This window comes from Cryptomeria japonica, chromosome 10, assembly GCF_030272615.1.
Source record: "Cryptomeria japonica chromosome 10, Sugi_1.0, whole genome shotgun sequence".
Lineage (NCBI taxonomy): Eukaryota > Viridiplantae > Streptophyta > Pinopsida > Cupressales > Cupressaceae > Cryptomeria > Cryptomeria japonica.
Genome location: NC_081414.1, coordinates 95,457,412 through 95,529,500, shown reverse-complemented (window position 1 = coordinate 95,529,500; position 72,089 = coordinate 95,457,412). Strand labels below are relative to the sequence as shown.

General features: G+C 34.8%; 2 protein-coding genes across 2 annotated transcripts; both read left to right on the top strand.

Annotated features, from left to right (window-relative positions):
* Nucleotides 1–20,103: 20,103 nt before the first annotated feature.
* On the top strand, nucleotides 20,104–20,556 carry LOC131858787 (ATP synthase subunit beta, chloroplastic-like). Its single transcript, XM_059212237.1, has one exon. The coding sequence runs from the start codon at nucleotides 20,104–20,106 to the stop codon at nucleotides 20,554–20,556; it is 453 nt and encodes a 150-aa protein (XP_059068220.1).
* A 22,146-nt stretch (nucleotides 20,557–42,702) lies between these two features.
* LOC131052617 (uncharacterized) lies at nucleotides 42,703–57,069 on the top strand. The gene is made up of 2 exons (XM_057987223.2): nucleotides 42,703–42,820; nucleotides 56,391–57,069. Exon 2 carries the CDS (start codon nucleotides 56,396–56,398, stop codon nucleotides 56,948–56,950), a length of 555 nt encoding a protein of 184 aa, XP_057843206.2. The 5' UTR covers nucleotides 42,703–42,820; nucleotides 56,391–56,395; the 3' UTR covers nucleotides 56,951–57,069.
* Nucleotides 57,070–72,089: the final 15,020 nt, after the last annotated feature.

The following is a 72,089-nucleotide window of genomic DNA, read 5'->3' as shown; positions in this document are numbered from 1 at the left end:
TAGGCTCAATAGTGGAGATCATACAAGAATTCTCTCTAATTCTTCTTCTGTTTAACACACCAGCATCTTTATCTCCAATAATTTGATCAGGATTATGATTGAATCTTACATACCTTGGAATAACATGATCATTATCTTCAAGTTCTTCTTCCTCACTATCTTCATCTTTTGGAGAATCTACCTATTTCGGTTGAGCTGGTGCTACAACATTCACTTTACCAACTTCTGGCTTCACTGGTTCTGGTTCCAAAATCAGAATGTAAGGTTCATCTTCCTTCTTCTCCTCACTAATTTCTCTTGAAACTTCAGGACACTCATCCACTCAAACATCAGTACTTTCAATGATCTTCTGTGTCTGGTTGTTGTAACATTTGTAGGCTTTTCTCTTGGTGGAGTAACCAAGAAATATGCCTTCATCACTCTTAGCATCAAACTTACCAACATAGTCACCTCTCTTGATAAAACATTTACTGCCAAAAACCTTAAAGTAACTAACATCAGGTGATCTACCATACCAATATTCATAAGGATTTTTATCCTTACCTCTTTTAACCAATATCTGGTTCATAGTGTAGCCAGTTGTGCTAACAGCTTCTCTCCAAAAATTCTTAGCTACACCTCCTTGTATTAGCATAGTTCTAGCTGCTTCAACAACTGACCGGTTGTTCCTCTTTGCAATACCATTCTACTGTGGTGTCCTAGGTGCAGAAAGCTGCCTCTTAGTTCCATTGTCTTCACAATATCTAGTGAATTCCTCTGGAGTAAATTCACCACCTTGATCAGTTCTTAAGAACTTAATCTTCTTCCCACTTTCCTTTTTAGCTAAGGCTTTGAAATCCTTAAACTTGTTAAAGGCTTCTGTTTTGTCCTTCAAGAATGTGACCCACATCATTCTTGAGCAATCATCCGTGAAGATCATAAAATACCAATCACCTTAAATACTTCTAGTCCTCATTGGTCCACAGAGGTCTGCATGAACCAAATCTAGCAAATGTTCTACTGAGAAAGATTTTCTCTTAAAAGTTGAGGATGTCATCTTCCCTAACTGACATTCCTTACATAGAAAATTCACCGGTTTGTCCAACTAAGGAAAACCTCTTACCGACTTGGACTTACTGACTTTGACAATATTATCAAAGTTTACATGACAAAATCTTCGATGCCAAAGCCAACTATCTTCTACTTTAGCAATTAAACAATTGTTGACTTTAGGATTTAGGTGAAACAAGTTACCTTTTGTCTGCTCCTCGGTTGCAATCAATTCACCTTTGCTTCCATAGATTTTGCACATACCATTCTTGAATTCTAGTGGATAACCTTTGTCATTGAGTTGAGCAACACTCAACAGATTGTGTTTCAATCCTTCAACCCAGTAGACATCATCTGCATTGCTCTTTCCATTAAGAGAAATGGTTCCCTTTCCTTTTACCATGCAGGGTGAGTCATTTCCAAATCTCACAACACCTCCATCAAATTCCTTCAAAGTAAGAAAATTACTCCGGTCATCAATCATTTGGTGTGAGCAACCACTGTCTATAATCCAATCATTAGAACTATCCATGTGAGAGACTAATGCCTTATGATATTATGTCTCCTCTTTAATGGAAACAAAGACAATGTCTTTATTTGCATCTCCCTCAGATTCCTCATATGTGATTCCTCCATCAACTGCAATGAGGCAATCTCTTTTACCTTTTCCTTTGTACTTATTATACTTCTCATGTTTATGCTAATTGTCTCCATTTGGATAGTTAGTAGCAATATGTCCAATCCGGTTACATGCAAAAAACTTCAAAGGTAATTTACCTTTGTACTTACTGGTACCTCTGGGTAAAATCTTGGCCACTAATGCTTCAAGCTCAATCAGATTGTCTTCATCATCAACTTCTCTGTTGAATCTTGACTCATCAACTTCTCTATTGGATCTTGACTCACGATTGTGACTGAAGCTCTAAATGCAGATTCCAATTTCTGAAAACTTCCATCAAAACTATTTAATTCAAATGTAGTTAGTTTACCAATGATGGATTCAAGAGTTACCCTTGTTTTATCAATAGACTTGAGTTCCTGAATGGCTGCAACTCGGATAGCGTAGACCAGTAGAAGGGTTCTCAACACCTTACTTACCACTGTGGTATCCTCCACTTTACCACCTATACTTTTGATCTCACCGACTATCTCCTTGAACCTCTGACCATATTGTTGAATATTATCACCTTCAGCCATCCACATGTCAGCAAATTTACCTCTCACACTCTCTTCTTTGGCAATCTTCACATGCTCATCACTGCTATAGATATCCTCAAGTTTGTTCAACACATCATAAGTAGTCTCGAGACCATGGTGTAAAGCAGAAAAATCGAACCCTAGTTGTTCTCCCCTCCCCAACTCCAAGGAGAGAGAAGGGAGAGTCACTAGGGTTGATGGTTTTCACTTAGGAGAGAATTTACATTCAAAAGAGGGGTTGAAACCCACAAGATCCAATCCCACACAATGCAAGATTGGATTCTAAATGAGTTTCAAGGGTTGTGATAGCAAGGATACCCTCTTTTGTAAAGAATATAGATAGAATGATTGAACTAGGAATGTATGTAGAAGCAAGAAAGATTCACTTGTAAATAGAGATAGGGATATGGGATGAAGCTACGGACCTGGAATTAGCAGTAAAATGTCGAGACGGTGCTGTTCTGCAAGTTTGAGCGAAAGTTGACGGGACGATGGTGCCCGGCGTGCACACGGTCCTTCGAAAAATCTGCGAAATGAAGGGGGACCTGTTCGTCTCTGCACAAGGATTCCATATCTTCAATTACAGCCATGTACCTGCAACCTACACATAGAAAAGAGAGGACGATTGGGGGGTTAAAGATGAGGGGTTTGCCTTTAGGTCAAACCCCGGTTTTGGAATTAACCAAGAAATGAGAATGTTGTAAATGTAAATGTTTGTAATGTAAACAAGTACTGATACCTTGTTGTAAGAATGTTTGTATTCTTACATGCGAAGGTGTAATGTATGTAGTATGTTGTATGTTGTATTTGATCTCCTCTTCAATGGTTGAATCCTTGTCTTGAATGCAACACTTAGCCTTGAATGGAGACTTAGAATGCTCAATTGCTTGAAGGAATGCTTGAATGCTTGAATGTTTGAATGTTTGAATATCGCTTCCGCCTTTTGCACACATATGTCTTCCTCCCTTTTTTTGGAAGAGGAAATGTAGTTTATATACTTGTCAATTAGGGTTGATGGACTAATTTTCCCGACCTTAGGCCGACCAGGAAACATTATTTCCCGAATTGCAAACTTAAAGACCCGATGCCCAAAAGAGACCGGGCCCAAAATAGGGCCAGGGACTAGGGTGCTAGGCGCCATGGTCCCACCTCCCTGGACAGCAGGGTGCAAGGAGGTATCAGGCCAGGGTGCAGAAAAATGCAGTTTTTGGTGTTATAAACAGGTTCGGGGTCTCCATTCAGGTTCAATGTTGCGCCGCCATCATGAAGACCCAAATGCAGTCGAAATTGCAAGTGTCACAATTTTAGGACGCTACATTTAGCCCCCACTTTAGCGGGAGTATAAGCGTACGCTCATACTTCCGGTAAAGTACAAGGAAACAACATTGAAAAACTTTCACCACGTCAAGGAGGCAAGATACACCAAGCCCCTAGTGGACTAAGGATCTTACGACTTTGATTAACAAAGTAAAAGGGAAGATCACGAGGGAGAACCATGACTGTCAGTAGTAAGGTTCCCTCACTATGAGTCATGCAAGAAAGATATCAAAAATTTTCAAGGCAAAGCTAAATTTGTCAAGAAATTTTCCAGTATCTTGAAAAGATATGAATGGGATGTATGCCCCCCTATGTTAAAGCGATCGCACACGCCTCATCGGGGGTGATTGCTTTAAGGTAGTGATACATATAAGAAATGAGAAGGGAAAGGAGCACGTTATCACAAGGATTTAGCCCCCAAGTGTGAGATAAGCCCAAGGATAATAGACACAGAACACAAAGCACAAGGTGACTTCGCTTTCCTTGGGGTCAGTATGCTGTATGATAATTCATGTATATCATATGTATGTATGCATAATTGTTCTTCATTCCCCAATCAAGGAAGGTCACCTAGAAGAAGGGAACACATGTGTCTTTTGAGTCAACATGAGAGAGACCAAAAGAGATCTCAATGTTTTGCATCGTCCTCAAGTAGACAACACTTAGGAAAACAAATAGAAGAATGAGAATAACACATAAAAGAAGTAACAAAAGAGATCAAGAGAGGAGGAGAGAGTCTGCTATGCTAATGAAACTAGTCTAGCACGTCATCCACCCCCTGATCTTATTGATCAATATTTCGGGAAGGCAGGAAACACGCTAGAGGAGGAACATCCAACACAGTAGATGGAGCTATCACAAGATCCAAACAAGGGCTATGTTCATGTTCCGAGCCATGTTGTTCTTGTCTAGGAGCTAGGATAAGTGCTTTAGAAAATTCGTTAGATAAATGGTTATCAACATCAACATATTCATATTCACTATCAGAATGAACAGGAGTAACACTTTTATCATGAATAACATTTTCATCTATATCATCATCAAGATTTATAAAAATAGGATCTTTAACTCGCATAGGATCAAGACCATCATGCATCTTATGTTTAAGAGATTTTGGCTCAATTTTCGGCTGAGGAGAAAATGGAATAATACTAGTTGAAGGTGTTTTTGGGGATTGCAAAGTTTGAGAAGCAACTGCCTAAGCTCTAAGATGACGCTTTTGTCGGCGTTCACGTGCAGAACGATTTCATCTAGTCTTAGTAGGAAGTTGAGAAGATTGAGGAGGAGGAATGTTCTCATCCTTATCACTTGGGTGTTTAGGTTGTGGTCTCTTAGGTTGAATAATAGGAAAAGAGGAAGGTCTCTTCTCTCCATAAGAGGAAGGAGGAGGAACTACTCCATATAAGGGAGGAATATTTGGTTTAGGAAGGAGACCAAGTCCATCATGACGAGGAGGTATAGGTCTACTTTTAGGAAGTTTATTAGTCATAGACATAGTCACATTCATAGGGATGGGTTGGGAATGTTCTTGAGGAAAGACATTAGTTTTATCTTTCAAAGGAAGAACTTCCTTCTCAAGAACGATAGGAATGTCAAGTTTGGGTGTTCTAGGTTCACTTAGAGATAGGATCATATCTTTTTTCCACCTTTGATAAGATTTGAAAAGATGATCACTTCGCGGAGGAAGAGATTGGAATTGTTTAGGCCAAAAGTAATCAATAGGAACGCTAGAAGTTCTTTTAGCTGGTTTAAAGAGGCTATGATTGACAGTAACAACTTCACCATTATGGGGAAATTTCAAACACTTGTGAATAGGAGAAGAAATAGCTTTCATGGAAGATAGCCAAGGATAGCCTAGCTTCACACGAAATTGTTCAGATGATGGAATAATAGCAAAGTCCACATCAAGGGATTTGTTATGGACCTCAATAGGTAATGTAATAGAACCAATTGCAGGAGAAGAAAATGCATCAAATAATTTCACAACCACATTTGTTTCATCATAGATCACTTGATTTAATTGCAAAGTAAAAAGAAATTCTTCAGTAATGATATTAACCATACAAGAAGGATCAATAAGCACTCCACAGCAAGGTGTATTCTTGACTTTTGCAACTATATATAAAGAACCATCAGGTGCCCTGATAGTTTCACTGGAATCAAATGTGATGGAAGGTTCTTTAGGGATTTTCTGCTGCTCTACAAAGTTAATCACATTCAGAGTCATGGACACAAGATCATCAGGTGAGACAGAGGAATCAGTAGTATCAATCGCATTAGAGGTATGAGAAGGCAATGGATCAGTAAAAATCTTAAGATTTTGGTTAGGAGGAGCTACATATGTGTTGCCTTTATCATTCACACCAAAAACAGAGATAGTATTATTATCAATCAAATCTTGAATTTTACACTTTAAAGCAAAACATTTTTTAGTATCATGCCCACGTTGACGATGAATCTGACAAAAAGATTTGTTATCAAAATAGGGTGAATTAATCTTTGCAGGATCTATTTGCTTTATAGGAGGAAGAGTAAGCACATTTTTTTCCAATAACTTATTCATAATACTATGCAATGATTCATTCAAAGGAGTAAACTTTCTTTCTTTCTTGAAAAACTTAGAAATAGGAGGCACACCTGATGCTGCATTCACATTGTTGTTGATGATGTTTTCATTGAACTTAATTGACTCTCTGTTCGGTTTAAACTTCCCAAATGGTTGTTGACTACTATCACCCTTATCACTCGGAGCCATAGGATTTTCTTGTTCCATTTGACTCACAGTCAGTTGATAATTGTGAAGAGTTGCGCACAACTGTTGGAAAGAAGTAAACTCAGAAAACAGAAGTTTTTCTCTAATATCTTTTTGTAAATTAGAAATAAAGATTCTTTGAATATCATTGTTAGGCACTGGAAAAGAAATTTGAGCATACAAATGCTTATATCTACCAATGAAATCAGTCACTTTTTCTTTAACACCTTGTTTACAATGCATTAAATCAATCAAAGTAACTTTAGGACATATTGTTTTGAAATTGTTGAATAAAAGCATTTGCAAGTTGTTTGAAAGAAGTAATAGAATAAGAAGGCAATGAGCAATACCATTGTAGGGCTTTATCTCTTAATGTTCTAGTAAACAGTTTTGCAAGCAACCTTTGGTCATAAGCAAAATCAGTACATATTGTTTGAAAGGTCTTAACATGTGTTAGAGGATCACCCTTACCATTATAAAGCTCCAAATGCGGAATTTCAACATGTTTAGGGGGAATAGCTCGAACAATGTCAAGAGAAAGTGGGCTCACAACATCAAATGTGGGCACACTAAACTTAGATTGATTCATAGAGGCAATTTGTTGCTGTAAAGAAGAGACAGTTTGTGCAAGATTGTTAATGGTCGCTTCAGTCAAAGAGTTCATATTAGACATGTTAGATTGTGATGGAGGTGTTATGTTATTGAAAGAAGGTATTGATTGAGAGTAAGGTGGTGGGACACTATGATAGTTAGTCATAGGAGATGATTGGAAAGGAGGAACACTACAAGGAGGAATGGAATGGTTAAATGAATTGCCCCCTTGCGTCATGTTCATTTGTGGAGATATAATAGGAACACTCATTGAAGGAATGAATGAAGAAGTTGGATTGAATGAAGGAAGAGGGTTGATTGAAGAAGAAGGATTGCCCCCATGACTAGTGATCATAGGAGGAATCTCTTGTATTGAAGTAGTCATTATGTTTGATGTAAAAGTAGGTATACTAGCAATAGGAGTTGTCAAAGGAATAGAATGTTAACTTGAGTAGGAGGTTGTGTATAACCTAAAGTTTTGGCACAACTCTTCATAGCCATCACATTCGAATCCACAATGTGTGCAATACCACGCAAAATATCAATTGCATTCTTATCACTTTGAACCATACATTTTAGATCCTCAATTAATGAAAGAGCTTCGCTATCAGGGTATTCTTGAGACATCCATTGTCGAAAATCATCAAATTGGTTATCCAATTTTGAAAGTTGTTCTACAGAAACCTCATGGAGAGCTTCTTCATCATTAAGAGGATTAGAGGAATTACCCATGTCCTCGTTAAAAAGGCCATTCAAATTAGGTTCCATCTCCTTAGTAATTAAACCTTGGAAAGACTTAATTCTAAGGCTTTGTCTAACGGGAATAGTGTAAGTAGGGCTTATTGTTGTAAAACTCATGCACTAAAGAGAGAGAGAAGATTTTGAATTTTAGAGGTAGCAAATTTCAATAAAATCAGCCAATCTCCTAGATTTAAGCTGTTAAATGCAATCAGGACAATCTCCCAAAATTTCGGAAAAAATGTCAGGGACCGTGGCGAACGGAGTGCACACGGTCCTCGCAACTTTTTTCAAAATTTTCAGGGATGAAAGTTATGATGATTTTAAAGCTAATCTGAAAAAATTGAGTGATTTTACGATCTGTAGATAGGCCAAATTAAAGTTGCAATCTCAAAATTGAACCCTACCAAGATTGTTGAAAAATGTAAAATTTGAATTTTGAAAAAGAGGGGGAAACTGAAATTTTGAATTTTATGATTTTAGAGGGAATACTAAAAGCAATGCAGGCTTTGAAATTTAAAAGTTGACTCGATTTCATGCAAAATTTGAATTTTGAAAATGGAAATCAAGGTTGTTGCAATTAAACACTTAATTTCAAAAGTCACAAACTGCAAAAATTTGAATAAAGCGCTGAAATTTCGAATGAATGCCAACACACTTTTCAGATTTAGGACTGTAAGAAACACAATTTTAACGCAAATTTCAATTTCAACAATTTTTGAATGATTAGAAGCCTCAATCCAAGCAATCGCTAGACCAACTTTGACTTTAATTTTGAACGTGTTAAAATTGATAAAATCAGCCAAAATTCTGGATTTTAGCAGAAAAATACAGTAAGATCTAGCTCCCAAAATTTCAAAAAAAATGTCGGGGACGATGGCGCTCGGGGTGCACACGGTCCTCGCAACTTTTTTCCAAATTTTCAGGGATGAAAGATATTGTGATTTTGATGTGGAATCCAAAGTTACAGCCAATTTGGAGGTGTTTTGATCAGTGAAATTATCAGTCAAAGGTTGAATCAAGAAGGTCTTAAAAATTAGGGTTTTGACATTTAACCACTTAATTTTCAGAATTAAAGCACAAATATGAATTGAAAATTTGCTATAGAAGGGTAGATCTGAAACAAGCATTAACAATTAAACATTTCACAAGCTCAATTACTAAAAAGAAAATTTTAGGGTTTTTATGCAATCAACCTCTAAAATTTGCAAAAGATCAAACATGGAAATGTAATTAAGGAAGCAAAATTTTCAGATCTAACCATGAATAATCAGAATGAGGATGTTCACGTCGGGTTCACCAAAATGTAAAGCGAAAAAATCGAACCCTAGTTGTTCTCCCCTCCCCAACTCCAAGGAGAGAGAAGGGAGATTCACTAGGGTTGATGGTTTTCACTTAGGAGAGACTTTACATTCAAAAGAGGGGTTGAAACCCACAAGATCCAATCCCACACAATGCAAGATTGGATTCTAAATGAGTTTCAAGGGTTGTGATAGCAAGGATACCCTCTTTTGTAAAGAATATAGATAGAATGATTGAACTAGGAATGTATGTAGAAGCAAGAAAGATTCACTTGTAAACAGAGATAGGGATATGGGATGAAGTTGCGGACCTGGAATTAGAAGTAAAATGTCGAGACGGTGTTGTTCTACAAGTTTGAGCGAAAGTTGACGGGACGATGGTGCTCGGCGTGCACACGGTCCTCTGAAAAATCTGCGAAATGAAGGGGGACCTGTTCGTCTTTGCACAAGGATTCCAGATCTTCAATTACAGCCACGTACTTGCAACCTACACATAGAAAAGAGAGGATGATTGGGGGGTTACGGATGAGGGGTTTGCCTTTAGGTCAAACCCCGGTTTTGGAATTAACCAAGAAATGAGAATGTTGTAAATGTAAATGTTTGTAATGTAAACAAGTACTGATACCTTATTGTAAGAATGTTTGTATTCTTACATGCAAAGGTGTAATGTATGTAGTATGTTGTATGTTGTATGTGATCTCCTCTTCAATGGTTGAATCCTTGTCTTGAATGCAACACTTAGCCTTGAATGGAGACTTAGAATGCTCAATTGCTTGAAGGAATGCTTGAATGCTTGAATGTTTGAATGTTTGAATATCGCTTCCGCCTTTTGCACACATATGTCTTCCTCCCTTTTTTTGGAAGAGGAAATGTAGTTTATATACTTGTCAATTAGGGTTGATAGACTGATTTTCCCAACCTTAGGCTGACCAGGAAACATTATTTCCCGAATTGCAAACTTAAAGACCCGATGCCCAAAAGAGACCGGGCCCAAAATAGGGCCAGGGACCAGGGCGCTGGGCGCCATGGTCCTAGGGGACCAGGGCATTGGGCGCCCTAGTCCAGAAGGACCAGGGCACTGGGCGCCATGGTCCCACCTCCCGGGACAGCAGGGTACAAGGAGGGATCAGGCCAGGGTGCAGAAAAATGCAGTTTTTGGTGTTATAAACAGGTTTCGGGGTCTCCATTCAGGTTCAATGTTGCGCTGCCATCGTGAAGACCCAAATGCATTCGAAATTGCAAGTGTCACAATTTTAGGATGCTACACATGGATATCAACAAACTCTGAATCAGACAAGGAACTGATAATGGCCTCCAATGCTTGATTATTATCTTGTTTCTCCTTCTTTTGATCATCAAACATAATCCCACTAGACAAGGTATATTTGGTAACAACATGTTCCCAATATTGACTTCCTAAGATTTTCATATAGATCTTCATCCTATCACTCCATATTCTATAGTTTTCCCTATTGAACTTCATACCTTCTTTCTTCATCATGTTCTTTTGGATCTTTACCTCAAGTTGTTAGGCTTAGACACTAGAGGACCTGAAATGCTCTGATACCAATTGATGATATGATGAATCAATAAGGAACTAGACAACTACTAAGAGGGGGGGGGGGTGAATCAGTAGATAGAAAACTAACTAAAATTTCACCAAACTCAAAACCCAGCTCATAAATCAATCACTGAACTAGCTGGTTCAAACACTGAACTACAAATTGCAACTGTACTATCAAGTTTACCGGTTGACTAGCATACCAAAATAATATTATAACAGATCTGAAACTCTCAAACCATTTAACCAAAACATCAAACCTCTTTACTAACATTTGCAAAAGCACATTTCAGATCATTGCCGGTCATCTTAACATATCTAAGTGGATTTACCAGTAAAACAAATTAATCGTATCAAAACATAACCACAAAAACCATTCACCACTTGACACAATGATTTTTGATGTTGAAACCCAAATGGGAAAAACCACGGTGGGGATGAATACCCACAAGTATTTTGAACTCTTCTAAAGTTCACCCTGTTAGGAGCCAAGCCTTGTTAGAAGCTTTACAAAAATGTCCTGTTAGGAACAGATCCTATTAGGGACCACTCGGTTAAGGGATTGATTACAATGCCCTGTTGAAAGCAATACCCTGTTAGGAGTAACCTCGATAGAGAATTTGAAATCCAAGCTAATGGATCACCTGGTTACAAGATTTAGAAAGCACTAAGTTTGTTAAAGCTTACCTGGCTAATGGATTTAACTGTTGTAATTGTTAGAGAACAATAGGGTTTTGTTGATCTGGTAAATAGCACTACTCTGCTTGATCAGATCCTTTTCATGTTCCAATTTGCCTTCAAACATACTACAGATACTCCTTCTAGTTTGGCAATTAATCACACTGACACTTAATCAAAATTTCCAACAGTACAACAAAACAACTCATCGACCTTATAAGAAAAACATTAGGTTGGTAACACATCACAAACCTAAGATCTCATAGAGATTACAAACAAATCAATTCAAACATGACTATTGGATTACATAGTAATTATCTGCACATTGTACAAGACAACCTCAACCACTCCTTGATCATCGCTCATCAAATCCTGTAACTCATCACGCAGTTTCCAATTCATGCTATGCACTCGCTCATTCCCAAGATAAAACATTTATATCTACGTGCAAAAACCACTTTGAAACTCATCATGTGCATCATGCATACATGGCACAATCATCTTCGATCACCATTTGATCATAGATCAACACAACCAATTCACCAAGCTCCATCAGTTAGGGTTTGGCATATCAATAGGTAAGGTTACCGGTTGATCTCACTTCTTCTATAGTAATACCAGTTTCCTTCACTAGCTCAACTATCGGTTGCAATACAACTCCATTATCGGTTATGATTGACATCAATGACAACACTTAAACTTCATTAATGCAATCTTCATGAAAATGCCAACAATTGTCGGCCAAATGCTTATTGTATAGGTCCAACACATTTGCATTCCCAAGCTTTTCAAGGTCAAATGAATGTAGGCCCTAATATCTTCATTGTACAGCATGCCGCAAAACATGAATGAGAATGTACCTTATGGATCATCCTCAACGGATTTAAATGGATGTTTCTTAAAGACTAGACAAGCCCTATGCTTAATTTCAACCACCAGAGGAGTCACAATACCAGAAACTAAAGCCATTTTGAATCCTAGGGTTTGCAAAAAAATGAAAATCTGAACAGATAAATACCTTGCTTCACAACCGGGCACTAAAATTCACTTATAAGTTGTTGAAATTGCTATTGAGATCGCCAAGCTTCTTTTCTCTCTCCTTTGCTCTTACTCACTTGATCGCATTGTGACAAATGAAGTCTTGAGATGAACTTTTATCCTTCAAAAACCTAATTTTTCACTGTAATAAATGCAACAATCGGTTATCATAATCTTCATGAAATTTCATACTAGAGCACAAGATCCTTTAGAAACTTCCAGATATCATCAACACATATGATTTAGTCCTTCTGCAATCTTCCAGAATCGATTGTAGAGCACCAAAGTGGGGGTTCTTAGAATTTGCATGAAAAGCTCCCCCTAAGGCACAAAGCCCTAGTTACCGGATGAAGATTTTGCACCGAATTCAGGTACATATCCATTGTCAGCTCTAGATTCATTATTTCTTCACCCACATCTTCTCATGCTTCTCCTTGATCTCTTCTACTTTTGCTTTTCCTCTCTCATCTGATTTGTTCTTGTCTACCAGAGCATTGTTCTTGCTTCTGCAATACTTTGCAATGTGACTGGTTTTGTTGCATGCTCTGCAAGCAACATTATTCTTCGTAGGTCTGAAATTCATCTGATTTGATCTTGTCCTACACTGATTAGAGATATGTCCAAACATTCCAAAAGCATAGAATCTCTTGTTTTAAAAGTTATTCACTACTACTCTACACACATTTGACTTGTGTCCAAAATTATTGCATATGAAACACTGACCGGTAAAGGTAGGAACATTGTTCATGTTATTTATTCCATTATTCATCCTACTTCTGCATTGACTAGCCATATGAAAAAATTTATTGCAAGTAAAACATCTACCATTGAATTTATGAGCATTAGGTTGTCTTACCGAATGATTCTCTCTCTTCTTTTGATCAAGTTTTGCATTGCCTTGTCCAGATCCAAAGGATTCGTCTTTCTCAAATCCTAGACCTTGCATTTCCTTTCCATGTCTCTGACTTTACATCACCTCTTTGAGCCTTGCGAAACTGGCTTTGAATTTGTCTTTGTATTCATTGGAAGTAGCAAGTTCATCCCTCAAGGTAGCATTCTGTCTTTCAAGTTCTTGACCATTAATCCTTGATTTTGTCAATTCAAGCTTCAATTGATCATTCTCATAGGTAATCCTTAAGTATTCATCAACTATTTCCTTTAATGATTGTGATAGATTCTCTTCATTCTTTTTCTGGTCCTCAATTTCCTTAGTCAGTCTCATCACAATGGATTGTATCTCATTCTTCAAAGCAACATTCTCTCTTTCAAGCTTGTCAGCCTCACTAGATTTGTCCCGGTATTCCATAATCTAATCTTCTTTCACCTTCAACTTGTCCATTAATTTCTTCCTCTTTTCTCTATCTCACTAATGAATTCATCAACAACATTTAGGTTCTTCTTCAAGGTACAAATCTCACTTCTAGCTACATCAAGATCCTCAAGTGCCACATTGAGTTGTCTCTGAAAATCGGAATCCATAGAATCAATCTTCCAGATCTTCCTCAAGCGGTTAAGATTCCTTAGAGGAACTAGGCTCGGATACCAATTGTTAGAATCAAAGATCATTGAGAGGGAGGGTACATCAATGATCTACTAGAAAACAAACCCACAAACTTATTCTTTATCCATTGGTAAGCAATGCATAAAAGAAAAGAACATAAACATGCAACAAAGAATCCACAACACTGGAATTTTTACGTGGAAACCTGGAAAGGCAAAAACTATGGTGGGGATGGAACCCACAATATTCATATACTATGTCCAGGAGTACATAAATATTACATAGATGAGGAATGGACTTGCATTCAGGCTCACTGCCTAGAGCTCACTACTCAATTACAATTTCCTAGAAGGCTACAACCTTCAGTGAAGTCTTACAGACTTACAATTTTATTACAATGAGGAAATACAATGAAATGAACTCTCAAGTAGCATCTGACTATGCAAGAATGAGTTTCGGTTAAGCACTGAATCTCTGACTATCTTCACTCTGCTGAATACTCTATTTTTGTCTTAGTTAGCTACCAGATTGTCTGAAAGCAAAGTACGCACGTGAAACTGTGCTTAATTGCACCAAACGGTTCACCACACTATTATTTCACTGAAAACGAATTGCTAAATCGATCTTATATATCGAGTTTTAACATAAAAGAAATCTCCTTCAAGTCGGCTTCAAGAAGTGTAACATGTAGCTTCAAGTTAGCTTCAATCTTGAACAAAACATAGCACCAGACCAAATGATTATAATCACACACTTCCTAAGGATCTTCCCATCCCCAATAGCACAAAAATGATCACCAAAAACACCGCAATCATTGGAAATAATTCTAGACCAAAACATTACTGAAATACCCTATTTTATCGGTTAACTGTCTACCGGTTAGCTCTAGCTTCCGGATAAGATGAATCACGACCATCAGATTGAGTCTCCAAGAAGAGTTTCCATCAATGACATCCCTAAACCATAAATCAAGCATCAAAGATCACTAGATGAGTGTCAATTGCCAACAGGGATGGGGGTGGAGAGATTGATAGGGTGTCCAAGTGCATTCTTCCTATTTAATGAGGAAAAAACCTCATTGATGTAATGGAGTATACTCCAAACCTTCCCCATCCAACTTGAAAAACTTCTATATATTATAGTTGAGAATGATTAGTGAAGTGTTACCAACTTCTCCTTTGGGAGAATTCTTGTTAAGTATGGGAGGAGAGGAGATGGTTGGGAGAAGGAAGGATTCCTTGCACATGGAGATGGAGATCAAAATGCATAAGAGATAAGTTCTCCTTCTTCCCTTGTAAATTATCAAGTCGAACCTTTTATAGATAATGTGTCTATTTTGTTATTTTTTCTTTTATAAGTATGTTGGGAGAGTTTATGATAATATTTGGGCATGTTGTAGGAAAGATGAGTTGGTAAATATGCTTGAGTAGAGCTCTTGAGAAATAAGTGACTTTCTTGAGTAGGCTAATCCCTCTTTAAGTAAAATTTGAGGAGTAGTCTTTCCTTGCTTGAGGTTATAGATAGATCCCTTGAGGCTTCATGATTCCATTATAGTTGGGATGAGAGAAAGTCATTTTGTTTTTTATTATGGAAAAAATAGGTTTTGAGGGGGCCCAAAACTCCTAACAATGGGTTTTGAAGGGACCTAGAACCCTTAGATTTTACTAGGATCTGGAACCCACAAAACTATGCTACCAAAGAGAACATACAAGGAAAAACAACAACCAAAACACAACTAGAATGACTAATACTATTCAAACACTAGTGCAGCCACAAGCAGAAAGTGCCAGCCAAACAATCAAATGATAGCCATTACAAATTAGGTTGGCAACGCCAACAAGGCTACAACCTCAAACTATAGCTCATACAACAAAGGACGATGGTTTAATAGGCACCCTCAGCCAATTAGCAGGGATTTTCCGGGCTCCCTTAACCTATGAAAAAATCTCCAAGCAACAAAAAGCTAGCCCAAACCTTAACCAAAAATAGCCACAGTTTATAATAGGCCCTTGAAAAATGTCAGCATCCAGCCAGACAATATTACACAAGATAGACATTAAGAACTGAATAGAAACATGGGGGTTTTAAAAGGCTCCCCTAACCTTTGATTTGGGTTTTGTAATGGCTCCCAAAACCACTAGGATGAAGATAGCAACCTCAAAGCATCTGATAGTCATACCTCTAGCAACAAAGCACCTCATTCACATTGACATACCTCTATGATGATCATATGATTGTTTTGTAATGGTACCTTAAGAGTTGTTTATTTTGATTGGGTTAAAAGTTGTGTTGTGCAATAGAAGAGAAAGTAAAACTCTATTGGAATATTTTTTCTCAAACCACTACTATACAGGTTACATAATCCTTATTTTAAGAAAATCTGCATAAATAAAGGTTTAAGAGCAAGATCTTTCATTGGCATTGTAGTGTCCCTCCTCAACTTATCTTTGATTGATGCATGGATAGACTTATGTGAACTCTTATATAATGTTTTGATTTATATGCATGACTCTATTGACATCTTAGATGTTATTTTTATGATGATAGACATTTATATAGACATATGATGTTTGATAACTTATGTGGTGATGATACCTATTATTGATGGTTATGATGATAGATCTATATTTGATGTTCTCTATATGCATTGTTATTTAGATGGATTATATTGCTTATGGATTTTTATGGCATTATGATTATGCTAACCCTACTTCTTGATTATATGTGATGAGATGGCAGTATGATGTGTATGATTGTCTTCACATTGTATTCATGATAGGGACAATGCCATACCACTCACTACGAGCATGATATGACATTGCGATTCTCTATCACTTTCTTGAGCATTTATGATGTAATATTGTATATGTTGTATCGTGGGTTGGTGTTTGCAAGATTGTAGGTACCAGACATCGACTCCACTTGGCTTCACAAGTCTGAGCGTGTCTCAATCCCAATGGAAAGTTGTTGGAGATGGCATGAATTCCCTCTTTACACTCTAGGATTAAGTTGTCATCCCTTGTCAATTAGTTGTGTTGGCACGAGTTGTCATGCTAGCATGTTGAGTTGTGGTCATTTTGTGGCATTGTGATTATTTAGTTATTTATTTAATTAATGCTTGATTAATATAGTTTATTAAAGGTTAAATTAAATTATTCTCTGTGAACGGTACTATAAGAATCTGTACTAAACATTCCTCCTGTAATAGTACAGGCTCCCATAGAAATTACATATTTTGGTTCAGGCATTTGTTCATATAATCTCACTAAAGAAGGAGCCATTTTCATGGTCATGGTTCTGACTGTTATAAGTAAGTCGGCTTGCCTAGGACTGGATCCTGGCACCAAACCATAATGATCAAAGTCGAATCAAACCTATTAATGAAGCAAATTCAATAAAACAACAACTAGTACCATAAAGGAGCGGCCATAGACTAGAGAGTCTCGCCCAATTGGATAGATCGTTTAGAGTAGTGGAAATCACTAAATTTGAAGTTGTTTGATCAAGCAAAGATGATTCTATAGGATTTATCGTCGGCTTTAGATTTAGATAATTTTCTACTGGCCTTTTATTATTCCAAAATTTGGGAGTTAAGACCATTCCAATGCTCCTTTTCTCCATGCATAAACTAAACCAACAATTAAGATAATCACGAAAATAAAAGCTTCTATAAAGGTAAATAGACCCAAAATATCAAAACTCATGGCCCACAGATAGAGAAAGACTGTTTCCACATTGAAAACAACGAAAAATAAAGCAAACATATAATAACAAATTCTAAATTGGATCCAGGTATCTCCCATTGGTTCTATACCTGATTCATAACTAGTGGATTTCTTCGCCCCTTTACTTATTGGAGACAAACTTCTTGAAATTGAGAATGCCAGAATCAGAATAAGACTGGATATGGATAAATATATCGAATAAGTATCATATTCAAAAAATAGAAACATAAATAGATTCCTGTTTAAATAGATCAAATTCTTCTATTTATTGTGAATTTATTAATCGCTTCTCTCCCCTCCCGAATGATTCATTATCATTTATAATATTAATTCAATGTTTTGTCTGTGACTTAACGCAGAAATTCATAAAAGAATATTATGTATTTAATACATTTTAAATAATTGGTTCTAAAAAAACTCTTGTAGTTCGGCAGACTTCACGTTGGTTCGTGTTGTAACATGTGAATATGTAAGGGAACTTTATTTATTGAAATAAGGGGTCTTTCAGGGTCGTTGTTTCTAACGATGTGAGATGTGGTAGCAAGGTTAACTTTATCTATTTGTTCCATATTCAAGATTTTTAGATATTAAAATAAAATATTGAGGGATAATTAAAATGAATTTGAAAAATAAAGTGAACAAAACTAAACGACCTAGTTAAATATATTATTAGAATACTTCTAATAATAATGTATTCGACAAACCTAAACTATCTAATATAGTTTAGTATTCGAAATAGGGAAATAATTTTTTTTTTATTGTCTGCCTTGATGGTGAAATGACAGACAAGTGAGACCAAACAGTCTTGTCTCAGTAGACACACACGCTGCAAAATGGCCCGTATACCCCACATACCCCACGTATCATGTGCTTACTAAAAGAACAACACAGCTGTGCTAATACGCGGAGCGGTAGTACCTCTGTCCACCTTATAGACACATAGACTTCCTCACCTTCTTAGTGAGGACAAACTGTATATTATTCCCCCAAGTAGAGAGATATATTGCCTGCCATGCGGGCCAACAAGAGCAGACGTGCTCTATAAAAGAGCATACGATATGCATGAGGTAAACACCTAGCACACATTACTACTAAGTGTGGAGGTTCGAGTCCTCCTCAAGGCACACATATTGGATAAAATGTTCAAGGGGAAATCAAATCGATACTATGTCTTTCTAGCAAATTGAAAGAAAAAAACAAAGGAGTTCGATTATATATCGATTATAATCGATAGGTACCGATCGACTCGTGGAACCTATGAAATCTTTCATTAAAAAAATTATTATGTGCCCATATTCTGACATGATTTCTGATCTATTGTTCTGTATAACAGAGATATTGGGGAATAAGACTCTGAGTCGCAGTCGAAAGAATATTATTTCTTATAATTCTAAATTCTTTTTTGCTTTTCATTCATATTTCCTCTTTGCTTTTTCTTAAAAAAATTATCTTCTGTGTTCCGCATTTAAACAAAAAAAAAACAAGATGCTTTATTTTTTAATTTCAAATTAGTATCGAATCATAGGGACAATATGAGGGAGAAAGAATAGAATAGTTTTCTAATTGTATAGGGCTATACGGACTCGAACCGTAGACCTTCTCGGTAGAACAGATCAAATTTCTTATTATCAAAATGATTCGAACTGTTCTAAGAACCCAACATGCATTTTTATTACATTGGGCTCTTTCATTAACTGATGGAAAAATCAGTTAGTCTACCATTCTCTTCTTTCCAGAAAGATAATAAGATGGCTGCATTTGCTTCAAACGAATTTTTTTTGGAAGCAATCCCAAAGTGATTCAAAAGGTTTCCTTGACGTGGGTCTATCATGCTTAGACATATATTCTCCAAACGGAGTCTCTCTCACCCTAAAATAGAATAATATGAGACTTCATACACCTCAAAGTTCATAGAGTGAAAATAATTCTTTTTTGAGATCCTTGTATTGTACTCATTATGTCTGACATTGAATGTCCACAAGATTGACCATATCAACTAGATCTATAGTTTGAATCAGATCGAACTTCATTTTTGTCATGCTATTGTTCTCCCAATTCATAGAGTAAGACTCAAATCTATTTTATGGGCTGAATGAACCAATAAACTCTCCTGAAAACCATTGGCGCACGTGTAAACAAGGTGCTCTACCTAGCTAAGCTATAGCCCTTCACAGTTTAGTCTTGAAGATATACTAATAAAATAGATCACTTTCTGTCAAGACGGATGATATTTGATTGAATCATTCGAATCCTAGTTAAGGGCATATTGTTTATATGTCTAATTATACCTAGAATTATTTCTAGGTACGACTCTATCTATGATAATAAATAACCCACTTAACTCAGTGGTTAGAGTATCCCTTTCATACGACGAGAGTCATTGGTTCAAATCCAATAGTAGGTAAAACTTATTTGATGTGATTTATTACTCAATCACATCAAATAAGTTTTACTCTATTTTGATAATATCAATTATTTTGATTCATTTAAATAATGAATCCATTTTTAGATCATTATCAAAGTTGAACTTTACAAAGAAAGAGATTACTAAATAAATGTAAGTTATAACTCTAAATGATTATTGACTGATCAACTCATTATGGAGCATTTGTGCTTTTTTAGGTTTTTTGCTAGTATTAGCAATTGGAATCAATATCCTTTTTATTTTTATTTTTATGAGAACCAATCCTTTTATTCGTTGGGTTTCTGCACTTGTAGAAAAAAAGGCAGGACATATTGATCAGATAATCGGCCCAGTACTCGACGTATCTTTCCCTCCAGGTAATATGCCTAGAATTTACAATTCCTTGATAGTTAAGGATAACGATACAACTGGTGAGCCAATAAGTGTGACTTGTGAGGTACAACAATTATTAGGAAATAATAAGGTTAGAGCTATAGCTATGAGTGCTACAGATGGTTTGATGAGAGGAATGAAAGTAATTGATATAGGAGGTCCACTTAGTGTTCCAGTTGGTGAAACTACTCTTGGAAGAAATTTTAATGTTCTTGGGGAACCTGTTGATAACTTAGGTCCTATAGATGATCCGATCCAATTCATGTTATTCATTGCTCTTAATAAGCAAGAGAGGCAGCATCCCAAAATTCAAGAATCATCTGAGAAATGATAAGGTCTTTCTTACCCAGTTTTCTCCAATAACATTTAACTTCAAGGTAATAAATACTATTATTTATTACCTTAAATCATAAAGAAAGAAGGAATGCTGATAGAGCGCATTCATATCGGTATTAATACCTACGGATATTATACTATTCAAAAGTATTTCAATATATGTACATATAGTTTATGGAGGAAGATACCAATGAATTTCTATAGTATTCATAAAGATGTCAATGATTGTAGTTTGCTCATTTTCTTCGTGATTTTGCTCGTGATCGTGAGGACCATAACATTGACTGTCGGCCTGTGCGATCGAGTGCTTACTCCGTGCAAGTTGATGATTTTGATCGTTGGCCTGCGGAATGGTTTTCACCATGGAATCCCACAACATTGGATCCAATGGCAAGTTGTTGGAGATGGCATGAGTTCCCTCTTTACACTCTAGGCTTAAGTTGTTATCCCTTGTCAATCAGTTGTGTTGGCACGAGTTGTCATGCTAGCATGTTGAGTTGTGGTCATTTTGTGGCATTGTGATTATTTAGTTATTTATTTAATTAATGCTTGATTAATATAGTTTATCAAAGGTTAAATTAAATTATTATATAGTTTGGCTAATTAAATATTGTCGAGTGATTTATTATTATTTGATTATAGCCTTGTGGATTTAATAGTTTATATTTATTTATTTTATTTTATTATTTATTTGTTTAACTAATTAATTGTTATTTATTTATTGTTTAATATTTATGGCTTTTATTTAATCATGGTTTTATATTTATTTAAGGCTTTATATTTTAATTATGGATTTTATTTATTTAATTGCCCTTGGCTTATTTATTATTGGGCTTAGTTTATTATTTATTCATTTATATGATTTTGCATTGTTATAATATAGTTTATCTTGTTACTTCATGTGGGTAATTAAATATTATATAACTTATGTACCCTTTATGGTTATTGGCTAAAAAGATTTGGGTAAATAAAATATCATATTTGGGCATGATAGGTAGATTATATAGTATTCTGAAATTTTCTCATTGGTTGGATTTTCCATATGGTTTTTGAATGAATTTTATTTAATCGGCCGCCTATGCATTTTGTCGGGTTAGCAATTCTTGAGTTTTCTTCTGTAATTTTCATTCTTGGTTGGAGATTTGGATTTGGTTTACTTGGGCTTGGTTGGATTTGTGTTTTGCACTTCATTGGATTCATTTTCCATTACTTTAGGTTCCAAGTTGGAGATTTTCTTCTTCCTGTGTATTTTATTGTTCCCAGAAAGATTGTTTGCTCAATGTTATCTGAAAGATTATTTTTGGGATAAATCTTTGGGTTTGAACTATTGGATAGGGAATAGATATGGTTTTATATGGTGATATGATATTGTTGGGGGAATAATTATTTAATTCCATTTGGAATATTTTCTCCTGCCATGAACGACATTATCCTCTCTGAGTATGTTAGGCAATTTTCTCCTGCCATGAACTGTGATTTGATTGAGAGCTTTCTGTGTATTTTATGCTTGCCTGGAATGCTTGTTTGATTGCTATGAGATGAACATTTGAATGTTTGAAAATTTCATGATTTTTATTTCCAGAACTCTGACTGAGTGTTACCAAGAGCTGTATTTTGATTTCTTCAAATTTGTGTTATGCTTATAGTTTTACTTCCATTTTTTTAGTCCCTCAGTTTTTATTTGCCTTGACATCCCTCCTGGGTGAGTTTTCAGCATTTAATTTGATTCAGAAAATTTATTTCGCCTTTTCATAATTTTGGGTTTCCTCTAATCGTATGCACTATTTCATTATATTCACTAATGTTTTTACCATATGTGCTATACTGCTTATGGTATGCGCTAAATTGTTCTTCATATGCATTGTTTTGTCTATCTTATGCGCTAATCTGTTAACTATATGCGTCGTTTCAAGTAGTAAATACGCTATACAGAGATGTATATGTGCTAATCAGTTTATCAGATGTGCTATTCTAGTTGTCAGATGCGCTATTCTATTTGTCAGAAGTGCTAAACTATCTTGTAACTATATTTTGGATATTTTTGCTAGTCTGGGTTGATTTTTATAGTTTTGTTCTTTTACCAAAGGCTTATTTTGATGTTTTCTGAGTTTCCAACATGACCTTGTGTTTTGATTTGATTATTTTATATACCTTTGTGCTCTGACAAGTGATTTAGCCTTGTTATAGAGGTTGTTTTATTCCTCCAGCATGTAGATATGTCTTGTTGTTGAGGTTATGTTCTTGTTATACTCTAGCAAGTTTATGAGCTTCGTTGTATAGGATCATTTGTATGCATGGCAGAGTTTGATGGATTTATGCATTCTGGCCATTTGGTTTATTATATATATTGAGGCTCTTGATTATATGTTAGCATTTATGGCTTGGGTAATTGGTTGCTTTGTGTATGTTATTCTCATGGATTCTGATTGATGCTACATTTGAGCCTCCTTGCTAGTGTTGGTGTATGTCCCTTAAGGTCTTGGAACATGATTAGGGGAAGTGGGCTTTCATGTGATGATAGGGGTCATGATAGATAGGCTTCTAAGAGGTTCCTAGTAAGGATGCTTAAAGTCTAGACCACCAGGGCACATTGAAAGTTTTCCTTGTTATAAATAAGTGATAACATTAATAAATAATTAGTTGGGATGGATAATTAGGATTCATATAATCAAGATAATAATGGTTGTGAGCCCCAATACTTAGTCCTAGGGAGGATGCTTTAGGATAAGCTTGGGAAGGCCATTATGTTGGCAAGTCAATCTCCCTTGATTCTCTCATAGGTTTAGATGGCTCCACATGTCTATCAAGATGATGTCTTCTATATGAGGATAGTATGTAGAGACATGTCTATCAGGGTGGTTCCTTCTATGTGAGGATAGCATGTGATGACACTCCACTCCTACACGTGTCCTTGTCCTTGGTTCTTGTTTCTTAGGCCATAATTGTTGGTACGCCTCTGGGAGTTTCTACGTTTGTGAATAGCCTTGTAATATGATTTTTTTTATGTTATTGAGTTGTTTCTTGTTGAGTTTTCTTTGGTTGTTAGGTTTCAACCTAGGTCTAGAGTGTATTGTGGGACCTTGTGTCATCTCCTAGTATGGGGGGTGGTTCCTTTGGTTCCGCATGATTGGGTGGTTTGATGCCTTCTTCCATTGAGATGTTCTTCATTGGTTTCTTTGTGTGTGGATGTGGATTCTTGTACCTTCAATTTATGGATGGATAATGTAGCAAATGGATGTATTTAATCATATGACATATGTAATTGTGGATATCATGAGATTAATGTATTTGTACTTAGTCCTTGACAACCTTTCTCTTTAATGTAATTAGATAATGGATATGTAATGTTAGATGATCCCTTAGGACATGGTTTATATTTCTTGTAAGAGAATATTAAGATGTATTATATTGTATCTTGTGATTGTTTCATTAATGAAAATAAGGGTATTGGATTAATTATTGTGTACTTAGCATTATGTGAGTGCTATGATGTAAATGAAATGGACTAGTTATGAAATTAGATCATAATGGAATGGATTCATGATGATAGATTATAGATGAGCATATGGGAATAAGAACATATAGTATTGGTGTTTGAAAATGATCTTAATGGGGTTAAATGGTAATTGCATTGTTAAGGATTGCATTTATGATAGATAGATTGGAAATGATCTTGCATATGTGCATGGAAAGAATAATCGATAATAGAAATGGTATGAATTGGATTAATTGTGTCTATGAGGTTATTGCTTATGGTAGTAGTATAATTAATGATGTTGAGATGCCCTAGAGAAGTTAATGTTATGTTGTGATTTCTGCTTGTGTTAATAGTTTATATATTCATGGTGTTTATGTACATACTATGTAAATAGATGTTTTATGCATTTGAGTAGATGATTATATGTGTTGCATTAGGTGGTGTTTAAATTTTTTTATCTCTATTAGTATGTTAGTTTACTTTATTTCTCCAGGGTATTTTGGCAGGCATTACAAGCATGCCACCTTAGAAGTTATTCCTACCTTGAAGACTCCTGAATTGAAAATGAGAATGCACAAAAAGAGTTTTAATACTCCTTTTTTCATTTTGACAATAACTATTTTAGATACAACTTTGTAATAAACACAATTAGAACTTTACTAGATAGGAGGGATTATTAATATTATTCATTGTGGAATATAATGCTTATACTATATGTGTTTATATCTCCTTTTTCTCCCTATCAATTCCCATTATATTGAAAAGTTATTGTATTAAAAAACCCAAAAGCCATTATGAAAACCTTGAAATAATTACTAATTAAAATTTCATTGTTATTCCACTATCCTCGTGTGTTCAACTTTCATTAGTAGTTTAGGAAAAAAAATGGAGTGAAAGAAATTTGAATAATTTTTAGTAAAATACAAATAATAATATAGTGAGTGTGCATATGCACTGTATAGGTACTTCTATTTCCATAAGGATAAACAAATAAATTGCTAATTTACACTTGATACAAACTCTTCCTCATAAACACCATTATGTTGTCTGTAATAATGCATTTACTTGCATATGTACCTTTCCAAATGTATTAGATTAGTGACAAAATCCCTAACGTATTATGTGGAGTGTATAGATACAAAATAATAAATGTGTGCATAGATTGTTAAGCGTATCCTTTCTTTTCCTTGAATTAATCTATTTACTCATAAGTTAATTTGTCATTTGTTAGTGAGGTGTTATAACATAAGCAGCTCCACTATATGGTTTAAATATTCAATTTGAGAAGAAGATAATCCTATCAAACTTAGGAAAATTTTTCCATCTTATAAATTCTTATGTCATACATGTTGAATATACCAAACAACTGAGAGAGGGGGGGGGGGGGGGTGAATTATTTGTACCAATTAAAATCTTTTACTTAATCCACAAAAATAGATCCAGTAAGCAAACTTCTGAATTCTTAATCATAAACATATACAAGCATGAAAGAGCACACACATAAAGCATACACAAGAACACCAGATATACTTGGAAAACCGAAGGAGAGAAAAATCATGGAGAATGCTAATTCTCAATTATGAAACACCTATTAGGGTGACAGTAGTTATGGTGATTTTCACATAGGTGGCTCACTGCCATAATGCTCACTACTAGTGGGCTCACTGCCTGGCTACAACTACTAGAAAAAGAAGGGATAATTGCCCAGAAGAAGAAGGAAAAAGAAAGAATCCACCATTGAAGCAAAACTACCACAATGTTGCAATGCCAAAAGAAAACTTTGGCTCATTGCCTCTGGTATCAAACAACAACAACAAAGAATATCACTTCTCAACCACAACTTCACACAACCTCTCACACATTCATAGAAAATAGATCTTTCTTTTCAATCCACTTACTTCCATAGATTCTTCATTATAATCATCTTGAATTTATATTGATCTCTTAAATTAAGAATCTCTTCAAGTTGGCTAAAAGAACAATTCACCGAAACACAATTTGAAATAGGTCTATACTAAATATTCTCACAGTGGAAAGGAATGAGAAGTGGACCACACCAAAACACATTATTGATCAAATAAACACATTATTAATTTATTAATACACCACAAATGTCGAAGCAAAAACAGAATCCTTCAAGGTCAACTAGACTTGGAATGAACATACCAACAACCATGACTTCGGAGCTCATCATCACGTTCCAAATTAGAATATCAAAGATAAATACAGTAATAACATAAATCCAAAATCTTATCAACAAAACTGGAAATGCAGAGAAATGCGGAGCTCTACAAACTCTACCACAAAACATCATCATCACTATATAGACTTCCAAAGCACAACTTCCAAACCACCAAAACACAAGAATATAATCTCAAGTCAATATCCAACAACATACCAACACATCCTAAACACATCTACAATATATCAAAAATGTGATGCACAAACCAATCATTGAATCATAAAATCAGTATGTTGACATCAATGACAACCATATTGACATACCATTAACTTCACTTTTGCAACAATCTCCCACTTTATCATTGATCGTAACATTCATCAATGACAAACAAGAATCTCATTTTTCCAATCTCTCCCCCTTTGAAAAATGACTATATTCTCCCCCTTTGACATCAAAGAAAAAGGTAAGCAACAACTCAGCTCAAAATCCACACAACTCCCCCTAAGAGAAAGCTCCATTCATAAATCCAAACTAAAATATGCTTGAAGTTCCCTAGACTAATGCATTGGAAAATGCACTAGGTCAATCTAGGAAGGGGTAATACCCCCAACTTCTTTCAGGGATACTCAAAAGTATCTTTGCACAAAGCTTTCATAAAGATAACTGCAACTTTCTCTTTTGTAGGAACATATTCTAGCTTTACTTCATTATCCAACACCTTCTCCCTTAAGAAATGATACCGAATAGAGATATGCTTTGTTCTAGAATGCAGTACCAAATTCTTAGAAATATTTATTGCATTTGTATTATCACACATGATTGAGATCGGTTCATCAAATGTCACACCAATATCCTTCAATGTCTATTTCATCCAAGGTATCTGAGTGCAGCATGATGCGGCTACAATGTATTCAACTTCAACAATTGATAAAGACACAAAATATTGCTTTTTACTTAACCATGCAACTAACCCAGAGCCAAGAAAAAATGTTGGACCACTAGTACTCTTTCTATCATCAACACTTCCTGCCCAATCTACACCAGTATAAGCTTTTAGAGTAAAATCTAATCCTTTGGGATACCATAGTCCAAAATATTCTATACCTTTCAAATATCTGAAAATTCTCTACACTGCAACAACATGTAACTCTTTTGGATCTTCCTGAAATTTGGCTGCAAGACAAATAACGTACATGATATCTAGTCTAGTAGCAGTCAGGTATAACAATCCTCCAATCATTGATTCATACTTTCTTGCATCGATTTGAGGAGATTTATCATCATTAGTCAAATTGCATCTGGTTGTCATAGGAGTACATACCAATTTAGAATTTTCTAATCTAATCTTTTTCAATAACTCTCTAACATACTTTGATTGAGAAATAAAAATACCTTTATTGTTCTGATTTACTTGCAATCCAAGAAAGAAATTTAACTCACCGATCATAGACATTTCAAATTCCTTTTGCATTTCACCAAAAAACTTCTTGCACATGCCATCATTTACTCCAAATATTATGTCATTTCCTCCAAATATTATGTCATCCACAGGTACAACAACAATTGGGATCTTTTCTACTTCAACTTTAAAATAAAGATTATTGTCGGTAGACCTCTTTTGAAATGCTTGATTCAATAAATACTTGCCCAACCTTCCATACCAAATTTTAGGTGCTTGCTTCAATCCATATAGTGCCTTATTCAATCTACAAACAATATCTAGATCATCTGACAACTTAAATCCTCCTGGTTGTTTAGTGTAGACTTCCTCTTTTAATCCCTCATTTAAAAATGTTGACTTTACATCCATCAGATAAACTTTGAAATTTTTGCATTTTACAAAAGCTAAATACATCCTAATAGCTTCCATTCAGGTAACATGAACATAAGTCTCTTCAAAATCAATGCCTTCAACCTGAGTGTAACCTTTGCATACTAATCTAGCCTTTTTTCTTACAACATGACCATATTCATCTAGCTTATTCCAGAACACCCACTTTGTTCCAATAACATCCTTATCTGCCAACCTAGGGACTAATTCCCAAGTCTGATTCTTCTCAATCTAATCTAACTTTTCTTTCATAGACTTCATCCAATTCTGATCATTACATGCTTTTTCAACTATCTTAGGTTTAGTTTTAGAAAATAAACATAGTAGAACTTGTCCTTCAACAACTTTACTTCTTGTAATTACACCTTTGTTCTTATCTCCTTTGATTTGATTTTCAGAGATTCTTCTGAACATACCTCAGGGTTTTAGATACAATTGTTGGAGCAACCTGAATTTCTTTTTGCTTATCTTCTTCTCTACTCTTCTCCTCTTCTTTTCTTGCAGACTCATGAAATTCATATCCTGCTTGTATACCTAAGTCTTTAGAAATATTTTCATCAACCTTCACATTAGCACTTTCAACAATTTTATCTAGTTTCCTATTGTAACATCAGTAATCTTTTCTCTTTGTAGAATATCCTAGGAATTTACCTTCATCTTCTCTATTGTCAAACTTTCCAACATATCCTTCATCTCTCTGAATATAGCATTTACTTCCAATTTTTTTGAAATACCTTACTAAGGGAATCCTTCCATGTCATACCTCATATGATGTCTTCTCATACTTCTTTCTTAATAGAACTTTGTTAAGGGTATATATAGTAGTATGTAAATTGCTTCTCTCCGGTACACTTTCAGTAGGTTTTCTTCTTTGATCACAGTTCTTGCCGCTTCTTGTATAGCCTTTTTCATTATTTCCACTACACCATTTTGTTGAGGTATTCTAAGAGTAGACAAATGTCTCCTAATTCCATATATATCACATAAAGTATCAAATTGATAAAAAATAAACTTTCTTCCTCAGTTTGATCTTAAGCATTTGATTCTTCTATCAACGTCATTTTTAACTCTAAATTTGAATATCTTAAACTTTTCTAATGCCTCTGACTTTTCTCTTAGAATTGCAACCCAAGTCATTCTAGAATGATAATCAATTAAGAGCATGAAATACCTCTCACCTTGTAAACTCCTTGTTTTGGTCAAACCATATAAGTCTGTGTACCAAATCCAATATTCCGGTAGAATATTGTTCCTTTCCTCTGAATGTTCCCTTTGTATGTTTTCCCACTTCACATTCTTTGCAAACACTGCTATCTGGTTTAGTTAGTCTCGGTAAATCTCTTACAACTCTTGTCAAACTAATCTTCACCAAATTTTCAAAATTGATGTGACACATCCTCTAGTGCCACAAACAACTTTCATCAATTTGAGATAATAAGCAATTTCCTATAGTAGGTTCCAATAGATACATGTTTCCATTTGTCCTCTTTCCTATAGCAATAATAGTTCTGAATCTCTTCTAGATCTCATAACCACCATCCTGAAAAATAACATTATAAATATTTTGGCACATCTATCCAACACTCAAGAGATTATAATGTAATCCTTTCACATACTATACATTGTTAGTGTTATGTTTTCCATCAAAAGTAATAGAACCTATTCCCAAAATATGAGTAGTTCGATCATATCCAAATCTAACAAAACCACCATCATACTTGTCAAGTTTTACAAACTTAATTTTGTCACCAATCATATGATTTGAACATGCACTAGCAATCAACCATTCATTTCTCTCTTCTAACATGAAATGTTGATGCAGCAATTTCAAGAATGTTAGACATATCCTTATTATTGCTAGGTTTAGATTCATCTTTTTCAACCGAGAAAAAAAAATCACCATCTTCATAATCTAAATCATCATCTAAAATACCAACATCATCTTTAACATAGTAGGCTTTCTTATTGATCTTTCCTTTGTTTTCCTTAAACTTTGTTTTGTTCATCTCTCTAGACATATAGATGCATGATGACCAATCTTTCCACACTTTAATTAAATATTTAAGAGGTAACATACCTTTATACTTGTTTGTTCCTCTCTTTAGCTTTCTCACAAAGTTCGCTTCCATCTCATCCGGGCACTTTCTATTTGAATCTTCATCCAAAGATTTTTAATGATTTAAATAATGTCTCAGTTCTTACTTTGTCTTTACCAAACTTCCTCATCTCGAATGTAGTCGAGGTGCCATACAATTTTTCTTTGGTGAATTTGGACGGATCATAAGTTTCTTCAATAGCTAAAATCTTGTTATTGTAACATTCCAGTAAACTCCTAATGATCTTCTCTATCACATCCTTATCATCCAAGGTACCTCCAAGATCTCTGATCTCATTCACTACACTGTCAACCTTCTAATAATAGCTTGTTATGTCTTCACCTTCTTCCATCCTCAAGTTCTCATATCTACCTTTAGCAGTCTGCATCTTAGCTAGCTTAACTCTATCATTTCCTTCATAGATGTTTTTCAATCTTTCCCAAATTTCATAAGTAGTATCCAATGCAACAACCTTCGCCAATTCAATTTTAGATAGAGTAATAAAGATAACATACCTTTCTCATTGTTTCTCTTCATAAGCTTCAATCTCATCTAGGGTAGTAGGACCATTTGTTGGCATCACATACTTTGTCTCCATATATTTTCAAGTCTTGTAACTCAAAGAAATCAAGTATCCTCTCATCTTCAATCTCTGTAAACTATATTCGAATCATTAAAAGGTAGGAATAGTCAATTTATGTGACATCAGATCTTACTTGAGTAGTTAGTCTCACTTTCTAGGAACTAAAGATCCGATACCAATTGTTGAATATCCCAGACAACTGAGAGGGGGGGTGAATCAGTTGTACCAATTAAAAGATTTTACTTAATCCACAAAAATAGATTGATAAACAAACTTCTGAAATCTTAACCATAAATAGACATAAGTGGAATGACGCAAAAGTGACCCTACAAAGGGAAGAACTATGTTCCCTTGAGAGCCAATTTCACAACATACATTTAGATATCTCCAACTAGTGAAACTGGTGAAGATATCTAATTAGAGAGCTTGAAAGAGAAAACACAAATTTTTCGGTCTACATCTATGCATCTCAACCAAGGACACTAGTGTAGCACATAGATGTTTGCGTAGTGTGCTGTAGTCTTACAGACCATAAACAAGAAAGACTTAGAAACATGAAAACTCGATTCTATGTTTTGATTAACCCGCAAAATCTAGGAGCTAGAAATGTAGCAACAAATACTAGATAATAAATAAAAATAGAAATGAATATAACAAAAATAAATAAAGAAAAAGAAAACCCTCATGCATTCAAATGCTTCTAATAAAAATGCACACATGAAGAAGAGGGAAAATGTTGGGGGTTGTGTTTAGAGGCCTACCTCAGTCAGACCCCGTTTCGGTGTTTCCACCTCCATAGACAACCTAGATAGATAGATAGATAGATAGATAGATCAAAAGGATAAATATATAGAAAAATGATAAAATAGATAGGGGATGTGATAAATCCCAAGATGCTCAAAGACAAGATAGATAGAATGATAGAAAGATATTCCCAAAGAGGCTTGAGAAAGCCAAGAGAGATGTAAAAGATTATTGTGAGAGCTTGAGAGTGTTTTAGCAAACTAGAGACTATTGTAGCAAACGAAAGAGAGCAAGAGAAAGATATGATAGCCCAAAGAATTAGATATATTTCTTGACAGAACCAAGAGAGATTGCATGAATGAGATAGATGGATTTAAAAGAGAGAAGAGGAGGGAAAGAAGAGGCTAGCAAGTCGTTTAAGAGATTTTGAGTTGTTTCCACTGACCAAGATAGGTGACAAGTGTCAAATGTGTAGAACTAACATTTGAACATTAATATGTCATGGGATAAATTTGCGACACACATATGTCCATGTGGCACACTAGTGTCTAGATGAGTCACGCTAAAAATTGACAAGCGACAAGAGAAACAAACAACTAATGCAAAACTGAAGCTGGAAGATAGTTGCTAAAAAGGTGTCTTGAGCATCCTAAGAGGGAAAAGGTTGATGCAAGGGCTGAAATGAGCCTACTCAAATACTAGGGGAATTGACACTAAAGTGGATACAAAAGTGTAGGTGGAATTGCAAAGGGGTATGCAATTTTTGACTCTACAATAAGCATGAAAGAGGACACACATAAGACATACACAAGAACACCAAATATACGTGGAAAACCCAAGGAGCTAGAAACCATGGAGAATACTAATTCTCAATTATGAAACACCTATTAGGGTGACACTGGTTACAATGATTTTTACAAGGGGTGGCTCACTGCCAGAATTCTCACTATAGGTGGGTTCACTACCCAACTATAATTGCCAAAAAAAGAAGGGCTCACTTCTCAAAATAAGAAGAAGGAAAAAGAAAGAATCCACCACTAAAGCACAATTGCCACAACATAGCAATGCTAGAATAAACCTTTGGCTCACTACCTTCAATATCAAACAACAACAACACACAATCTCATTGCTCAACCACAACTTCACACAACCTCACACACATTCGCAGAAAATAGATCTTTCTTTTCAATCCACTTGCTTCCATATGTTCTTCATTATAATCATCCTCCATTTATATTGATCTCTTGAATTAAGAATCTCTTCAAGTTGGCCAAAAGAACAATTCACTGAAATGCAATTTGAAATAGGTCTACACTAAACATTCCCATGGTGGAAAGGAATGAGAAGTAGATAACACCACAAGACATTATCGATCAAATTAACACGTTATCCATACACCACAAAAGTCGAAGAAAAAATAGAAGGTCAACTAGATCAGGAATGAACATATCAACATCCATGACTCTGGAGCTCATCATCACATTCAAAATTAGAATATCAAAGATAAATACATGTGAATAACATAAATATGAAATCTTATCAACATAATTGGAAATGCAGAGAAATGTGGATCTCTAAAAAATTTGCTAGAAAACATCATCATCACTGCAGAGACTTCTAGAGCACAACTTCTAGACCACCAAAACTCAAGAATAACATCTCAAGGCAATATCCAACAAAATACCAACACATCCTGAACACTTTTGCAACATATAAAAAATGCGGACCACAAACCAATCACTAAATCACAAAATGAGTACATTAACATCAATGACTAAAATATATGGTTGTGCTCTATTAGGGTTTGGTGTGTTCCTTGCTTATTGTGTGTTTCTTCTAGTCTTGCATCACACCAAATTAACTATGGGAGTCCTTTTAGTTTTATTATGGGCTTAACCAACCTTAACCCAATAGTTTTTGCTAGTGTTGATGCTTTGGTGACTGGAAATAATGGCTCCTTTGAATAAACATCCTTAAAAAAATGTACCCAAAGTATTTCACAAGGTACACCTTCTGATAAACTTGTGGATGTGGTTTTAGTCATTTAGAATTTTAATAATGCATGTCAATGGTTAGAGAAACATACTCTTATAGGATATTTTGTAAAGAGGCCCCCCCCTAAAATTATGCTCGAGGATTGGGTTACCAAGACATGGACCCCTCATGAGGTCCACCTAGATGGCATCCAAAACCTGACCATTCTTTTTTCTTTTTTGTTTTGCTAAAGTTAAACATGTTTAGGCCATTTTACAACATGGCCCTTGGTATATACATGTCTTCCCTATTGGTTTTCTATCCTTGATCTTAAGACTTTGTAGTCTCTTATGATAAAAATCTTTGTTTCCTAGTTTGGATAGGATTCCCTCAATTGCCTCTGTTATGTTGACATTTTTTGCATGCCATTGCCCAACCTCTTGGAAAAGTTGTGTGTGTAAAACCTTACTGCTTTTATCATCCTCGACCCTAAAAATGGGTTTAAGTTGAATTTTTTCATTTGTCTCATGACCTCAAAGAGATGATTGATATTCAAATAGGAGGTCTTTGTTACACTCAATATGTGCTCTATCTAAATTTTCCCAATACTTGTTTTTGTTGCCAATCTTCAGAGCACAAAATCAAGGACTGTCATTGGGTGCTCTAAGGGCTAAGTGACCTCCTAATGGTTCTAACCCTTTGAATATTCTATAGGTTTCAAAGACTAGAGAAAAATGGACTATGATTACCTATAAGGGTAAATTCTTTGTGTCTAGTAATGGTTTGTCTAAATTGAGTGAGCTAGATGCTATATAACCATCACCCTAGGTACTAGTTTCAAACCATTTTATCTTTCATCATTACCGAGGCTTCTATTCATCTTGCTTTTGTGTGAACACCCCAATTGGCGTCAATTCTCTTGACTCATCCACGTAGTTTGTGTTGCTTTTTTAGCTCTTATAGGCATGTATAATAGGGTGATATTGTTCGAAAAAGGTGACATAATGGCCTTCCTAGTTTCCATTTTGTTTTTATTATTTTACATAACCATCTCTCCTCTCTTGAGGATGGGGATGATATGCATAATTTTGAATCATAAATTTTTCATCATAGAGTGTCTGAGGTCTCATTAACCTTGCGAAGAAGTATTCGGTGTGGTATAATTGACAAAATTATCCTAGTATTGATGTGTTATGTCTTTAGGAAGTTAACATTTTTGGTTTCATGCTCTTTATTGCATGTTGGTTTATTTGGTTAGGTGGCTTGGTTTTTACTTCCACACACAGGGTGGGTCATGAAGGGGTTGTTACTCTTCTTGCACCACACTAGCAATATTGTGTGATTGATCATGGGTATAATCCTACTTAGTGGCTTGTGTGGATCCTCATGTCAAATAACAATAATTCCTTTCGGATCATTAATGTTTATGCTCCCAATGATGTTGTTGAGAGATCTTCTTTGTAACATTAGATTGTGGATTCAATGCCTCCTACCACTTGGGTACTATGTGAAGATTTATATATGGTTGAAATGGTGTCTAACAAGGAGGTGTTACTACCTTTTCATTGGATATTTGATGAACAGGGGGTGGTTCTACATGCACAATAAATTGGTGTCTTTATGATCCCAATATTTTTTGTTGCCAACATCATGTTGTGTGGCATACGTGGAGAAATTTTTGGGGCATGAAATTAAAAAGTCCTTAAATAGCTTGATTGTGATTTGATAATGATACAATATTTTTTTACCTTTACACTTGTCAAGCTTTTCTAGTTATTCCTCTCTCTAAGGTCACCCTATCAGACCACTTTCCTATCAAGTTCAACATTAATTGACCAATGGTGATATTTCAAAACCTAGTTTTTATTGAACACTTCTTTGCTTAGTCATAAGGATATAGTAGTCCACATTCTAATAGTTTGGAACCTTGAGTGTCATCCTACTCAATAATCTGACTAGATTTCCTTGTGGAATTGTTCTATCCAATGTACATCTAGCTTCCTTTGCATTTATGGCCACCAACTTGTTATGTTTAACTTGTAGTCCTATGAGGCCACCACCCTAATCTTTTCTATGCCATAGAGGATCTTGCTAGCAATCCCTTCTTTCAAAATTTACAAGATAGGGTGGTGCAACTTTGCCATTAGAAGCAAGTTATAGATATCCATGCTACTAAAGGGGATCGAATCAATGCCAAACTTCATTAGCTAAAGGTGGGGGACCAAACTTGTAAAGAGTTCCTTATGGCTCTATAATATCATTACTCATTAGTGGACATTAGAAAAATTAAAGAAGGCTATATGACACTCTCTAAGCTACTAAACATTCTTCAGGTATTTATTCACCATTATGATAATGTCTTCACTACTTAGGAGATGCTCCCTTAAGCATGATAGAGCTCTTCAAGATTGCTTATGAGTGGTCTCAATCAAGCTTTCTAAGGCTCAAAATTCCTTCTATAAGAAATTTCTAACCCTTGATGACCTCAATGAAGTTGTCAGTTCCATGGTTGGTGACAAAGCTCTTGGGTTTGATGGTTTCCCTTATGAATTTTATAAAGCCCTTTGGCATTGTGTGGGTCTTGATTTGCACACAATTTAGCTAAAGTTGTTTCAAAATATATCTCTAGGATAATTAATTAACAAGGGTAACATTATGTTCATACCTAAGCCTAGTGACATAGAGGATATCTACAACTGGAGGCCAATAACCTTTCTTAATGTTTCCTACAAGATCATTGTGAAGGCTTTAGCATTGAAGATTCATCACATGATCCCCTAAATTGTTTGTCCTGAATAGACTACTTTCATCAAATCCCAATACATCTTAGATTACCTTATTGCTATTTGGGAAGGCATGGAATGGGCCCATCACTCACACCATCAAGCCTTGTTCCTCAAAATTGGCTTTGTAAAAGCTTATGATAAGATTGAAAGGTCCTCTATTTTATCTATATTATTTACCCTTGGTTTTGGCTCCTACTTCACTCAGTCTATTAAGATGTTGTTTGGTGATGCATTTGCTTGTATTACTATAAATGACCATCAATCTCATGCCTTTGGGATCCATTGGTCAATTCACCAATGTTTCCCTTTGGCCCCTTCTTTGTATGTGCCTGCTACTAAAGGCTTTGATTACTTTTTGGTTCATTCCATTTCTATTAGGCACGTCTGGTGGATTGTCTTGTCTGGGTCATCTTTTCAATGGTCATTCCGTAGATGACTCTTTTATTGCACTTGTTGAAGATTCACAAAATGTTGAGGCCCTCTAACACCTAGATACTTTTTGTTTGGCTTCTGGTTTAACCATTCAATGACATAAAACTTAGTGTTATAGAAAATACTTTCTCATAGCTCCACCTTGGATTTTTCAATAAGGGTGGAAGTGGATTGGACATGGTGAAGACATTCAATTTTTGGGCATTCCTTTTGCTTTCCAGGATTTTTTGGTGGAGCTTTGGAATGCTAACCTTGACAAGCTCAAGAAAAAGCTTTTTTACTAGATCACCAAGCCACTTTATTTAGCTCATAAATTCTAGGTGTTCTATAAGTCTCATTGCCACTCATTTTTATAATTCCTTTTGTTGGGCTCCTTCTAAATTCTCTTATTTAAATTTGGAAAAGCTTTTGCAATATTTTTGTGGGCCTCTACTGAATACCACAAGGGTTTTCATAAAGTTTCCTGGGAGTTTTGTTGCCTCCCTCGTGGCTTTGGTAGTCTTGGGCTCCTCTCTACTCAATGACAAGGCCTGGCCCTTTGTGCCGAGTGGATTTTCACATTATTTTTGGCAATGAAGCCTAGAAAATTCTCCTCAAGCATTGCATTTCTTTCAATTTTCCTATTAGCCAATATATTTGGAAGAGGATTGGCTTTTAAAAAATTTTGGTTATTAAAGATGTTAATCACATTGAAGGCATCTTTGTTGCTCAGATGATTTGGCATGCTTGGGAAGCTGCTAAGCCATGGCTCTAGTGGACTAGCTCTAGCTTTCGAGATGGTATATTTTTAACTAACATAACATTTGGTGGTTCTTGCTTATTTAGATTTAGAGGTTTCCTTTGGTTTAGTTGTTGATTTCATGCCTTGCATTTTCATAAGCACAACATTTGCACCCCCTATGATTTTTTCTCTAGAGCCTCCATGAGTCTTCATTCTTGGGAGGATATGAAAATCCAGTTTTTGCTCTCTCGTCTCGATTGAGAGATATTTGACACTATTTTGTTTTCTCTGTCTCTAAATATGCTACACAAAATAAGCATTCACTCTATGAAGCCTTGGTGGAAAGATTGAAGTTGGTCTCTAGACACACCTTTCTATAATCACAAGTCTCATCTCAGTTACCATTGTCTTTCTCCTTATTTTCCCATGGTGCCTACTTTGAATCTTTAATGGAATTTACAAGATCGTCAATTTCTTTTTGGTAATGAATGTTTCTCTATATCTAGTTTTTGGCAATTGAGCTTAATCTCGCCCAATTTTCATAGTGTGTTATTTTCCAAGGCTTGCCTTTGGGCTCTTCTCTTCAACATATGGGTGTTATGGACCCTTGTTGTCCATTTTGTGGTAAACCAAAGTCCTTTAATCATATTTTCTAGTTCCATCATCATGCTCAAAACTTGTGGAATTGGATTCATGATTCTTTTTTCCCCTTCTATCCCAATCCATTCTTCTGGAACATGGCTCTTGTGGGGGATTGGCCTCATTTCCCTTTCAAGTATACCCAAATGTATCATGCTTTCAAGGTGGAGATCTTGATTTCTTTGTGGAAAGATAGAAATTATGTTTTATTTGCTCATAGTTCTATTTCTATTGATGTGTTGCTTTTTACTAAAGTATTTATTTGCAACAATGTGCTACTTCAAATATAGGTGCAGGCTAACAAGGTGGCATTGGAGGTTTCTCACCTCCACGAGTTTCTTGAACATTGAGGTAATGCCTCGTGAATTATGACTCGGGTCCCTCCAAACAACAGTGTGATCCGCAACATGGCCATGGTTCTTTAGCCCACCATTCTCAGACCACTCAGTTAGTGACTTTGGTAGTCTCAAGCTCCTCTCTACTTAGCAGCAAGGCCTAGCTCTTTGTGCCAAGTGGATTGTTCATGTCATTTTTGGCAATTAAGCCTAAAAAATTCTCCTCAATAATTGCATTTGTTTTGATTTTCCTATTTGTCAGCTTGTTTGGAAGGGGATTGGATTTCAAAATTTTCTGTTTATGAAAGATATTATTCACATTGAAGGGACCTTTGTGGCTGAGATGATTTGTGTTCTTAGAAAGCCACTAATCCATGTCTCTAGTGTACTAGCTCTAGCTTTCGAGATGGTTTTTTTTTTTAACAATATAACATCTAGTAGTCTCCACTCATTTAAATTTAGGGGCTTCCTTTGGCTTGGTTTCCTTGGGTTTGTGCCTTGCATTTTCATAAGCACAACATTTGCACCCTCTATGATTTTTTCTCTAGAGCCTCCATAAGTCTTCATTCTTGGGAGGATATGAAAACCCAGTTTTGGCTCTCTCACCTAGATTGAGAGACATTTGACACTATTTTATTTTCTCTACCTCTGAATATGCTACACAAAATAGGCACTCACTCTATGAAGCCTTGGTGGAAAGATTGGAGTTGGTCTCTAGACACAACTTTCTATAATTACAAGTTGCATCTCAATTGCCACTAGCTTTCTCTTGATTTTGCCATGGTGCAGGTACTTTGAATCTTTGGTGGTACTTACAATCACCAATTTTTGTTTGGTAATGAGAATTTTACAATATTTGGTTTGTTGCCATTGAGCCTAAGCTCACCCATTTTTCCTAGTGTATTCTTTTCCAAGGATTTCCTTTGGGCTCTTCCCTTCAGCATATGGGTGTTATGGACCCTCATTGTCCATTTTGTGGTCAACCAAAGTATTTTAAGCATATTTTCTAGTTCCACCATCATGCTCAAAACTTGTGGAATTGGATTCATGTTTCTTTTTGCCCCTTCTGGCCCAATCCATTCTTTTGGAACATGGCTCTTTTGGAGGATTAGCCTCATTTCCCTTTCAAGTATACCCAAATATAGCATTCTTTCAGGGTGGAGATCTTGTTTTCTTTGTGGAAATATAGAAATTATGTTTTGTTTGCTCATGGTTCTATTTTCATTGAATTGTCACTTTTTACTAAAAACGTGTATTTGCAACAATGTGTTGCTTCAAATATTGGTGTAGGTTAATAAGGTGATGTTGGAGGTGTTGATGGGTGTTTTGACACACTCACCAATAGTCAAGTAGTTTATGTGAACACTCCCCACCTCTCCTAAAAAGCAACAAGTTTTTGGGAACAAATCACTCCAAGGCCTCTATAGTCGGTTCTCGATGGTGATGTGCAACTCAGTGATTGATACAGTCGCACCTATTAAAGAGGCTTGCTGGTTGAAACAACTTCCAATTGCTTAACTTATTTATTTATTTTTATTTTTATGGTTTAGATTCTCTTTCAAAATAAACTGCAAAAGATAAGACCAGGGAAACAAGAAAATAATGATGAAACCAATACAATAACAACTTAATGAACTACTCAATTAGCACCATGCAATCCAAAATCATCAATATCATTCAAACTAGCATTCAATAATGGACCTCCGATAAACATGAAAAGTCATGCAACCTCACAATTTCATGGAAAGAATATCACCATAATATCGTCCTAGATCACATTAATTCTAATACACCACTTTCACGCGCAATATGATTCATAAAGCAATAAAACATAAGACCAAAATAAGTTGTTGATTTCAAACAATAGACATTACTAGATTACAAAGAACAAATTTATAGCACATACACATAGATCAGGCAATCTATAAGTTGCTTCTTGTATTAACTCCAAAGAATGTATCACAAAAAATTACTCCAATTCATAATAATCTGCATAAAAGTAATCTAAAATCTCTAAGTGGGCCTCAAATCATCAATTTGTGGACCCTTAACAATGAATCAAAATCTCCAATATGTAGAGTTTCTTTTCCTACTTTCTAGGAAATAAATCTATCTAAATTAACCTATAAAAAAGCAAGGAGTTGCAGTTGACATGCAAGTCTCTGCCTTGAACTCCAGTTAACTACTATGAAATTGTGGCTGGGTGAGAATTACAAAAATGGTGTTGCATGAGCCAACACTTCGTAATCATGCAAAACATGCAAGTATCTACCTTGAACTCTAGTTAACTACTACGAAACTATGATTGGATGAGCATTACAAAAATGGTGTTGCATGAGCCAACACTTTGTAATCATGCAAAACATGCAAGTCTCTACCTTGAACTCCAGTTAACTACTACGAAACTGCGACTGGATGAGCATTACGAAAATGGTGTTGCATGAGCCAACACTTTGTAATCATGCAAAAACTTGCTCAATAATCAAGGTACATGTTGGAGCAACAGTTGAAGTCCTAGTACTAGTGTCATGCAAAATTATTCAAAAATGCCATGTGCTATCATCAGCAACTGTATGTTCATCTTCTACTTCTTTATATAGCTCTTGTAGTTACTAATGAAGCATGCAACTACCTCAGTAGGAGAATCAACAACATACAAAATATGGAACTCAGACTTCTTCAAAATTTGCTTTCCAATATCTTCAAGCTCAATATGCCCGATCTTTGTGTCTATTACCCACTGAATTGCATGTTCCAGCTTAGAGGCATATGTTCGTCCTTGATATTGGTACTTCATCGTGATCAACAATTTTTCAAGATCCTTTGTCTTTTGGGAAGATTCCATGAAACACAAGCAAACCTGCGAAACCAACCAAACAAGCATAAAAAAACTACTCAAAGAAACAACACTACAAAAATAGCTCACTTCGGGATCTCGGGATCCCAAGGTGAGAAAATAAAGAAAACAACAAAGGAAACCTGGGTGTTCGAGAACCCAAGGTCCCAGGCTTTGACGACTAACAAAAACTAGAAAATTTGGAATCCTAGGAACTCGAAACATCGAACTCACCAACAACACAAAAGGGACCTACTTCGGGAACTCAGGAACCCAGGTTTCTGAAGTGGTCCAACAACGGACAAGAAACAAACCCGAGACTTCGGGGTTCTGAAGTTCTGGGGAAGGACTCAATAGGCAACGTGAGACTTCGGGGGCCCAAAGTCTCGGGGAAGGACTACAAAGACACAGTCGAAAGGAAACAAACCCGGGACTTTGGGGTATCGAAGTTCCGGGGAAGGACTGTTATGCCCTGCATATCTAGCCCTGGATCATTTTTCATTTCACGAAAAATGTCGGGTCCCCTCTTTTGTCATTTTCTGATATCTCTTGATGTATTTTTAGTTGACAATATTGTACATGCATGTCATGGTAGTAATTTTACTAGATGTAAGGTAAGCTTCCTTGAATAGGTTTTGTTCCTTAATTACATAGAGTGTTTACTTGTTGTAAACCATTAAGGGGAGCTAAATGATACAGGTCTCAATTACCTTCCACAAGTATCTTGCTATGTTGACTCCCTTGGGTGAAAGTGAACATGAGCAATCAATGTCTAAAATTTCATATGTGTATGTGACATGGTTGTACAACTTAAACCAAAATAAAGGTCTAGTCTTCATAGTGATGTGGACTAAGATGAAGATCAAATAGCTTATAAAAAAATAATTGTTGCGTTTTGTCTTAGTAAAAACATGAGCATGAAAGGAATAAATTAGGTCAATTTTTTTAAAATATGAGTTAGAAAACATAAAGATTGATTTCAAGTCTAGAAATTTTAACATAAATTCAATATCACAATACAAAATTGAATTAAATTCAAATGTTAAATTAAAAACCAAACATAAAACCATAAAATTTGAAAAATCAAAATAAATAAAAGCTCGTATACTATAAAAAACAAACAAATCTAATTGAAATAAACCCAAAAGAAATAAAAAAAGATAATATATACAATTTCCTCCATTACCCTCTATTCACTGCATACCAGAGTCGTTGGTTTCTTATCTCTTTAAGATATGTGCATTTGGAATCTTAATCCTTTATGTCAAACTAAGCATAAGAATTTGGAATCTTAATCCTTTATGTCAAACTAAGCATAAGAACACTTCCTCTGAGAGAATATATGCATTTGGAATATATAAGAACACTTCCTTTGAAAGAATATATGCACACTTTATGAATGATTAAGATATTAGCATCTTCAGATTCCAATCTTTCTCTTTGCTATGAAAAGAAGCTTTATTCCATCTTTCTGATATTCGTTAAATATAGAGCAAAGAAAGGCTATAAAAAGGGTGTTATGAGCTTCAACTCATCACTGCAAGGAAGGAGAGCGCATACAACTGTTTGATCGTCCTCAGTATTATCATACTGCTCAAGGTTTTGCTCTGCCATTTTAAGAGGTTAGTTACTCAACTTTCAGATTTCAGGGTTTTTTTCAAGCTTATTCTTGAAGTTCTAAGGCACAAGAGTCTTTTTATTTTCTGCTTTTGATTCATATGATTGAGCTAAAAACTGTTCTTGATAATTTTCATTTATAACAAAACAATTTTTAAAAAATCGTTTAAAATAGAGTATGAACTCTTCAATCGATCAAAGATCTATAAAGACTTTTAACTTTCACTTTTCGTCCCTGCTCCTGAACAATCTGATCTGATCTATCTAAGAACACTTCTTTATTCCAGTTTATTCCATTGACCAAGGGTAGTGAGAAGCCTTCTTATTTAGTGGTTAGCTGCATGTTTAGTGACATCTGATTGTCTTCTTGTCACGTTCTTCTTAAGAACACTTCTTTATTGCTCATTCTATTGACCAACGATAGAGAGAAGCATATTTATTCAATGGTATCATCTGATTGTCTTCTTATCATGTTCTTCCTAAGAAAACTTCTTTATTGCTCATTCTATTGACCAACGATAGAGAGAAGCATATTTATTCAATGGCATCATCTGATTGTCTTCTTGTCACGTTCTTCCTAAGAACACTTCTTTATTGCTCATTTCATTGACCTACAGTAGAGAGGAACATATTTATTCAATGATCAGCTGCATGTTTAGTACCATTTCATTGTCTTCTTGTCACTTTCTTTCTAAGAAAACATTTTTATTGCTTATTAAATTGACCAACAATAGAGAGAAGCATATGTATTCAATGGCTAGCTGTTTACTACCATTTGATTGTCTTCTTGTCATGTTCTTCCTATGAATACTTCTTTATCGTTCATTCCATTAACCAAGGGTAGAGAGAAGCATAGTTATTCAATGGTTGGCTGTATGTGTACCATCTGATTGTCTTCTTGTTACCTTCTTCCTAAGAATGCTTCTTTATCACTCATTCCATTGACCAAGGGTAGAGAGAAGCACATTTATTTAGTGGTTAGTTGCATGTTTAATACCATTTGATTGTTTTCTTGTCACATTCTTCTTGGCTTTAAATTACTTGTGAAGCAAGCAGTAAGATATCCGTTCAATGTGTCATTCAGTGCTAAGATATCCTTTGGGGGACTTAAGCCTAAATCTACATACTACAAATCAAGTGACCCAACCACTTATCCACACCCCTACTTGACTTCTTCTATGATATATTCAATGAGAAAGAAAAATAAATTAACCTATATTTTAATCCATGTTTATTTTAAACAAATAATTTAAATTATAATAAGATTAAATATTATAAATTAAAAAATATATATCTAATAGTTTATTTTTATTAATTAAATAATATTCTCTATTTTATACTAAATTATTTCAAATACATTATCACCTTGAACTTTATAAATATAGATATTGATTAATATTATTAAATTCTATAGAAAACAATGATCCTACCAAGTTTCATAAAACTAATTAATGGACACATTATAGATCTAAAGAATACAAATTGCTCTAGTTTAGTGTCATTTATAGTCAAACAAATAGAAACGCTAACAAAAATAATTTCATAGACTAAAGAAAATTAGATCCAAAACAAATAAATTAGAACATTACAAAGATGAAGAGCCTTTTAATCCTATCATAAACCTTAAATCAAAGTTAAAATTAATGAAATTAATTTCTATTTCAAATCCCTTCCCTTTTTTATACTTCCCTAGGTTGTAATTATAGTATAATTAACACATTAGACTCTTCACATATATCCAACTTTCTTATGATGAAAAAGAAAAGTTGAAAGAAGTTGCACATATCTTGTAAGAGACATTAAGAACTAAAGTGATACACCTCCAATTAAAAATTAAGTCAAGATTATCCACATTAGATATGAATACACCTCTAATTAAAAATTAAGTCAAGATTACCCACATTAGGTATGAATACACCTCCAATTAAAAATTAAGTCAAGATTATCCACATTAGGTATGAATTTGGCATTTACTTTGTTTGTCGTTAGATATTATTATAACAAATTGAAAGAAGGATGTTTGAGGAAATACTCTTATCATAAATCATTCTTAGATTTTTTAGTAAGTGACATGACACAACATAAAATTATTATTTAATAGCTTTCTCATATTCTTAAGAAGGATCTTAATATTGAATACTTTTCCTATAGTGATAAACAAAGGCATGAAGCATTTTAGGTAATATTTTCAATCAATAGAGTTATTGTTTAATGTAGTTCTTTCAATCATTTATTATCTTCTTAATGTAATTGAAAATTTATTTGGAGACTTTATTATCATTGAATTCTAGATTTGATTTCACCACCTCTATATTTTCCTTAGAGGGATTCAAAATAAAATCAAAACTAAAGAAAAATGAAACATAATAAAATCATTTTTTACCCTCTCTTGTTGATTGTATCATTTTGGTTGTTTCTTCATACTAATCAATTTGAAATATTAATCCAATAACATTTTTCCAACCACCCCAAGACCCCTTGTGTGATGATCCAATTTGAGGAAATAGTTGTAGTAGTAGTAGTAGCTAAATTAGAGGAATTTCATTCTTACATCTCTTTATTTAGTGATGGATAATCTTATATATTGGAATCTCTGAATCACTTAAAATGGAGTTACGAGTATCATAATGCTCTTGCAATCTTTCACATTACCTACTTTCCCAAGGGTCCAAAACTAATTTTTTAAAAATCTTATGGTATTAGACCCTACCAATTTGATATCTCTTGCTCAATAATAATGCACTCTACAAAATACTCCTTAGGGTGACAATGGTCCCTACTACCTCATTCAACTTGGAAAAAGAACAAATATATTGATATAAATGATACAAAATGACCAATCCTAAACCTAACTAGAATAAATCCATTGAGCTTCTCTTGGAAAATTTGGTCCCAATTCATATGAAGATTTTACTAGATATCTAAATAAATTGAGGCAACTTGATTCTATTTGTGACTATTGAGATAAATTTGAGAAATTTTTCAACCACAATAAAGGATTGAGAGATGAATTATTTAGTAGCTATTTTATAAGTATCCTCAAAGAATGAATTCAAGATGAGGTCAAAGTTTTCAAACCCAAGGATATCATAGCTGCCATAATTTTATAAAGATGTTTACAAGCTAGGCTCATAACCCAGTGTCATCCTCCAAATTTATTGAAATCAAGAACATTGTGTTGAGTCATCATGTCTACATTCCTAATAATAACTCAACCCTATTAAAAATATTATTAAAATAGAGATGCAAGATTTTTGAGAAAATTGGTCATGTTATATGTTGGATATTCTTGTTGCTAGGATATGTTGTTGTCATTGATGTCAACATATTCCTATGTTTTGGTGTTGCAGAGAGTTGTTTGTTGTTTTGATGATTGTATTGAGTTGATATAGTTGATTCATTTGTTTGAGATGTTGGAATACTTCATTCCTTATTGGTTTCAGTGATCCGGAAGTTTACTTGATCATATTATTTGATCCGGTTTGTAGTTCAGTCTTTTTGTGCAGTAGTTGGCAGAGTTTGGTATTTGATCTGGTGAGCTCTAGTATGATTATATCTTTGGTTGTGGATTCAAGAGAATGTTTTGGATGTTTATGTGTATCTTCATTTCATATGGTTCATGATTTGGTGCTTCGCAAGATATCTTTCTAGTCCGAATTATTGTTGTTGAGTATTCTTATTAGTTAACATGTTGATCGATGAAGATTTGAATAAGTGGTGTTGGTGCAGCTATTGTGGATGGTTCTAATGTTCTTATTGGCATTTCTTGATCATGTCCTATTTGTCTTGATGTTCTGCATTGATCCTTGTGTGGGTTCTTGGTGATTTTGTTGATCTGGTGATATTCTTCATGTTATGTGGTATTCTTGGTGGTGTAACGTGTTGCGGTTGATCTTGGCGAGATTTTCGGTGTTGATGCATGTTTGGAGATTTTATTTAGGCTCATGCTATGTTGTCTATGTCATTATTTTGGTCTAGTGGTTTATTTATGTATCGTGAGATGTAATTTTGTAATTGACGGTTGAGGGTTTGGCCGACCTTGTAGGCAAAGTTGATGAATTGTATAAATAAGTGGTATAGTCATGTAATTTGGGTGTCGATGTTGTGTCTGAATTATCAGAGAGTGGTGTATGTGTGCATAAGAAAATTTATCCTTTAGTGTGGTGTATTGAGAAGATATTTTGAAGGGCAGACAATTGTGCTTAACTGGAACTATCATCAGGCATTAACAGATGTTATACTTGTAGTTCATGTAATCTGGATTGTAGTCTGAATCTTATTGTAAGGTAGTGAACCTTCCCTGGAGGTTGGAGCCTTCTGGGTCATCTTATTTTGAGTAGTGAGCTCTAGGTATTGTGCGTGAATGCATGTGGATTCCTTATTATAATATTTACACATACTACTGCAGAGTATCATCTTATTGTGGGTAGCTTCCCACCATGGTTTTCCCCTTAACCAGGTTTTCCACGTCAAAATATTGGTGTTATGTGTGTTGGTTCTATTGTGTTTATCTTTATTCTTGCTGCAGTTGTTTAGCTATGAGATTGTGCTTAATTTGCTAATCCAGTGAAAACTGATTCGTCCCCGCCCTCTCATTTTTCCTTCTTGGTTGCTACTAACAATTGGTAACAAAGCATATATCATTAAAGTATCATTTCTTGAGGGAGAAAGTCAGTGATGAGCAAGTCAGATTGGAGTATGTATCTACAAAGGATCAGATTGTAGATATTTTCACTAAGCCTTTTCCTGCATATACATTTGTCTATTTGAGAGACAAGTTAGGGGTCTTTACCCCTCTTGATGAGAACTAGGTGCAGGAAGTTGCATCAATCCGGTGGATTTCATAGCTTTATCTCTTTGTCTGGGTTGATGAGTTGGTGTTGCTACTCAACGAGAGTAGTCAATGTGTGATTCTGATGTTCAGTTGTGAGTTTTGGGGAGAGAGCATAATTTATATTTTGTCTTTGGCATTGTTGTCCAAGGGGGAGAGAGTCATGTGAAAAACTGCTTTATCTTTGGAGCTTTGTGTGCATGATCTTAGGGGGAGTTTGCTGGTGTTGATCTATTTCCTTTGCATTGATTGTTTTTCACATTCATATGTTTCCATCAATGCCAAAGGAGGAGATTGTTGGATATTACTACAGCTAGGATATGTTATTGCCATTGATGTCAACATATTCCTGTGTTTTGATGTTGCAAAGAGTTGTTTGGTGTTCCGTTGATTGCATTGAGTTGATATAGTTGATTTATCTATTTGAGATGCTATAATAATTCATTCCTTATTGGTTTTAGTGTTCTGAAAGTTTACTTGATCATATTATTTGATCCGGTTTATAGTTCAGTCTTTTTGTGTAGTGGTTGGCAGAGTTTGGTATTTGATCCGGTGAGCTCGGACATGATTATATCTTTGGTTATGGATTTGGGAGAATGTTTGGGATGTTCATGTGTATCTTCATTTCAGATGGTTCATGATTTGGTGCTCCACAAGCTATCTTTCTAGTCTGAATTGTTGTTGTTGAGTATTCTTGTTAGTTAGCATGTTGATCGATGAAGATTTGAATAAGTGGTGTTGGTGCATCTATTGTGTATGGTTTTAATATGCTTGTTGGTATTTCTTGATCATGTCCTATTTGTCTTGATCGTCTGAATTGACCCTTGTGCGCGTTCTTGGTGATTTTGTTGAGCCGATGATATTCTTTGTGTTATGTGATATTCTTGGTGGTGTAACATGTTGCGGTTGATCTTGGTGAGATTTCTAGTGGTGATGCATGTTTGGAGATTTTATTTAGGTCCATGCTATGTTGCCTATGTCATAATTTTGGTCCAGTGGTTTATTTATGTATCCTGAGATGTAATCTTGTAGGCTTGAGGGTTTGGCCGACCTTGTAGTCAAGGTTGATGAATTGTATAAATAGGTGGTATAGTCATGTAATTTGGGTGTCAGTGTTGTGTCTGCATTATCAAAGAGTGGTGTATGTGTGCATAAGATAATTTATCCTTCGATGTGGTGTATTGAGCAGAGATTGTTGCAGGGCAAACAAATGTGCTTAACCAGAACTATCATTAGGCATTAGCAGATGTTATACCTGCAGTTCATGTAATCTGGATGGTAGTTTGAATCTTATTGTAAGGTAGTGAACCTTCCCTGGGAGTTGGATCACGGGGGCGTCACTGGCTAGGCAATATTATATCACATGCATTCATATTGGGGGGTTTAATATCCCAAAAATAAGGATGCAATATATTGCCTATCAGTGAAAATAGGGAGGTTTTTAATTCTAGCTATGAAAAAATACAATAGTTGGTGAAAATAGGGGGGCTTTTAATTTGGGCTATGTATTGGGAGGGGGTGACAAAAAATGAGTTTAGGGCAATATTTTTTGAAAATAAGGGGATTCTTTAGTATTCCATAAACGCACGTGCTATAACCCAGGTTCACTAAGTGAAGCCCCCGTGGGTTGGAGCCTTTTGGGTCATCTTATTTTAAGCAGTGAGCTCTAGGAAGTATGCATGAATGCATGTGCATTCCCCATTATAATATTTACACATACTACTGCAGAGTATCATCTTATTGTGGGTGGGTTCCCACCATGGTTTTTCCCTTAACTGGTTTTTCCATGTCAAAATCTTGGTGTTATGTGTGTTGGTGCTATTGTGTTTATCTTTATTCTTTCTACAATTGTTTAGATTTGAGATTGTGCTTAATTTTCTATTCTGATGAAAAATGATTCACACCCCCCCCTTCTCAGTTTTCCTTCTTGGTTGTTGCTAACGTTATAATTATGATGAAATATTTATGCCAAGCCATCATTGTGTGCAACATAAATTATATTTCAATAATGTGGAGTCCTCACAAGATAGAGGATTTAAATATTTATCTTGATCCTATATTCTATATGCATTTATTGGATGGGATCTCCATCCAACCAATGAAGGTCAAAAAAAATTTAAGAATCATACTCTCATAATTTTTAGTGATTTAAGAAACACTATATTATTGATCCCAATTATAATAGTTTTGAATTCATTATTTTTGAATTAAAGACTATATTATTTTTGCATCCCAATTATAGTTTTGAATTCATTATTTTCAATGGAGGAGCCTTACCATCTAAGGGTAAGTGCCAAAATTCTCACATTTTCATGAGGGACTAGACTCTGAAATCTAATATGTATGTCTTTCTCTGGTCAGTTGTGACACTATTTTGGGAGAAAATGGCTTATTGCTCTTGGTCCTATCTTGTAAAAACTTTATAAACTCTATATGCATTCATATATAATGGTACAACACACCCTCAAGGCCTTGACCCAACATTTAATAGCCTCATTATATATCGCATGGAAAATTTACTAAAAAGTTTCCCATAAAATTATTGCACAAATTTCTACTATGTAAGTTTCTAGATCTACTACCTCTACCCACCACAATAATCTCTAAGATATTTTACTTCACCATTTGATGGTCTTCCTATAACTGATTTGATTTCATCCAAGCCATATTGAAAAACATGTCATTCAACTACCATGTAGGAGCCTAGCTCCAAATGTTTTCCCTTATAGGTACCCAATTTTGCAAAATACTAACATGGAGAAATCAATGTAGAGCTTTTGCATTACATTAATTTACTATGGATTGTGGAAATTTGATATCATTAATGGAGAAATCAACCTAGGAATTACTACACCAAGCTGTCATTGGAGCACATCTCTAAATATCTACACTTATATGTACCCATTTAAAAAAAATATTGAGGTAGAGAGATTAATTTAGGAATTGTGACACCAAGGGGTTATTAGGCCATTCCCTGGTTTTATTTATGCATAAAGAAGGATTTGTATTCATTTTCATGATCTAAATAAAATCACCATCATGTATAAATTTCCCATTCATATGTTCAGTGAGCTTTTAGATGAACTCCATGGTTCTCACTTCTCCACGTTTGATATATGATCAAGTTATCATCAAATCTATATCAAAGAGGAGGACATTGCCAAAATAGCTTCTACACTCATGATGGATATTATGATTTTTTTGTTATTCCAATTGTACTCACTAATGAACCTTTCAAATATTGTGGAATAATGATTTGCATCCATTTACATGAAAGTTCATAGTAGTCTTTTTGAGATATCTTATTTATAATGATTCATAAGTAGAGAACCTATTAAACTTGAACTTGTCTCTTCTAATCCTTTATGATAACCACATATATTAAATAATCTAAATTATCCTTTAGAAAAATATAGGTTGAATACCTGTGATAGTGTTTCTAAGTTTGATGTTTAGGTGGACCTAGCAATAATTTAGTAGGTAAACCAAAAACACTATAGATCTTTCATGGATTCTTAGGCCTTACTAGATATTATAATTTTTTTGTCAAAATATTTGGGCAATATATTTTTTTTCCCTCACAACCACATTGTTGAAATAAGATTCCTTCTGGTGGTTTATAACTATAGAAGTGATGTCAATTTGATATACTTAAGGATGATATGCATACCACACCAATTATCTTTATGCTAACTTCTCTAATATATTTATCACTAAAAGTGATTTTATTCTTGTGAAATAATATTGGACCCTTACCTTTATTAGTAAGGATATAACTAAAAAAAACCCTCAATCATTCTACCTATGAGAATGAGATGTTGGTCATTCTTCATGTAGTCAAAAAAATGGCATCCATACCTTGTTGGAAGGTACATTAAAATTAATCATCATAGTCTCATGTATTTTTTATACCAATGAGTCCCCTCTTCAAAGAAATAGATTTGAGTGGCTAGGTTTTTGGTGTATGAATGTGATATAACCTATAAAAAATGTCATGATAAGATGGCCTAAGATATATAATCACATTAATTTGAAAACTATTCTACTCTTATTTCTCTTTCAATTCCCATCCTTACTTGGCTAAATGATTTACATCAAAATTATTAGTATGATAGTCATCTATATCAATTTATCTGCTAGATGTTTAATCAACCTTCTTTATTATCTAATTATTCATGGTATTGATCCCATTTGTGGTATTTTCATTGTCAATTTTAGTAGGATTCATTAACGGAGTACCAAAGTCTACAAGGAAATCAATAATTATATTGATGATAGATGGCCTCTCTAAATATGCCTATTTTAGTGTCTTATCCCTCCCCTATACTTCCTCCAGCATTTTTCAAATATTGATGGACTAAATTATTTGCCTCCATGGAATTCATGTTTCTATTATTAGTAAATAGTCACTTTTGGTTAGAAATAGATAACCTCCAAGTATAATCTATATATAAATGGAAAAATTGAAATTTCTAATAAGGGTTTGGTGACCTATTATCACCAACATTATTGGAAAAAGTAGTTACCGTTCATATAATGATGTTGTATGCCACTTATCACATAACAATAATATGACAATATGAATCATTATATGATCAATCCCAACCATCTCTCAAAACATATATATCAAGAAGTTAAAAGTTATGTGTAGTGGATTCTACCCTTTTCACACATGACATCATTATTTGTACCCTTTAAGGTTAATATACACATAGTACAAAATCACATGATATAAGAAGTTCATCAATACTTTTAAGAACACACTAACATTATTGGTGACGTGATATTTGTCCACCTTTATCCCTACCAATAAGTATTCTTAATGATTAAGACTCATTAGAAGTTAGTTTTTGATCTTCCATATTTCTTATTTGAAGAATCATATTGGCCAATACATTCATTATTAGTTTCTATTATATGATCTAGACACATAGGGCTTCACCCTCCTAACACCAAATTCTATCTTTGATAAGTTCATTCCAAATTTATAATTGCACCATTGATGAATTCATCATCTAATGGGATGGTATGCAACTAGAAGATGCAATGTAGGAACCCCTCTTCTAGTTGCAACAACAATTTCCTCAACTCAAGATTTGAGGACAAATAGGGAGGGCATGTTGGGACCAACAATTCTAACTATTTCTTAAGTAATTACTTCTGTGTTAGGTAGAATTTAATAAAATAATTAAATACATTCGATTTGTGATCCACCCTCATTGCTAAGTTAATTTATCTCACATTCTTGGGAGGTAATAGTTATGTTGGATATAATTAGTATAAAAGGAGGATCTTAATATTATAATAGCTATCCATAACTTATATTGTATTAAGCACTGCTCAAAGAAGGTCTCCCATCTAAGAGGCCTGTGATATTCTATGATGTGATTGCATCAAATAAATACAATATTATTCATTGTATTTTAATTCAACTTATTTTTTATATTTTATGAATGTAGTTAATTTTTAGTATGCACCACCAAATATTATTCATTGTATTTCAATTCAAGTTATTTTCTATATTTTATGAATGTAGTTATTTTTTTGTATGCGCCACCATCATATTTTCTCTACGAACTATCTTCTATCATTGCTCACTTTTTTCAAACATTACATTCAAATAAATAGATTCTACACTATCTTGGATTTTGAAGCGGCCATCCATTTATTTATGATTAGATAATTGGAATTACAAAGGAGTAAATTGGGAATGTGTAACATACACTAGAGATAAAATATTTTATAAATGTGAATATCAATAGACTCCTTGAGATATTTTGAAATATTATTTTCAACATAGACTTTCTTATGTTGATGAGATAAATAAAATTTACCATTTTCAGCATAAGGTACTCTCCTAAGGAGGAAGCTAAATAGTAAAAAAAAAAGGCCCATAAATAAAATTTGTGACCCTAGAAATTTATTCTAGACTAGGAATTGTATATATGTTCAAGATAAAACACTAACAAAATAATTATTGGTGTATGTTTTGTTTCATTCTATTAGTATATTTAGTATTCTCCTACACCTAGTTTATCTTTACTTAGCTAGGATTATTTAGGCTTAATTATGAGTGGGAGTGATAGGTGTCTTACTCTTATATAGGAGTTACACTTTCTCTATTTGAATATTGAGGTGCATTCATATTCTAAGAGTTACACTTCGTAATGGTTGAGTTGTCACCTTCCTCATATCCTTTGAACTTCTTATAAATTCACACAACCATTTTTATTAGCTTCCATTCGCTTAGATTGTATTGTCTCATTTGATTAACACACCATATCATTATTTAGTCAACCTTTTGGTCTTGAATAATGTTGTGACTATCACTATGGCATTAGGTGATGGTCAATTTATTTCTTATTGTGAAATTCAATAATCATAAGTCCAAGGGGAAAAGGTAATATATGAACTATGGATATTGCAAAGTGCATGGTTGAGAACAATATCATCACAATTAAATTTTAAAGAAAAAAAATTCCTTGTTATATTTTGAATTGCATCCCATCTAACTCCATGAAGAACCTATGAAGTATTTAACTAATTTTTATGTATTATTTCAAAGGAGATTATGCCCATAAAATAGCCTATCAAACTAAATTATATAATTAATTTTTAAACATAATCAAAATCTAAGATTAGTTAAATAGCATTTAAAAAAACTTTAAAACTTTTACATTGCAAAAGACCCCAAGGATAACTTTTTTTAAATGTGCAGATTGAGTACTATCTTTAGTTTCTCCAAAACTAATAGATTCAACATCAAAAACTTAATTTCCACATTTGAATCCATTCTAGAGTATGGAAACCTTTTTAAAAATTTGCAATAAATGTAAGATAAAAAAAAATAAAAAAATATTGTAATTAAAGTAAGCAATATGGGAAGCCAAGAAATACATTTGAATGCATAAATAAAAATCATTAGATCCAATCTAACCCCCTCTCCCCTTTCTTCTTCTCAAAATATTTTTATAAAAATTCTCAAATCTACATTATTATACTTTAACATACATATTAAAGTACATAAATTAATATTATTATTGCTCGATTTATTGTAAAATAAAATAAGACGATTCTTTAATATACGTATTGTTGTATTTGATGTAAAATACATAAATTTTAACAAAAGTGATTATCCACATATAAGTGTGGGGATTAAAAAATATATTAAATGATAAATAAAGTAATACTAATCATATCTGGATAAACATGAGCTAAGACTAATCATTGATTTAGTTATTTAGGGTACTTGATGATAATATCTAAAATCTCAGATTATAATTTGAGATATTGAAATATAATTCAACTTCTTTGAAATTGTAAACCTATTTAAGACTATTAATTGAGCCTTACCAATTTATTGGAGTAGTGCTCAGAATTACCTTCGGATATTTGTTACAAGAGAATTGGAGTATGAAACTTTCTTAGCTTTGACTCAAAATATTATGTTGATTTGACAAGTTTGAAGACACAAATGATAGATGATGTAAAATACCTAGATGAAGGCGACTTTAGCATATGTGATGTAGTAAATCTTTTGATTTTTTTAAGTTGCAAATATTTTGATGATCCATTAACATTCTCGAGATTATCCTTAAATACACAACCTTGGACACTAAATTATGAATTACATAGCACACATGCCAATGAAACAAATTTATAATTTTAAAATGGACTAGCTTAAGGAAGTGGATAAATATGTTTTAATTAAGTGGATGAGATTATTGATGTGATTATGTGTGGGGAAGGATCCTACCTATTATTAGGTCTAGAATGGGGGAATGATTATGGGGGTTTGAGATAGGTTGATAGAGGATTAGTTTTGAGTTTATGTGTGCTTCTATGCAAAGTGGCCCAAATTAAATAATATCATTATAATATACTTAGGACAAGGTCAAAGTGAGTGTAAAATAAGAAAATAAAAAAGTGAACTATACACTTTTCTCTTCTACTAAGAGAAACTTCAAATCTTAAATAACATTTAATTTAACACCGAGGAATATATATATATATATATATATATATAAATTAAAAAATATCTTATTCGTACTTAAATTTATATTATTTGAAAAAAATAGTGTTAATTAATTAAAATAGAAGAAATTATTGCACGTCTTCCTTAGTTGGGTTCTAACAAGCAAACAAAAAGGTGTATGCAAATTATTTTTTAAAATTTTAATACTTAGAAAATAGTTTTAATTTAGATTTAGAAAAAATATATCAATTTTTTATTTCAATGAAATTTGAAATAAATAATTATTTAAAAATATTAATAGATAAATGAAAAATTAATCTCTAATATAATTTTATAATTAAATTAAATTATATAATTTAAAATCTATATTAAAATTAATAGAAGAATTATATAACGTCAAATTTTATAACATGGGAAGAAAATATAACAAAAAATTGTATATGTTATTGATTTTTAAAATATTTTCATATAAATAATATTTGAATTTGGAGTAAAGGTAAAGTTTTTATAAGAATTATCTTAAATAAATAATTGAAAAATGTCATTCTCTATCATAATTTTGGTGTTCTATGTAATATGGTAGTACTTTTAAAGTTATGGATTTCAATTATGTTAAATCTTTACATATTTTATACAATTATTGAAATTTATGAAGAATGTTATACATATTTTATTGTATTTTAGTTCTAAACAATTTGATATAAATATTTTATTTAATGTGAATCTTATATCAGTCATTTTAATATCTTATAATGTTTACCTTGTTTAGGAACAATGGAAAGTCAATTAAGGAGGGATGATCAAGACTCAAAACTAGTTGCAACTTCTTTAGAAACTGAAAACAAGGACATGAAGATTGAAGGAGGAGAAAAACAAAATGACTCAAAACTAGTTGAAGATTCTTTTGAAAATGACGTTGAAAACATGAAGATTGAAGGAGAAGAAAAACAAAAAGACTCAAAACTATTTGAAGCTTCTTTAGAGAATGAAGTAAAAAACATGAAGATTGAAGAAGGGGGAAAAGAACAAGAAAAGAAGAAAGATAAAGAGAAGGGCGAAAAGAAAGAAAAGGAACATGATAAGGAAAAGAAGAAAGATAAAGAACATGATAAGGAAAAGAAGAAAGATAAGGAACACGATAAGGAAAAGAAGAAAGAGAAGTCAAAGGATAAGGAAAAGGACAAGGAAAACAAGGAAAAGGACAAGGAAAAGAAGGATAAGAATAAGGATAAAGAAAAGAAAAAAGATAAAGAAAAGGAAAAGCACAAAGAAGAAAAGGAAAAACATAAAGAAGAAAAGGAAAAACATAAGGAGCATAAGGTAAAGTGAAAATCATATCGAATGATGAAATATTATACTATGTTATAGAAAAGATCAATATAGTATTGTTGATCTTTACAAGGATCATTAAAAGACTTGACTATAATATTATATAAATTATTATACAATTAATTTATGTAAAACTATATAGTTTGTATATATTATTAATTAATTAAATGTACGGCTTTGAAAAAAATAATATTAACTTGACTATTTATTTGTTTGATTGAGAATTTATTGGTTATAACATTATAATAGTGATGAAATAACCATTATTAACATAATCTTAAATATATAAATTTTATCTATATAGAAATAAATTTCGTTATGGATAAATGAAACATGGTTCAAAGGATGCCTAAACTATGAGATAGGGAGAGAGAGAGCTACCATATTTAACTATTAAACATTGTTAGATCAATTTTTGATGTCCATTATTCTTTTATTTATTATATCTTGTCTATTAAAATATTAATTTCTACAAATGATAATAATATTGAATTTTTCATTTGAAACTATTGCATCTACTAGTTTATAGGACATTGAGCTATCATACATAGTTTATATGTTAATTTTTATGACACAAATTATAATCTTACTTAACAATATTTTGAAAAGAATTCAATATTGTAAAGAACATAATAGGGTGATGAAAATGAAGTTTTGTATTACAATAACACCAATCCATCAATATAGTGTACATGTGGTAGGTATTGTTATTTTAATTGAAAATTGTACATAAATTGAGATAAGGGTAAATCTTATAGCCATTAATAACATACCTTGATATCTCATTATTGGTGGCATGTTCAATGTATTAACTTATTGGCTCTAATGTAGTATGTCACATTTATACAAGGAAAATAATGGTGTGAACAAACAGATTACCTAGAATGTGTATGAAAAAGAAAGGAAGAAGATTTGTAATTGATGTTGTGACATTAAATGTCTAATTAAAGGAAATTATGTTGTACAATATCATTTGTATTTGTGCCTTATTATTCTATTTTAATATTTTTAGTTAATTATATGAATCGTGTATTATTATGATTCTTGTTACACTAAATGAAGGTATAGGAATTTCATTCTATGTTGCATGTGTGAATTTTTCAAGATGATATATAGGATCAAAGCAGAATTAAAAATATGTGGATATGGTTTGATTGAAAAAATAGAGAATAAATAAAATTTTAGTTCTTTTCCAAAATATCATGTTTGGTAAACCATCATGAACCTAACATGTAAGTTGGCATGTTACCTAGGATGACATTGATCACTATATTGACACCAACAATGACCTTAAATTTGCATAGGTGTCAAAATAAATTTGAATTATATACATTCCAAAAATTTAATTTTTTTGTATGAAATTTAGTGTTAGTTAGGAAGTGTTCACATTGTTTCCATACTCATTATTGCAATTATTAATCATATAAAATCTCTCTCTACTAGTTTCAATTTTTACTATTTTAAGTATAAATTGACAAGTATATGCTACCATGAAAATTGATCTCTAATAAGTATGGTTATAAATTTGAATTAAGTGATTAGTTTATGGTTATAAATTTGAATTAAGTGATTAGTTTTATTTTTTAAAAGAATCATATAACACTTGTAGTAGTCATAAACTTAGGGACTATAAACCCTTCATTCTTTTTTTTAGGAATATATTTATTATTCTAATAATTAAAATTAACTCTTAAATTATTTGTTTATGTTAACAAAACTAATTAATTTTCTATCTTCAAATAATTTACTTAGTAATCTTTATAACTCACAACATATTTTAATCACTAAACCAAATGATCCATTCTATTTTTCTTTGAGAGGATGCGTTTTTCATAATTCTTTTTTTCATATTTAAGGTCAAGATAAATAGTTCACTATGTTTCATATGATAAAACCATATTTTTTCTTAGATTAGTTGGGAAAGGGCCCCGATCCCAAGTATAGAACAACAAATTAAACCATCAATAGAAAAACAACAAGAAATGAAGGACCAACCAACCAAAAACCAACCATGTTGATCCTGCAAGACCCAACAACAAAACAACCATAGAGAATAAGTATTGACATATAAAATTTATCATAAAACCTATAATAACCTTAAGAGTACTAAACATGGCACACAGACCAGTCAAAAAACCTTCAAAGTCTAAAAGTAGCAAAATAATCAAAATCAAACATCTTTTTTAGGGATAGAGATAATGTCCCAATTCTTCTAAAGATCACCTAAGGCCTTTTTCCATTTAACAGAAGCCATATTTCCTTTGTTCTTTCACATGATCTATCTCCACTAGTCTGGAGACTCCTCTTGAGTTGTTTCTTTATCTTGAACCGATCTCACAAGGTGCCCAATAGCCTTTTTCATAATAGCATTCTTGATAGAAATCGGAGAATTGAGAGAACCCTCAACTTATTTTAATCTTAGACTTTCTATAAACCACTTCTACTTTGTTTATAGATATTAACTCTCATATAGAGGCCTTCTATATGCACTCTAATTATTGGCATTGAGTTGTCATTAATGTCAATCGGTATAGAAGGGCTACCGGTATAGGAGATGTATGGGCAACACTGTCATGGATGCATAAATGATGAGATGTCTTTGATATCACCTTGTGTTGCAGTGCACTGGTAAGGTAAGGGAGAGAATGTCATTTAGTAGAATGACCTTTGGAGTCATCGGTATACAAGTTAGTGTTTGACTTGTGTGGAAGAGATGTATAGGTTACCGGTATGTTGTGTGAATGCATAACAATAAGACTCCCACCAGATAAAGATGCAGTCACCATGTGAAGAGATGACTGACAATGAATGTGCCCACACTAGATCACATGTCCATGTTTGAAGATATGCTGCACAAACAGGGAAGCCACATGAGTCCATTGCAGGATGCAAATGACAAGGATTCACTACCACCAGTAAGTGGTGCTTATCTCCTATTATGCAAAGTATACATATTAGTTATGTGAGAGAAGGAAGATGAGATAAAGGAAGGTGTTTGAAGGATCACACCGGATCTATCAATAAATCCAGGGATGCCTCAAGTGCATGAAATCAAGGATATGGATTGGACCAACATAGAAGGCATGATAAGCCACTAAGACAAAAGAAGAAGAGTAAAAAAGTGATGGGTTTGTCACCTTGACAAACCAACTGAGATAATGTCCAGTCTGATAATGATGAAAGGCATAACAACAACGATAGAGAGAGAGAGAGTGCAACTAGTTTGTAGATGCATTAGATGGAATTAGTTGAAGGTTGATGACATGATGTCATTGGAATGGCTACCGCTCAATATGAGAACTGGTAAGGAAGCAAAGAGGCTAAGTGATGTGCTCCTACCAAATGAGAATGTGCATGCTATGGATAGGCATGTCTGTTGACCAGTTAAGGTGTTCCATTGATAGATCAACAAAGTACAGACGTGATGATTAATTGGTAAAGTGTGAGATACTGGCAGAGTTAGAGAACTGGCAGAAAAGAAGGACCGCTTGATTGTCTGGTCGTTGATCCTATCTAAACCAAAAAAGAGGTCCAAAATAAGGTGGATGTCGAAAAAGGTACCATGTGGAGTCAAGGTGGCGGACATGCATGTAGCAGTAGATGGAGTGTACACCGATGAAGTTGTTACAGAGTTGGTCAATATTAATTATAGACCCCATAAATCATGAGAGGTGTTGCAGAGGTGTGCGGTTCGAGGTAGATCAAACAGAGGTGATCGATGGGATGCATCGATTGATGCAGAGTGTCTAGATGAAGAATGAGGTTGCTGATGAAATCTACAGAACCATTTATGGTGATTGATCTTGTGTCTCGTCAACTGACTGTCTATGTTTGCTAAGTTTAGCAAACATGTATTGGAAGGCACGTTAATGGTGTTGATGTGTAGATAGTTGTCTTAGAGCTCAGATTGAATGACATCTGATTGGATTAGATGTGCCTCGTGATCAGTGGAAGAAACCCTAAGGCACCAAGTTTGAATGTTTCTTTTGGCGAGAAAGTCTGAATACAAATATGTGGACCAAAGATAGATTTATGGATTCCTTAAGGAGAGATGCTTCCAAGTGATGAAAAAGGATGAGTAGAGAAGTATATGAGTTGTGATATCTACAGAGGATCATTGAGATCAAGTAGCAGAGAGACAATCGGTAATAGGTTTTGGTGAAGGTTTAACTAGTGAGGTTAAAGCAACCGACAAGCTGCTGAATAAGAGAGTGTTGTTGCATGTAAGAAGGAATCAATCAAGTACTCAACAAATATCAGAAGAGAGACTGAGTGTGAGAGAGACTAGAGTTGAAGAGTTCAACTAGCAATAGTGAGGTAATCAGTGGTGACCAAACCGGAAGTGAAGAGTTGCAGAAGAGTGTAGAGTAGACAAGAAAAGAACTGACAAAAGATAGTACCGGTGGAGAGAAGCAGAGAAGTTGAGAGAAGAGGCAACCGACAGAGAGAACCGATAGAGAGAGAACTAGCAGAGAAGTTGAGAGAAGAGGCAACCAACAGAGAGAACTGATAGAGAGAGAACTAGCAGAGAAGAAGAAGAGGCTGAATTGATAAGGTTGCAGCAGTGAGAGGGTGAGGTAGAGAACCAGCATTGAATTGGACAAGAGATCCAACATAAAGATTTGTAGAAGTGTTACAAAATCAATTTGTAACAAGGTTATCAATTTGTAAATGATTATGTTTTGTACTCACTGAGTTGTAGCTCAGTGTAGGGGTTGTAGCTCCTTGGGTTGGTGCCCTAAATTAGGGGTTGGTGCTCCTTGGTTTGGTGCCCTAAAATCAGGGGTTGGTGCTCCTTGGGTTGGTGCCCTAAACATTGTCATCAGAGATTCATTATGAGGCTAGATTGGAACAGTAGTCTCCAACAACATTTCTCACCGAGGTTTTTCCCATCTTGGTTTTTCCTCATATATGATGGTGTTATGTGATGTCCCTTTATGTGTGAATGCATTTGTGATTGGTCTTCCCACTAACCGGTAAGTATGCATTAAGTTAGATCTGATTACTAGTATACACACATAGGATAGTTAAAGGGAAAATTTTGAGAACCACTTATTCACCCCCCACCCCCCTCTCAGTGGTACATTGTGTCTAGCAATTGGTATAAGAGCCTAGGTTCCTATTTAGATGAGATTTCTCCAGCTTGGGTAGATTCTAGCTTAAGGATACAATGGTTTGTTTAGTGTCAATCCCAGCTCTAGTGTTTAATGGGTCTAACTATTCCATTTGGAGTTGTAGAATGGAAGTTCACTTATCCTCTCTAAGGTATGATGTCTGGATGTTTGTTGTAAATGGTTGCCCCTATAAAGTTTGTCCTCCCACTGATTCAGATGCAGAAAGAAGAAACTAGTGCAATGAAGCAGTAATGAAGGCTATATTGAGTGGGCTATCCACTGATGTTTCCTCACCGGTGCACAGATGAAGATCTGCAAAAAGCTTATGGGATAGATTGAAGAATCTCTATGAAAACGAGCCTACTACTGTAGAACCAACTTGTGAAGATAGAATGAGAAATGCATCTCATGTATCTGCAGATGATGAAGGCATATCTGCTAGTACCTTCAGCAATGATGATGAAGAAACCCATCTCTTCATGGCTCAAGAATTAGAAGATGAGAGGCACACATCTGAGAATGATCATGCAGATCACTCCTACCAGCAAGATGTGTTTGGCAGTGATAGTGAAGGTGAAGAAGAAGAGGAAATAGAAGTTGATCTTGAACGAGAACTTGTAAATGTACTTAAAGAACTCAGTAGAGTAAGAAATGAATACAAGTTATTTAAGAATGTTGCTATAGTGGATCAAAACCGGTTGATAAAATGCCTTGAAGAATCTGAGAAATGTATCTCAGAGTTGAAGACTCAAGAAGAAGACACCAAGGAGTGCCGGTGTATAGATATAGCATCTGAGATAGAGGTAAAATATAAAGAATATCAATAGCTGCTTGGTGAAATGGAGATTCTCTGAAATGACCTTGAGAAATGTCAAGATGAGCTCAAGGTGAGAATTCGGTTTGATGGCAGCAATGATGCCTTGGACAAAATGTTGAAAAAGCTAAAGCATGCCAAGGACACTGAGGGTTTAGGAAGTGGTGCCGGTGAATGCTCCACCAACAAGAATGTCCCCCACAATGAAATTATGTTTGTCTCCTCAAATGGAGAGAACAAGGGTCAGACCTTCACAGTTAGAAATGCTCCCCGAAAGAAGGTTGATCTAACCACAACCAATGAAGACTTGAAGACAAGAATGAAGACCGGTGTTGCAAGAAGGAGGAACACTGTAGACCCCAAAGAAAAAGGGAAGATGGGAGAAGACAACTTCACCGAAAGAAACAAAATGAGAAGACATCAAAGAAGACCTTCTACCGGTAGAAGACAAGGGACTGCCACCGTCCACAGGCCAAAGTAAGTGTGGGAGAAGAAGATATCAGATGGAAGAGCTATAGAGAATGGACAAACTAGGATCCATTCTTGAAGAAGAAGAAATGGAGATGCTAAACTAGTAAGATCTCCCCATTCTTGGAAGAATAAGTTTGTAAGTTATAAACCCTTCTTCTCTGGTTATTGATTTGCATGTAATGGTCATGGCCATAGGGCAGAATAATTTAGAAAGAGATATAGAAGGAATAATCTACGATCTCATAGATATCATGTATTTGAGAAAATTGTATCCAGGAGTAGATACATGCATATCCCATCTCCCGGTTGTGCAAATAATTTTTGTTATAACTACAATGAAAGTGGTCATGGAGAGTTTGAATGCAGGAAGAGGAACTTGCAGTCATATGGAGACTGGTATAGAAACTATGCTCTACGTAGAAGTGGATACAAAGCATACAGAAGTCAAAGGCCTACATGGAACCAAAGGAGAAATGTCCCTATAGGATCAAGAGGTCTACCGGTTTTGGTTGCCAGTCACAACAACGTGATCAGAAGAAGATGGTCAAACTGGTATGTTAAGAGATTCCCCAATCATGAAGTTGGGATGGATGTTGTGTGCTACTATAGTACTACTTTCGGGTGTGATGCAAAGTCTGGAAATGAAAGGACCCATCAGCAGAAGAAGGTAAGACTTGATCCCAAGTCTGAAAATGTGAAGAAGAATGAGACCAAGCAGGTATGGAGAAAGAAGCAAGAGGACGCAACCATGGACTGACACTGTGCATTCAATGCATAGGTGATATCTCCTAAGGCCTAAAGGAGATGTAGGACCTCAGGGGGAGTAAAATATTGAGTAGATCATTAACCCCCTCAGTGAAGAAGGGCACTTGGAAGAACAAGATGTTGCCGGTATGAAGGATGGAAATGAAAAGATAAGTGTGTGTAGTGGTTGCCTTGGCTACACACCTACAGATCAAAGCTGGATCACTACTGCATGTGTTAATGGATGGAGATTAAAAATTGAAATCAGATGCATTGTGACACAAAATGTTAGGAGTCACAGGAAGGTGCTCCGGTAGTGATGGTGGATAGGTACAAGAAACCGGTATGTGTAGGATGTTATCAACATGAATGCTAATAGGTACTTATAGGTTATGTAAGACAATGAGGTTGTAGATCATTGCATTAGCCCCGGTAACATGGAATAGGAAGTTATGTCTTAGGTGGTGTTGATGAAGACATGAATGACATATGTTGGCCCGGTTGTTGATCATGTATACATGCATATCTTTGGGGCTAATCAGTTTGATTCATGGCATGGTGATGACATTGTATGACATTGTGAAGATCTAAGATCATGTCATAGGCTATGGTGGAACTGAAAGATCATCAGATGATCACATATGCACAACTCAACTAGTATATAGAGTTGATTAGAGCTCCAGTTTTGGACCTGACCGACAGTGTGGACCTGAGATGTATGACTCAAGGGGAGTTGACAGCCATGCTTTCTGATTTGCATTAGATTTGTTGGACATAGAGGGTGTGTAAGTGTCTATGGTTGTACCATCATGATTGTGTCTTTGGAAGTGTCTGAGGTTGTGATATATTTCAATGTCTATCCAATTGAAATCACAACTGGATTACCAGAAGAGTTGTCTGCAAAAAGAAAGAGTCACTTGCACAGGACACATGTGCCTTCAATTGGTCTCAGACTTGTATATGCAAAGGCTTGTGGTTTATATACACTTTGTTGCTGAGCAATTGGTGTTAGTTGATCGATGAGTCCTCCATCTCAAGAGTTGTAACTTGAGAAACTGTACCAATTGGTATCAAAATAGGAGATGCATCTGGTAAAGAGAAAAACGGGAGAAAAATATCTAACAGTGATCGATAAAATACAAGGAGGTGAGAGATCCTGACAGTGCCCTTTGCCATTGTTGTCAAAGGGGGAGAAATATTTTGTAGTATACCACATACTACATGTGTGAGAATCCATGTATTATAAAAAGGGGAAGAGCTTGATCACACAAAGGAGGGGAGATATTATGTAGTATGTCGGATATTACATGTGTTGACATCAATGCCAAAGGGGGAGATTGTTGGCATTGAGTTGTCATTGATGTCAACCAGTATAGAAGGGCTACCAATATAGAAGATATATGGGCAACATTGTCATGGATGCATAAAGGATGAGATATCTTTGATATCACCTTGTGTTGCAGTGCACCGGTAAGGTAAGGGAGAGAATGTCATTCAATAGAATGACCTTTGGAGTCATCGGTATACAAGTTAGTGTTTGACTTGTGTGGAAGAGATGTACAGGTTACCGGTATGTTGTGTGAATGTATAACAACAGGACTCCCACCAGATAAAGATTCAGTCACCATGTGAAGAGATGACTGACAATGAATGTGCCCACACTAGATCACATTTCCATGTTTGAAGATATGCTGCACAAACAGGGAAGCTACATGAGTGCATTGCAGGATGCAAATGACAAGGATTCACTACCACCAGTAAGTGGTGCTTATCTCCTGTTATGCAAAGTATGCATCTTAGTTTTGTGAGATAAGGAAGATGAGGTAAAGGCAGGTGTTTGAAGGATCACACCTGATCTACAGGTAAATCAAGGGATGCCTCAAGTACATGAAATTAGGATATGCATTAGACTGACATAGATGACATGATAATCCATCGGGACAAAAAAAGAAGAGTAAAGAAGTGATGGGTTTGTCACCTTGAAAAAATGACTGAGATAATATCTGATCTGATGATGATGAAATGCATAACATCAGCTGTAGAGAGAGTGCAACCGGTATGCAGATGCCTTAGATGGAATCAGTTGAAGGTTGATGACATGATGTCATCAGAATGGCTACCGGTCAACATGAGAACTGGTAAGGAATAAAAGAGGCTAAGTGATGTGCTCCTACCTGATGAGAATGAGCATGCTATGGTTAGGCATGTCTAGTGACCGGTTAAGTTGTTCCACTGACAGATCAGTAAAGTGCAGACATGATGGTTAACTGGTAAAGTGTGAGATACCTACAGGGTTAGAGAACTGGCAGAAAAGAAGGACCGCTTGAGTGTTTGGTCGGTGATCCTGTTTGAACTAACATAGAGGTCCAAACTAAGGTGGATGTCAATAAAGGTGCCATGTGAAGTCAAGTTAGCGGACATGCATGCAGCGGTAGATGGAGTATACACAGACAAAGTTGTTACAGAGTTGGTCGACATTAATTGTAGACCTCCTAAATCATGGGAGGTGTTGTAGAGGTGTGCTGCTCAAGGAAGGTCGAATAGAGGTGATCGATGGGATGCATCAATCGATGTAGAGTGTCCAGGTGAAAAATGAGGTTGGTGATGAAATTTGAAGAACCATTTATGGTGATTGATCCTGTGTCTCGCTAATTGACTGTCCGTGTTTGCTAAGTTTAGCAAACATGTATTGAAGGCATGTTAATGGCGGTGATGTATAGATAGTTATCTTGGAGCTCAGATTGAATGAGATCTGATTGGATTCGATGCGCCTCATGATCAGTGGAAGAAATCCTAAGGCACCGAGTTTAAATGTTGATTTTGGTGGGAAAGTTTGAATACAAATGTGGGCCAAAGACAGATTTATGGATGCCTTAAGGAGAGATGCTGCCAAGTGATGAAAAAGGCCAAATAGAGAAGTAGATGATGTGTGATATCTATAGAGGATCATAGAGATCGAGTAGCAGGGAGACAACCGGTAATAGGTTTTGGTGAAGGTTTAATCGGTGAGGTTAAAGAAACCGATAAGCTGCTGAAAAAGAGAGTGTTGCTGCATGTGAGAAGGAATCAATCATGTACTCAACGAATATCAGAAGAGAGACTAAGTGTTTGAGAGACTAGGGTTGAAGAGTTCAACCAACAACAGTGAGGTAATCGGTGGTGACCAAACCGATAGTGAAGAGTTGTAGAAGAGTGCAGAGTAGACAAGCAAAGAACTGACAGAAGATGGTACTAGTGGAGAGAAGCAAAGCAGTTGAGAGAAGAGGCAACCAGTAGAGAGAACCAATAGAGAGAGAACCGATAGAGAAGGAGAAGAGGCTGAACTGATAAGGTTGCAGCAGGAGATAAGGTTGTAGCAGTGAGAGGGTGAGGTAGAGAACCAACAGTGAACTAGACAAGAGATCTAACAGAAAGATTTATAGAAGTGTTACAAAATCCATTTGTAACAAGGTTATTAATTTGTTAATGATTATGTTTTGTACTCACTGATTTGTAGCTCGATGCAGGGGTTGTAGCTCCTTGGGTTGGTGCCCTAAATTAGGGGTTGGTGCTCCTTGGGTTGGTGCCCTAAACATTGTAATCAGAGATTCATTGTGAGGCTGGATTGGAGCAGTAGTCTCCAACAACATTTCTCACTGAGGTTTTTTCCATCTTGGGTTTTCCTCATATATGTTGGTTTTATGTGATGTCCCTTTATGTGTGAATGCATTTGTGATTGGTCTTCCCACTAACCAGTAAGTCTGCATTGTTAGATCTAATTACCACTATACACACATAGGATAGTTAAAGGGAAAAGTTTGAGAGCCACTAATTCACCCCCCTCTCAGTGGTACATTGTGTCTAACACTAATCTCATCAAATTTATTAGTTTTACCCTAGTTATTCACAAGGACATAATTGTCCTTCAACACTCCATAATCCTTGCCACATATATCACCTTTATCAAAATTGTCCTCATTTTTCTTAGAGATATTATCATCCTCTTAAAAGCCCTCTTCTTCATTCTCCTACACTATCTCTTCTTTAGAATCAGTTTCCTCACTATCTTCTTCAACGTTTGAAACATCCTCCAAGGACATAATTTCATCTTCCTCTTCTTTAACCAACATTTTTCCTTTTTGGTTAGGAGTATTGGATTTTGTGGCAACCTTAGCAAGGCGAGCTAGCTTACGACCACTAGAAAAAGTAACACTAGCCTAATCCTAAATAATACTCTTCCCAATCCTCTTATCATTCTCATTATCTTCAACAAAGGTTATAGTGATAAAACTATTTTATAAATTATATGTTTCTTATTTTTTTCGTATCCTACATAGTCATAAAATAACAGTTAAGAAATGTATCATGTTGTTACTAATGAGAAAAGAGATTGATAGAGGATTTGAAATGAAATTAGCATACAACAACATCAACTCAATGAACTTGAATATACACAAATACCAATAGATCTAAATAAAATATATTAGAGTAATAAAAGAAGACACAAAACATACCTTTTAAAAAATCTTTATGGGGATAACCTAGTAGTAAAGTGTTGGTAATTGATACTCTACTGGTTAGGTTTCATTATGTTGTCATTGATGGCAACATGATTTTGGGTTCCGACTGCATATGGTGTACCGATGGGCACTTCATAGACTCTACGCCGACACCGGCACCAACAGGATAGAAGATTTCTTTGCTCACCGACAATGCAAGCCGACATGGTATGGTAAAGGTCATCGGTATTATAGGCCAGCACATCTTGGATCCGACATCGACAACTTATTTTAATGCTTATTCATTTATGTTATATGGCCGACATGTAATATGATATTCTGTATATCCTTGTAAGCTGACATAAGGCATAAATTTGTATAGGGTATATAGGGGAGATTGATTAGAACATTTTGTAATAGGAAGATGTATAAGGGAATAGGGATAGACATGTGGAATGGATATATGGATGTAATATGAAATATATCAAAGAGACTATGTATGTGAGGAATTCATTGTAAGGGTTATTTCGGTACTGAGGTTTAGGGTTTTAACCGAAACTGACAAAGCTTAAACCAAAATTGTATTCTGGCATAGGAGATGCTATATTGAGCAGTTCAAACTTCTTCGAATTGTTGTCTAGATTGTTATGTAGTCAGTGAGACTCCTATCGTGATTAACAATGTGCTCTAGGATATAAGCCTTCCTACAAGTGCAGTCCCATCATATATTGTAATATCTCTTCATATGGCCAGTGAATTGATATTGTGGGTCACAAATCCCACCATGGTTTTTCCTCATTGAGGTTTTCCATGTATAAATTTGTGTGTTATGGTTCTCATTTATGTGTTTGGCTTATTGGTTGCATTACTTCTTTCAATTCTGTTTATACTGGTATATCGGTTGGTATATGTATGTTTTGTTAAGGCTAAAATCTTTAATTCCAGTATAACACTGATTCACCCCCCACTCTCAGTGTTATTGGTTGCCAACAATTGGTATTAGAGCCTTGTGCCTCAGAGGAAGTTTAACAGCTTAAGGAAGATCCTGAAATCAGAATCATTGAATATGGCTTTGGAGAAGCAACTTGAGATGGCACTTGAAGATTATGATGTTGAAAGATTGAAGAACTTAAAGCTACAAGATGAGTTGAATTCTACTAAAGAATTTATTCTTGTCCTACAAGAGAGACTATCATCTGTTCAAGCTAGGAGAAAGGAACTTTTGCAAAATCAGGAAGATGAAGATGCACTTAAGGAACAATGTTAGAAATTGAGTCAGAAAAACATGGTTATGAAGAATGAAATTCAAACTATAACTATGAGGTTATCCAAGGATATTGAGGACAAGAAGAAAAAGGAAGAAAATCTTGTTGTATCCCTGAAGAACAAATTTGAAGAATGTGGTAGGTTGACTCATGAAAATGAGATATTAAGGTCAAATTTGGTACAATCCCAGAGCAATGAGAAAGAGCTTGAGAGACAAATGACAGTACTAAGAGATGACTTAATTGCTGCAAGTGAGTACAGAGAAGAATTGAAGATCAGCTAAGCACAACTTGATGAGTTACTGAAGAGACAAAGGCAGATTGTAGATTCCAGTGGATTTGGATTTGAGCAAGGACAGAGTTCTAGTACTACTAATGAAGATCAAAACCATAAGGCATCGGTAAGGAAATTCAATAAATTCAATGGTAGATGTTTTATTTACAATAGATTTGGTCACATGGCTAGGCAATGTAGAAACATAGCAAATCAGAACTCTGATTCTGCTCCTAGTAAATGTTCTAAGTGCAATAAAATTGGTCATAAGATTGCAAAATGAATGTAAAATGCTATGCTTGTGGAAAATTTCGACATATGGCTAATCAGTGCAGGTCAAGCAATTTCACTGATTTTAGCAAGGCAATTCAAAATAACAATGTTACATGTTATGCATGAAATGAAGTTGGACATATTGCTAAGTTTTGCAAAAGCAGAAACCCATCGGTTGGCAATGGAGGATCAAATGATAAAGGCAAAGAGAAGGTTAGTGAAATTTGGCAAGATCATACTCAGAGACGGGTTAGAAATACTGAAGAGCAATCATCAGATGGGAATGTCCCGGTTACCTATCTGGTAGAAGAGGCTGCTCCTGCACCGACATTGAGCTCATCTGGTAACTAAGGCAGATGCCTTAGGGGTAGGAAAATTTCATGGAAGATGATGCATATGCCCCTGGAAGAGATTCTGAAAGATGTTCTAGATATTGGAGAAGATTATCTGGCATTGATATATTCAGAGTGAGATCCAGTATCATTCATCGACAGTCATTTATGTCAACAAAAAATTAGGGTTTTCTCAATGGATAAAAGGTCAATTACACTTCATTATTATTCACCTAGCCTTCAGCGCAATTTTATAAAAAATTAGAGTGACTTAGTACAATCAGAAGCTATTCAGAGGTGATCAAATTTAATCTTGAATGATCACACTGGCATCTGGAAGGATTTGTTAAGAGGTTTTCATTGGCAATGTTCTAAAGGTATTTTTCTTGAATCATGGAATCAGGATCATCTTTGGCTCCTATTTTCATTGCGAATCTAACTGTAGTAAAAGTTAAGGACTGCTCTAGGCCAATTTTGAAATGGTATCCACATGTGGCTACCAAGGAAGATTCGGTTGGAGCGTTTTCTCGCATCCCAGAGGGAGCGGTATATGTGGAAGATGTTAGGGCCTATATTCATTGTCATATAGAGGACTTAGGCACTTCAGAGATCAAGGGGATGTATATGAATGAACTCATGGGAGAATTTGGTAAAACCAAACCAACATATAAACACATCAAGGATCTAGGGTTCACTGATATTCTAGATATTCTGGAGTTCAAGGATGAGATTGTAAGATATGTACTCAGTAGAGTACATGGGGAATTCATAAGGTTGGACAGACCCTACAAAATCACTAAGGAATCCATTCAGTCAATTACTGGTTTTCCATCAACAAGGCAACATTCAGATAAGAAAGTATCAAATGAATTTGTAAGGAAGATCATCGGTGCCACATCAGACAAGAGATTGATGAAGGTGAGCACCATCACCGACACCGACATCAAATTTGGAAGCATGATCATAGGCTACAAGGTAACTCAGTCTAATCGATTGAATTCAGTTTTAAGTTCCTATATTTTGGCAGCATACAGAATGATGAGAGAAAATATCAAGTTAGATATTTGTGACTGGATGCTTGAGAATTTATTGATCAATTTAGGGAAGATTAAAGGTGAGAAGAAGGGCACCTTCCGGTATGGAAATCTGTTGGTATGCTTAATGTTATACTTTTTGAATGATACCCCCGGTTCTGGAAGGAAGCAATGGGCTTTTGACATCCCTGTAGGAAGACAACTTAAGCAATCAATTTCTGCATTGGGAAGTCTTAGAGATGATAAGGTATGGGGTTACTTCAAGGATTTTCAGAAATCTATGAGATCTAGAATAAGGATACCTGAGAAAATAGTAGAGAAATACTCTACTGACATTTGT

Excerpts from the sequence above, each read along its gene's own strand:
- LOC131858787 (XM_059212237.1), top strand. The coding sequence starts at position 20,104 with ATGAGAACCAATCCTTTTATTCGTTGGGTTTCTGCACTTGTAGAAAAA.
- LOC131052617 (XM_057987223.2), top strand. The coding sequence starts at position 56,396 with ATGGAAAGTCAATTAAGGAGGGATGATCAAGACTCAAAACTAGTTGCA.